General features: G+C 53.3%; 1 protein-coding gene across 1 annotated transcript; it reads right to left on the bottom strand.

The window, feature by feature from the left end:
* Positions 1-24,814: 24,814 nt before the first annotated feature.
* LOC119099687 (AT-rich interactive domain-containing protein 3C) lies at positions 24,815-66,380 on the bottom strand. Its single transcript, XM_037222752.1, has 11 exons — positions 66,375-66,380; positions 66,057-66,167; positions 50,969-51,133; positions 50,282-50,449; positions 42,228-42,300; positions 36,252-36,435; positions 32,337-32,498; positions 31,603-31,733; positions 29,071-29,260; positions 28,130-28,359; positions 24,815-26,335 (listed from the first exon to the last, which is right to left on the bottom strand). Exons 1-11 carry the CDS (start codon positions 66,378-66,380, stop codon positions 26,247-26,249), a joined length of 1,509 nt encoding a protein of 502 aa, XP_037078647.1. The 3' UTR covers positions 24,815-26,246.
* Positions 66,381-72,089: the final 5,709 nt, after the last annotated feature.

The following is a 72,089-nucleotide window of genomic DNA, read 5'->3' as shown; positions in this document are numbered from 1 at the left end:
TCACTGGTCAGACAGCAGACAGGTCAGTGTCGTATAACAAGGTGGAGCTGTCCGCCGGTCAGACAACAGACAGGTCAGTGTCGTATAACAAGGTGGAGCTGTCCACTGACAAAACGTGGTCGAAATATCGACTCACGGAGGCTCAAACAGACGTCATGACTATCTTGAACGGAAGTCAGCAGGTCGCGTATCGTATCAGTGTGCTATTATTTAGACAAAAAGCCAATTTGAAGGACGTTAATGATGTGTGGTGGTCAGATAGACCACGATAATTTTTTAGCTTCTTTGGCGCTTCTCTAGTGTCAAATAATCCATTTTTATTTAAATTTCTTTGCATGAAAAATGATGCCCACAGTCTAGGCAAAGTTCGTTGTAGACATTGGTGCCTGAATTTCTGTTCGACAGATGGCAACAAAATTTAGCTTAATAAAGTCCTCTATACCTGTCGAGATTCACACTTTACCACTCACCCTCGCAAATGATTCGCGGACAATGCGCAGTGACGTCATTTCCCAAACGCTGAGGCGCTGAAATGATGCTCTTAAACAGACGGCTGTGTATTGTTGGGTGCTTTGGGAATTTGAGACTGCACAGAGGAATGATGCAAGTGAGGCTGCTGCGAACTGGGGGCAGACAGTGTAGTGAAACAAAGTTAGAGTGATTATCCGCATCGAATCTCGGCGAACTCCTATGCAAACCATGCGGGGATAACGAGGTAGTTTTCGTTCTCTAATTTGTAAAATCTTGTACGGAGTAATGCATACTTAGCTCACATCTTGAGCACTCCGACGTACGAATTTTGTGTAATACCAGCTTCCGTCTGGGCAACAGAGTAAATCATCGGTTTTGTCCAACGATAAATGACTGTTGTGAACGGGGCAGACGTCTTGCTAAATGGGGCGGAAATAATTGACGTACATTATCTCGGTATGTGCTGCGCGGGGATTAAGGCGCGTCGAGATGGGTTACAAATTGCCTTCTAGGTGTAATAAATATCATGTCAGCCGATTGTTAACAATCCACTCCTCGGCCAGTTGCACAGGAAATATGGGTTTGTGGGTGCACAAGGAGGCTGTGCACGCATTTAAACGCACGCATTTGGCTATTTCTCTTTCTCTCGGCTATGTGTGAAGGGTTTGGTTGCTTTCCGTTCGTATCCTTTTCGTTCATTTTGCGCTTTATGGGCTTTAAGCTCACAGGAACGCTCACAGAGGGAGCAGCATTCTGGTATCCTTTTCACGGAGGTCCCCATTCCACCACTATATCACATTGACTAAAAGAACTGGTTTCGTAAAGAACATCGAAATAATTTCAGGGACAGACAATAACATTTGTATTATTAGCTTTTAGTTATGGACATATGACATGTCCGATGGCATGTTGTATATAAGTAACTTTCTAGCATATTATAGCATGTTTGTTATAATGTTACGACAATTGGACACGCTTCAAGGATTTTACACTGCAACTTACCTGCAAAATTACAACATATTAGCCCCCGATCTGGTATGTGATTTTCTATAACGTGGACTGATAGGGGGTGGGATTTATGCCCCTGCCGTTTCCAAACTTAGAAACGTGGAAAAACTGTCGGACGACTGTCGGAAAAAACACCAGTGGATTGGTTTCAACGAGAACTCGCGATTGGTAACAAATTTGATGTTCCCAGGTCAGCATTCACTTGCAGATCATCTTATCAGATCGTCTTATCAGATCAGACACATCTGCTTAATACTTAAATCATAAAAATGAGCCAAGACGTACCCTTTTTGACCCTTAAAAACCTTTTGCAAGTTGACTTGAAAGCTGCGCCACGAGGTGCACAGAAGGTGCCTGACCTGACAGGAGGTGATGACGTCAGTGGAATAAGAAGCCCTATGACTGTCAAAGGGAATGACAGCGGTCGTGGCCGCTCATTTGACCACGTCCCGCCGCCAGAAGGGGCTTGAAATTCGCCGAGCTGGAAAAGATCGGGATACGGATCCAGCCTAGCTTAGCCGAATATATTCACCAAGAGGCGAACATACTTGATCTGCAGAAGCGGTGCACCGCTCGAAGACCTTCCGCTAGGTTTCCCCACGCGACGCCGGTTTGTGGAAGTGCCGCCAGCCCCTCCCCGTCCTCCACTGGGCCTCGGGGCTATCAGACGCGACGGCGGCGTATCAGCCAACCTGTCGGAAATGCTTCGCCGGCTGATTCATGTCGCCGGCACGTTATAGTCGCCCATTAGCCGGCAATCACCAGTTGCGTGTGTGTTCTACGAAAACTGGCGCCGACTGCACGGGACGACGGAGCAGGAATCTGCTGCAAAGGCAGCAGCGGAACGGGCCAACACTAGCAGCAGCGGAAAGGGCCAACACCAGCAGCAGCAGCGGGGCGGGCCATCACTAGCAGCAGAAGCGGAGCGGGCCAACACCACCAGCAGCAGCGGACCGGGCCAACACCGCCAGCAGCAGTGGAGCAGGCCAACACCAGCAGCAGCAGCGGAGCGGGCCATCACTAGCAGCAGCAGCGGGGCGGGCCAACACTAGCAGCAGCAGCGGAGCGGGCCAACACCAGCAGCAGCAGCGGACCGGGCCAACACCACCAGCAGCAGTGGAGCACGCCAACACCAGCAGCAGCAGCGGAGCGGGCCAACATGAGTTGCAGTAGCGGAGCGGGCCAACATCAACAGCAGCAGCGGAGCGGGCCAACACCAGCAGCAGCAGCGGATTGTATTTGTAGTTCAGCAAGTGTCGCACCATACCAGTCATGCATCCTTTTTGCAAACCCGCTGATGGCGCTCTATGTCATGAGCCATTACGCAACACCAAAACACACTAGTTTTAAGCTTGTCTGCACGCCTATATGTGCCAATAACTAACAGTAATGGCGTCTCAGACCGGTAGCCATCACGCCCTCCAATTAAGATCATTGTTGAGCCATAACACCTGACCACGAAGGCTATCATTTGGAAACAACATTTTAAAATGTCGTAATTGCTACCGTGCTTCCGGAATTTTGCACATGAAGCTCAGGGCTTGCTTTAAGACCAAATCTTTGCGAGGGTCGAGTGCCTTCGTTTTAAGGAGGTGCTAAAATGCTGATGCCCGCAGAAATCATATTTCCGTGTCACGATTGCAAACAAGTGCGTCACTCGATGCCACGGTGTCGATTCGAGGCAAACAAGTATAGAACATGAGGGTCATCAACATCGACGCCAGCGGGGAGCAAAGTTTAAAAATCGACTCGAAAACCCTTGCGTTGTTCATCTTTAGCCGCTTACAGGACACATCAGCTTTTACCTAATCGGGTAACAGGGCAAAGTATACAATCCACGCGTCATAGTTATCTATCAAAGGCATATGAATGAGGAAAGTGCTTAAATGGTATTCCATAACCCAGTCATAAATAAAGGTCAAACTTTATCATTTTTGCTTGCTCGCACGCCAGCAAAAAAAATCTTCTCCAAGCGGATCGCAATAAAAAGCTGGTTAGTCTTCGCAGCTATTCGATTCCACGGAAGCAAATCAGCATGCAATATGTGGGCCATAGGCGTTGTGACACATAGATCCGACAAAATTCCATTTTTTTAATGTTTGACCGCTGACTGCCGAGGACCAGCTTCCTTCCTTGGATCAAAACACAAATTAAATCAAGGGACATGTTGCATTCGATTAATTGGGGACAACTTAGTAAGGAGCACGTGGGTCATGAATGTCGTGGCCTAAGCAGGGTTGCAGTTTCCCCATTCTGTTGGGGCTCAAGCCCCCTGAAATTAAATCCCCCCGTAACTTTAGGTAGGAAGTGGACGAAAGCTGGGGAGAAACCGGATTGCTGGCCTATTTTGGAGGCAGGCTGCGTCATTTTGTACTACTCAGCCTCCCACCCCCACCCCACCCCAAACCTCTACATCAGACTCCTTTTGCGAAATTATGCCTCTGGACGCAAGAGCCAACAAAGTTTGAAGCTATTCAGTGGGTTATTTACACGTTAAAAAACATATTTATTTCCTGGGTAGGAATAAAAAGAACATCAATATGCACACTGTGGTCACTTGACCTACCGGAGGTCAATAAACATGGATGCGAGGGTCATGAACGTCGTGACCTACGGACCAACTAAGCCTGAAGTCATCCACAAAGTGGTAAGGATTTTTGGAAATGTTGCAACCAAAGAAAGCAATTTTGAAATTGTTGATGCGTGGGCAACGACATTCAAGATCAAGATATTCGATGCACGTTTGCCTCCGGTAAGTCGGCTATACCGCGTCGAGTGGCGTACCTAAATATTTGTAAGCTTAGCACGAACCTATGGTTTTTGGGAGTGTCCGCGTATCGTTTTCTTCAGCGTGTCAACGAGTCAATATTGAAGTGCCCCCCATTCAGGGTGCATGCAGGATTCTGCATTGGGGACACATGCGTTTTTACAGGAAAACAATTTTAGCGCGCTTGCGGCATGCAAAGTTCCTTGCAGAGCATATAACGGCATCGCGCGCTTTCAATCTACTTATTTTTGTGTGTCTTCCTCGATTTGTTACATTATCGACACTCATTCATATGCATGTTGATGCAAGTACAAATTTTTAAGGAATCGGGGGGGGGGGGGGGGGCACGCACCTTCGATGCTCCCCCGCCCTCCCGTCTGGAATATGCGCTTTTGCCCCTTATGCCTTAATTATATATAATAATATGCCCGCCTTAATATGCCCTTTTGCGTGGGCCCGCCGGCCGGATTCGCTGTACTTCGCGCAATTTGGTTTGTCGCGCTTACAATCGCAGCTGTTCATGAAATGGAGCCATAGTGAAAGTCAGTAGAATCATCTCAAACATAACAGTTGTTTACTGGTAACAACCTTGCCGTGTTTTTTTTTGACTCATCTAAGCCAGTCCAACGTCAGCTGACCGAACTTCGAACCTTTCTGACAGTATGGTAACAACTGTTCCTCATTTGCCGTTTGCTTCCATTTTAATTCACCATGTCAGAGACGCAACCGGACGGGAGCTGCCGGCGAAGTAATGCTTGGAGGAAAAGGGGATTTCGCTGTCTTCTAGAGGGACTTTAGGGGTTACTGGTGAGTATTTATCCGCAGGTGAACGTGCTGAAATGAGTTCTGTTTTGAGTCCTGAGCCCTGAGTCCTGCACCCTCCACGCGAGTCGAGCCGCTCCGCGGCGGGTCGGGCCCTGACATCGGCAGGCGGGGGGTGAGCTGCGCGGCCAAGGCAGGGCATCGACTAGACGTCACTGTAAGTGGCCTATTGCATCCCTGCTGGAAGATCGCGCTTATAAATGATGAGCCGGGCAAGCAATATGCGAAGGAAATGCAATAATGGCAGCGATATGGCAGAGCCGTCGCTTGCGAACGTGATAAATGCCATTTTCAGTGCGTTAGAATTTAGCCTTCGAAAATAGACCAGTTTTTACAACTAGAAAACGATGTTTTTTCCCAACACAAATTACCAATGCAACCGACGGCTTCTTCTCAAAATTGCGTGCTTCCTTCCAGCCTGGAAACGTAAAGTGTTGCATTAAATCATCTGGCTGTCCATCGTTAAGTACGGTTGAGGCAATTCACGCGGCTGTTCAAAACTGAGCTTCATTGTTCTAATTTCACAAGAAATGTCTGTCCGGTGCCCTCTCAGCGTTAATACACCCGGGTCTACCAGGTTCTGTTCCCAGCTTCGTGATTCCGGGAACGATGCAATCAGTATGATTTCAAAAAGCAACTTTTCACCCTCAACGTAAAACATGGAAATATTCACACGTTTGCATATTTCGTTTTGGCTTAATACGTCTTTTCAAAGAAAACGGGCATAAATGAATGTTGTGATGCTTACACAGCATGAAGCATGAGGGGTTGGCGGTGGCCCCAAACCTTCATGCTAAAGCCAAAAAAAAAAATCAAAAAGAGCGCATCGTGATGGCATCAAAGTGGCAAAGGAAAGGCGATACATGAATGGGGATGTGAGGTGCAGGGAGGCGTACTCCGTCACAGAAAAGTAAGACAGAGACAATTTGACAGCAATGATCGCGCAGTCACCGTGACGTCACTGAGGATTCAGGCGGCCGGTGGATCGCCAAACAGCGCACAATAAAATTGTGCTGAATATCGAAACTATCAGTCCAAGGTGGTCGATTGAGGTCTCAAACTGATACGTGGCCTTTTCTGTACGCACTGATTTCCATAGCAGCATGATAATCGCCTATATCCTCTGGTAGACTGGCAACTTAATAATTTGCCCATGTGGACACATCGCGGACGCATCCATTAAAAGGAATACTCCACCTTCTTACACTCTTCACTCATAGCTAAATCAAACGGATCCTGAATATGCAGATTCGATGTGGTCGATAGTGCTAATCTTCTCTAAATCCCTTTGAAAAGCTCAATATTTTTTTTAGGTAGGCGCTCCGACGGGAGAAAGGCCATCGGAGTCCCTGTACACCAATGTGAAAGCAGTACGCTCCATCTGTTTCGGCTGTTCCGAACAAGACAAACGGCAACATGTGTGCCCTGTGCTGCCTACGAAAGCTCAGAGTCCTCTATTTATGGATATATATATATATATATATATATATATATATATATATATATATATATATATATATATGAGACCTTCATCACGCTAAAGCAAGGAAACGTTGCACTACGGTTTCAGTTTCTCTCTTATCTCCCTCCTATTGAAATCCTACACCCATGTCACAATGTTTCCTGTTCTTCATGATCTCATCTGAACCTGTCCATCTTTCCACTTCCAGTGCTTAACAAAAAGACAGAGCAGAAATTTAGTGTTGAACATTTCTTTTTGTGGCGCCAATGAGACATGAGGTATGCAAAACACAGCAATACGTTCCTTCACCGCTTGAATGCCGTCAATGGCTCGCAGTCGATGTTAATCAAAACTCTTGGTTGTTGTCTTTGGCCAGTTGTTTTAATGCGAGATGCAGATGACACTCGCCGTTAATTATTACACCTCATTTTTGAAAATCCAGTAATCACATGTTCAAGAGAATGGTTTTAGCGACTTGGTAGCTTTTGTTTGCATTTAACATGTTGTGTACAAAATCCAACAAAGACTCAAAACGACCGCGAACTTCATAATAGCAAATGTCGTTTTGTGTGCGCCAGTGTTGCCCATGTACGGGATGACATTTGGGGTACTAAAAGGAAAAGGCCAGCGCTGTTCCGAAACATACACGCATAATATTTGCTCAAAAGGTACCAAATTAATTTGTTTTATATGTTATGGGTGGTGCGGTTGCACTCCTCGGTGCTCTAGTACCAATTACAGGTCCCATGGACTCAATGAAACATGCTTTGGAAACATGCTCCAAAAATGCGAGTAGGGGCCATATATGAGCCCCCCAATACTAGCTTGACCCCCCCCCCCCCGCCCACCCAATGCTCCTCTGAGTCCTCTCAATGCTTGTGGGAAAAGAGGGAAAACTGGGCCGAAGAAACGTAGAACAATTATCTTAGCTATTGGTATGCTAGGGAGCAGATGCCTTAACGCATTACGATAAATATAACGGTAATTTCATACCAAGTAGTATCATGAAGGTACCTGCTGTTCGTGTCCTGCTAACTTTTCCATATAATGAGCCAGCCTGCAAATGTTTTACAAGTATGTTGTCAAATGATGACGCCTGGATTGGGATAAACAAAAACTGACTGCAGCATGCGGTAGCTTTTAATAGTAGAGGAGGCACGGGTTATAGTTGACGCATGTTTTCTCAGAAGTGGCAAATGCATTATTTGTCGCATTATCGTAGCTGTGGTAGTTACAGAACACAATCAGCAATAGTGATAGTCATCAATGGCTCCTTACTAAGATTCATGAAGGTGTTTTTCTGTAAATTACACCCCTTTCTAAGCTTTTCATAACAACAAAAAGACAGCTCTCATTAACTTGAAATCGGAAAGTCATTTTACGCAGGAAAGCAGTCGTGAACATAGGAAATATATATTTTTTAATTCCGATATCGAGGACACAAACTCAAGCAGCCGAAATCTGAGGAGAAATCAGGTTTTGGGGATAGGTTAGATCAGCCTTTCGGGTAGAGCCCCCCCCCCCCCCATCGATTTTAGAAAGTGACACCCCTGGGTGGACGTTTCCTTTAGAATAAGTTGCTTAATTTCTTAAACAGTAGAAACGCCCGCAGAGTGCATATTGTAACCCACCCATCCGATTCAGGATCGGCAAGACAGGGTCCCGTACCCCACCTACACGAGGGCCCAGTTAGCTGATCACGCGTGACCTCATTGAGCCATAAAAAAGAAGAGCCCAGCACGACTCGGACTGATCTTTCAGGGCTTGATCACGTGCACCTGAAAGCCGCATCGTTCGCACGAGCTTATTGAGCCTGAATTTTTCATTGGCGGACCAATTGGTAACCGAGTTACGGACGTCTAATGTATCTGCGCCCCAGGTCGCCATCGGTTTGACTCAATTTGCTGTCAGTAATGGAGGATGGGTTGGACTGATAATGCGATGATGCGGTTGGGACCTGCCAGATGGGTCACAATATTGAATCAATGGAATTCGGCCGTTCGTTTACAAAGCGCATCGGCTGCTCTCTGAGCTTTTCTCTTGCTGGAGTTTCGTATGAAGGCAGGCCATGCAAGACCATCCACCGAGTCCTTGATAACTTCAGCACTCGGCCTCACGTCCCGCAACTATCGAGTGAATTCCGTCGCTCCAAACGACTCTGGCACCAGCCTTCCTCTGGTCAGTATTCTCTCTTCCGTGGATACGCTCACCAAAATGGCGTGCTGAAGCTTTGTTGATGCACTCCCCAAAATCACTAGCTGAGGCTAAGCTTCTAAAAAGGCATGGAGTTACAATGCAGTAGTGCAAGATGAGCCATAGAGGCTCTGGGATGCACTATTTCCGTTTAATTTAACGGATGCTCGCATGGTTCTTGGACATATGATAACAAAGATAAGGTGTAACTGTTCAGTTTACAAATGCACCCTTTGTGAACACTTTTCAATGTTTCGTATTCATTTTGTGTTTTAAGGAAACAACAGATGTATTTTATTTTCTTCGACTTGCTCGTCTTTAGCTTTCTGAAAATCACTGGGTGAGCTGCTCCGAAAATCTTATTATATAGCTTAGTCGTGTTCTTGGAAAAAACTGTCGCATTTGGTCCCGCTATTGTTTAACTTGGCCTGAAGCTGATGACCTCTTACTGTTGTTTCTGTTGAACCTATACCCTGCGGAGTAAAATATTTACATTGTCCTACGGGGTGATGGACAGATCTGCCTACTCGCCCCCCCCCCCCTCCAGAGATATCAAGAACCACTTGTCCAATTTTAATGGGACAAACACCATTCAATCTGCGTCAACAATATGATCATTTCTAATGTCACAAAACAAGAAAAAGTAGATCGGCGAAAACGCCGCAGTTTTGGATTTTCTTTGAAGCTTGTATCACAATGAATAACCAATAAACAACCAAATAACCCTGGCAAACACAGCTTAGCTGGGAAGGTACGGATTTTTCGTATAACCAAACTGAAAGCCGAAATGAGAATTGTAGGTGGTGCAAGGGTGGGCTAAGAAAGGTAAACTTGTTTATGCAAAATTTGTGTGATTATGGCCTAGTTGGAAATAAGCACAAGTGTCAGAAGTTATTTGCGATGTGTAATATATTGTACAGGGGTGGATCCAACTAACCAATATGAAGGGGACACCATCAGCGTCACTCTTATTCGTCAAACCGCCGCTAGTCTCTCCCTTCTTTGAGCACCTGAGTGCGCTCCTACTTGCTATTTATGATGCATGTTCTGCTTGATGTACGTATAAGACTGAGCAACTGGAACTCTCATATTTATCTTACCTCTAAATAGAACGGACGCGTACCGCACAGCTCCGCTCTCCTCTGGCCCCATACATCGCAGACAGCCGCTGAACACCGAGAGCTTGGAGCCGCTTATGATTAGTTTTGCTGTTCCGGAAGCAATGCACGAAGTATGAAATATATATATTTAAACCTACTTTGGTAGCACGCTTGAACAAAAACGTCATAACAAAAAAACAACGCAAGTGAACAAAAATAAAGCATCAAAAACCCTGTCACCATTATCGTCATCGAAGAAGCATCAAGTATGGCACCAGTGTGCTTCCCCATATTTCTGTACTTGAGTCGCCTGCGCCTCAGCATCATGCCTTTGACTGTAAAAGCCATTTTGCGATATTCATTTTACTCCAAAATGGAACGAAAACGTGCTGCGCAATCCTGTGTTTGACATTCTCCTCGCGCAGGAAATTGCTTGCCAAAAGCAAAGGTTTTAATCCGCTTCTGCACGACTGGTTTTTATGAAATTTTTAATCGGTGCATGATTAGAGTCACGGTGCTGCGGCGAAAGGTTAAGGAGCGGTAAATAAACACCATTGAGTGGGTAGGGTGAGACAGAATCTGCCGCTTCCGCAGGGATTACGGTTCAAATGAAAGACAGAATTTGCCGCCACGCAGGGAGTACAGCTCAAATGAAAGTCAGAATCTGCCGCTTCCGCAGGGATTACGGTTCAAATGAAAGACAGAATTTGCCGCCACGCAGGGAGTACAGCTCAAATGAAAGATTCTGTTCTGGCACACCTATCGCCATCCCCGCGATATTTAAGGACTTTGATGAGGTCTTCTCTAAGTCTTCCATATTTCAGAGAATCAACCAACCCCTTAATTTCTATTCATGACAGTTTTCCAATACTATGGATCGTTTTGGTTGCCCCTTTTGCGCGCACTGTCAAAGCCATCAATCTTTTAAGTATGCAAGAGCTCAAACCTAGATACTAGTGGGGGGGGGGGGGGGGGGGGGGGGGGGGGGGGGGAACTGTTCACCCAGTAATCTTGAGATTCAGTGCCACGCTTTCGAAGTTGCATGGAACGAATGACCTCTTTACTACCGTCCGCTCCCCCAATCACCAACGGGCGGCGACGAGCCTGCCTTGCCCGCGTCCGGAGGAAACAGCCTGAGCCCCGTTCTTCATTAGCAAGGGAAAGCCCATTCTAAACCTAAGCTCAGTCGTTGACACGTGATCTACCTGACTGGCCCATCTCCATCCAAGTTTGTGCCTCACTTCGCGGAAGACGGGACAAGCTGTCATTTCATCCGTCAAATTGTCACCAGCCCAGCGCCGTTGCATTTATGGCGCTTCTTCATGTTGCTAAAAATGTGTATTGGCCAGGTCAGTGCGACTGAATGCCCAATAAACAATTGTTACTATGACTGATCGAAGTATTTGAACTTCAAATAGCGTTCGGCATTTGCATGACAGAGGTAAGGTCGGTTACTCCGGGCACTGGCGGACGACTTTTCAACGAAGGGCTGGGGTCTCGCGGGGTCCAGTTCTGTAAGATCAGTAGCCGTGGTACACGGACGGCATGCCATGTTCGGCAGAACGCCTAGCTGTTGTGGCGACTGGGACAGCGCTATCCCGATACAAAACATTTAAAACATAATGCGTTGAATGCGTTGAAGCCGTTCTCGCGTTTTCTCAGTGGGCTCGTGCTCCGGCAATTACATCAAGTGAACAGGCCGTTGCTCCATGCACTAAGCGTGAGACCAACACCCAGACAAAAGGGAAATTCGTTCTAAATGTCACATCAATTGACATTCCATATCCAAAGTAGCGGGCATTGTGAAACATCAAGCCTTGTTATCGGCCCTCCATTTGCAATATGTTCTATTCCAAGCAGCTCGTAGCTTAAACTGGAAGACTGGGAGAGCTGCATTTCAGCTCAGCACTCCTTAGACCAAATCTTGGACCGGACGGACGTTCAGAACGAGCCGTCGCCACTGCGGCCGTCCACGCCGCGCACCCAGCCCCGCGTCAGCCGCCAGGAGCCCGCGGGCGCGAGGGGCGCGGCGCCGCGGCAGCCCGCGCTGGCTGGCACCCTCCAGTGGCGGTCTGCGCCGCCCCGCGCGGGGTACGCCGAGTGTACCGCAGAAGTCGACGGGCCCGTGCTGGCTGGCACCCTCCAGTGGCGGTCCGCGCTGTCCCACGCGGGGTACGCCCGGGTGTACCGCAGACGTCGGCGGGCCCGTGCTGGCTGGCACCCTCCAGTGGCGGTCCGCGCCGCCCCGCGCGGGGCACGCCCGGGTGTACCGCAGACGTCGGCGGGCCCGTGCTGGCTGGCACCCTCCAGTGGCGGTCCGCGCCGCCCCGCGCGGGGCACGCCCGGGTGTACCGCAGACGTCGCGGCCCCGTGTCATAGCCTGGAATGCGAACTGAGCCAGTGGTACGGTCGGTAGCCAGTGGTGCCAATGGTGCGGTCGCCGTAGTGGCGTACGAAGCGTGCGGGTGTGTCGGCGCGGGCGTCGAGTGCTGGCAAGAGATGTATGACGGTGTGTCGACAGCACGAGGCACGTGTACCAGAGGTGTGAGGTTCAGGGCCGGAATATCAAAGGACTAACATGTGTTGCTTCTGTCAGACGCCTGCTGGAATGATCCACATGAGGCTGAAGAAGTCGTCCGCACACAGGTATCAATTTGACGGGCTCGGGAAGGTCGTCTCGCCCACATTTTACCCATTGGCATAAAAAGCACGTTTGATTTTATGGTGACATAAAAAAGCTCCCCGAAGAAGAAAATGAATCTTTCTAGAAACGTTTGCGGATTTGTTTTTATCGCATCTTCGTCAAGTTGATGGTAAGGTTTCCTGAGAAGTGTTGGGCCCTGTTCCCTGAAAGTTCGAGAACGGTCCCTGTACAGCTTGGCCCGTAGGGCCCTCTTCCTATGGAAGAGGATGGCTATGGCTAGAGCTCTTACAATACGCCTTTATCTGCTGCGTTGGCAGGAATGGCAGTTCCAAAATGCTGGGAATGCATGCGGTTCTGTCTAGATGTTGTATCTGACAGCACAAAATGCAACCGAAACGCATGCGTCGCTGAATATTGGCGATCCGCTGCGAAGCGACCGAAATGGCAGCCCTTGAGGCGAAGCTGTCGTCTGCCATTGTGGTACGCTGTCGACCAACAAATGATATCCCTTGTGGCGAAGCTGTCGCCTACCATTGTGGTACGCTGTCGACCAACAAATGGCAGCCCTTGAGGCGAAGCTGTCGCCTACCATTGTGGTACGCCGTCGACCAACAAATGATATCCCTTGAGGCGAAGCTGTCGCCTACCATTGTGGTACGCCGTCGACCAACAAATATATCCCTTGAGGCGAAGCTGTCGCCTACCATTGTGGCACGCTGTCGACCAACAAATGATATCCCTTGAGGCGAAGCTGTCGCCTACCATTGTGGTACGCTGTCGACCAACAAAGGATATCCCTTGAGGCGAAACTGTCGCCTGCCATTGTGGTACGCTGTCGACCAACAATGATATCCCTTGTGGCGAAGCTGTCGCCTACCATTGTGGCACGCTGTCGACCAACAAATGATATCCCTTGTGGCGAAGCTGTCGCCTACCATTGTGGCACGCTGTCGACCAACAAATGATATCCCTGTGGGCGAGGCTGTCGCCTACCATCGTGGGACGCTGTCGACAAACAAACGCGTTACGTCGTCACGCAGCAGATTTCAATGCTGTCATGTTGATCTGGCCGGCAAATTATAGCATTTATCATTGCTTTATTCGCTCAGATTTGGAAAGTCGTTTCCCCCAGGTCAAGGTTGTTCGTGGCTAGCTGGTTTTCAGATAAGCTTGCTAACGACCCGAGACCGCCGGCTAGTCGGCTAGGCGATTTTGTAGCCAGCTGATGCCTAGTAACTGTCGTGGGTGCCACAATTGATTTACTTTCGGGCGTGGAGTAGAAATGTATTCGCTGTCTTTTAAAATAACATCAAATCAATTAAGATATGTCATTAAGTTAAAGCTAAAGTAAAGATCTTGGCAGCTTCCACATGATATACCAAGCTCTTAGAAAATATATTTGGCAGCATTATTTAGAAATTAGTACATCTTGGACAAAATGTTCATCACAACTTGAAGAAATCATTGCTTTGAGATCTGATTGCTGTCCTTCGCTGTTGGTTTTTGAACATTATGAGTTTGCTCTTAACATACCAGGAGATTCCGCTTAAACGACGTTATCAAGTAAACATGGGTTATGTTGTCAAAGCCCGACGTTTAAAGTTGGGCTTATCATCTTGAAGATTGGCGTGGTAACGCCGTGTAATCGGTGACTGCTGGTATATTGACATGCAATGATTACTAGCATGTGAAGTCCAGACTCGTGTTTCCTCTCTGCCCTGTCTTGTTTATTTTCACAGATCTAAGGATTTTCCCTCTCCCTTGCATGTGGCGATGTTGCGACACGACAGAGTTTTATTTACGTACAGGTGCTAAAATAAGCCGTAATATGTTATGTGTGAATATACTATGAAAATAAAAACCAGCCCATCATATTTACCGCCCGTAGAAATCCGCAGCGTTGGCCAAATGATCAACAGAGCAGATTTGTGCGTCCCAAGTCCACTGCGTGCACCGGTGCGCGTTTATTTTTCAGCAGCTTCGCTTCCCCCCCCCCCCCCCACAGCCTCCCACAGCTAAAAAGTTGATCGTCTTAATTCACGAACATTGCTGATGTGTTGAGATTTCGTAACGATTGTTGACGTGTTCGTCGTTTAAGTGAGAAGGTGGTCACGGGCAGGGAATACAATGCAATCCTGATTAACGCAATGATCCTTGCCTACTTGTACATCGCAAACGATTCTGAAATGGCGCTGTCAACTTCTGTCGCCCAACTTCATGTCACAGGGGCACCCATCATGTAGGCTCATCTTCCTTTTGTCACGATTTTTGTTCGGTATCACATGAGGCACTGTGTTTATGGTGAGAGGGTGTTGTGAAACGTTTTAGTAGAAACGTTTTGACAGTAACATTTTGTAGACGGGGCAGGATGAATGTCAGAAGACCACCTTTTTGTGAGGAAGGCGCACATTTTGTGCCGTGACCATGATCATGCTCACCATCAGGTGGGTGTGATTTCTGTGAACATCGAAGAAATTAAACGGATATACGCCCCAAATTTGAAAGCTAACACTAAACTGTGAGGAAATCTTCTAAAAGTCCCTGTTAGATCTGCACACCTACTTCTTTTTTTTAACCACAGGCCTAAACTAACGTGTAATAACCATCTTGTCTTATTCGGGCAGATAATTACCTGATTTGACGCCAAACTTGAAACACTCAAACGATCACTACTCTTGAAATTAGACCTCGCTGTTTGTGCAAAATAACTGTGCACTGATATTTCGACCAAGCCTTTGACCGAAATAGTAAGTCCGTACAAATCCTTCTATCAGTGACGTGAAGGCTGCATATACATTCCAATCAAGCTTTCTCGTTTTCCCAAACCAGCCCCGTGAGACGGGGCATCGCTGTCCGCACAGCCTTAAGCGGGATGGACCGCTGCCTAGTTTGGCGCGGGTTCGAAATGCCTTTAATAATTCAAGAGTCTCTTCTCAGTTCTATACTAGGCATGGGATATTCTTTAGATCATCCAAAATTCGTTTTTCTAGCAGTCAGGTATCATGGTGTTTGCGCCAAATCGAACAAATCTGGGATGCGGCGTCTATTTACACGGTAACCAGAAATCTCGAGGGGCCTAAAATCAGTTTTAAAATCCAGTCAGCAGACATCCTAGGACGGCCAACCGTACAATCTACGCCGACAGATCTTCTGATATACAAGGTCAGCTTGAAACTGCATCGCTAACACTCCTTGGCATCCGGGATTCACCCTTCAAAATTCCGGCGGAAATCTGAAGCTAGCACTGTCATTGTTTGTGCTTTGCTGTGAGCAGCAATGAGTTGTGAGCACTGCCGCCTGGTTTGAAGGGGCGGGGTCATGGCTTTGGACTTCCGTCTCTTGTGTTTCGTCTCGCGACCACCGCATCCACGGTCTGGCACAGGTCGCCGCAGCCCCGACTGAAATTGAAGCGCTCGAAGCGCTTCCGTCTGCCAAGGTGGCGGCACTTGTTTATCTCACAGCGCTTCACACACCGTCGCCAGCGTGTCGTAGCCGGCGATCACAGCTCGCCGATATCTGGAATCAATCGAAAATGGAGAGACTTCGCCCTGCAGACGGAACTCAATGCCTGCTCTTTGCTTGCACGTGCAATGCATCCTTTGCACCCATCGCTGATCGCGATTGTGCTCGGCAGCGGGGACAAAGCAGGGGAATGTGTGGAACGACCGCATCATGGGGCCGAGACGGTATCCAGTGGCGGCTTCGTCGAAGCTCACATCGCGCCGCCTGCGAGCGCAGACATGCAACACGTCCATTAGCTGGCCCGCTGTGGCCACTAACGGCGTAAAAAACAGGTACCACCAGGCGGCCGCCATGTTCTCTTGTCGGATGATATGCCGGAGTCGACACGGCGGTGTGCCTTCAATGGCCGCACCGTGGATTTCCGCCATCTCTGTTAGCCTGGAGCGCTGCGTCGTACGTGCATGGCATCGGTGCTTCCAGCATCTATCCAACAGGCGACATGCGCTTGGAGCAAGGGAGTACATGCGGTGGCGAGCATGTAGTCCTTGAATCGTTGGCGGGAGATATTGATAAACTGGTGTGACAGCTTTGCTAGGTGTCCCACCTTTGATGAAACCTTCGAAAGCGTTTATCACAGATACCGGTTGTCTTCTAAGTTGGGTCCAGTCTGGCCCCGCTTAACAGGAGCATGCTACGGTGGATACATTCCCGTTGAAACTGTATTTAGGTGCGGCAGGTGGGCGATCATTGAGCGCTTCTCGCCGTTGCATCATTAACTCTCTCGCCTCAGATCCCGCCAGTGAACGTGCAGCCTGATGTGGCCTGATCCATCCTGATGTAGCTTGATGTGGCCTGATTCAGCCTGATGTGAGCTGGCCAGTCGATGTAGCCTGCTACGGCCTGATGTAGCCTGATCCAGCCTGGCGTGGCCTGATGTGGCCTGATGCAGCCTGATGTGACCTGACGTAGTCTGTGTGGCCTGATGCAGCCTGGTGTGACATGATGCAGCCTTGTGTGGCCTGATGTAGCATGATGCGGCCTGATGTGGCCTGATATGACCTGACGTGGCTTGGTACACCCTGATGTGGCCTGATATGGCCTGATTTGGCCTGGTGTGGCCTGGTGCGGCCTGGTGTAGCCCGTTGTGGCCCGATTCAGCCTGGTATGGCTCCGTTGGTCGCTCCGAGCCAGCGGTTGACGTTCTTTGCCTTTACGCCACGCCGTGAGCTCATGCGCTCTTAGTGGCTCACACAACGCCCCGCCGGTTGGGTTCCTGCCCCACCCCCGGGGCCGTGCCGCCGCCGCCGCCGCCGATATTTCGGTACCCGAGTACCTCTGCCGCCCGACCGCGCCAGCCTTGTGATTTGCACGCGTCCCTGGGTACAGATAAAACAGGCGTACGTAATAGCGAACAGAACAGCCGCAGCGAGCCGTCGCCGGCCTGAGACGCTGGGCTGGCGCCGCGCAGGTGTGAACACGGTCCGCAGCCAGCCGTCGCCGGCCTGAGACGCTGGGCTAGCGCCGCGCAGGTGTGAACGCGGTCCGCAGCGAGCCGTCGCCGGCCTGAGACGCTGGGCTAGCGCCGCGCAGGTGCGAACGCGGTCCGCAGCCAGCCGTCGCCGGCCTGAGACGCTGGGCTGGCGCCGCGCAGGTGTGAACACGGTCCGCAGCCAGCCGTCGCTGGCCTGAGACGCTGGGCTAGCGCCGCGCAGGTGTGAACACGGTCCGCAGCGAGCCGTCGCCGGCCTGAGACGATGGGCTGGCGCCGCGCAGGTGTGAACACGGTCCGCAGCCAGCCGTCGCCGGCCTGAGACGCTGGGCTAGCGCCGCGCAGGTGTGAACGCGGTCCGCAGCGAGCCGTCGCTGGCCTGGGACGCTGGGCTAGCGCCGCGCAGGTGCGAACACGGTCCGCAGCCAGCCGTCGCCGGCCTGAGACGCTGGGCTGGCGCCGCGCAGGTGTGAACACGGTCCGCAGCCAGCCGTCGCCGGCCCGAGACGCTGGGCTAGCGCCGCGCAGGTGTGAACACGGTCCGCAGCCAGCCGTCGCCGGCCTGAGACGCTGGGCTGGCGCCGCGCAGGTGTGAACGCGGTCCGCAGCGAGCCGTCGCCGGCCTGAGACGCTGGGCTGGCGCCGCGCAGGTGCGAACGCGGTCCGCAGCGCGGCCTGCGCTCGCGCGCTATTTTTGGCGCGTGACGAGACTTTGATGAAAGCCAGATCCCGGTGTCGCTTTTGACAACTGTACTGTAGGACTCGAGCCGCTGCGGCTACGGGAGGGGTATGGCACGCGGATATGAAAACAGCCACCTGGCATATTTTCTCTACCTGTTACGACTAGAGGCGTCCGACACCACAAAAACTGCACTGAAGGCGCGAATCAAACTGGAAGCTGGTATTGGGAATTAAGGGAGGTGTAGAGCATGTGGCACTTGGTACGTCGGACAGTGCCTTACCACTTCCTTCCCTCTAGACGCCATAAACTTTCAGGTCAAACGAACTTCATCTCAAATCCAGGGAGACCTGTATCAGTCAAAGGGCTCAAAACCACCAAGGACTTCTTGAATCGCAAGCTCGGGAGTGTTATACATGTATTTGGGGTTCTGAGCTGAGATAGCCGTATTGAGGAAGTTATGGTGCTGTCCGCAATTCCGTCCTTCTTAAGACCTAAGCCCCTCTAGTTTCTGAGCTACACGCCAACGAAACTGGGAAAAGTATATCGGGGAGAGTATTCAGACATCGCCTTGGCATTCATGACGTCATAATAACGTCATTCCGATCCTGTCATTCCATAAGCTATGCGGCGCTCAAGGCAAAAGCAAAATTAATGGTCGAGGCGCTCATACCTGGCGCTCGTGACCGCCCGATTTCCAGATATCACGGCCGTCAATTGGCTACTAATCAGTGTTGCGGAAGGTACGATGACGCAATCAAACCATGACACATTGAGGAGCATATTTGCTAAACAGATAATTGTGCTGTCTAGAGCAGTTGTGTCCACTGAAAAGTACATTTATAGTTATAAGTGAGCTTGTTTCATTACAACTAATGCTTGCTTGAATATTTCAAAATGTGAATCATTCCTTTAACCAAGGCCGTATAAGAGAGGTAAACTGTCAAGTGACTCTCACTTCATTCTTGTTTAACACCTACGTGACGTCACTGGTACCGAGACTTCAGTGCACGGCTGGTCGCTAGACGACGAATGCAATTCGGAATGCCGGCCTGAACATGGGCATATTCGTATAGGTAATGCAAAACTTGTTTGCAGAAAAGGCACGAAACCATCATGGCTATTACGAAAAATTATACGGCGAAGATGATGATGTCTTTCGTAAGCCTATGAAGCAATCCTCTAAAATTGAACGGAATGAAAAGTGACGACATACTCACCATACTTTTTCGCAATACGGCGGCTGGATATCCGGTCGTCTTCGCACCCAACCAGAAGAAACTGTCATTGGCAGGTGTATGTGACCAGCAGACCGATTGCGTGGACTTTAACGACTAGTATGATGATGCACATGGAAACCTTAAGCGGTAGGCCATTACAGTACACTTCGATCTTATATGGCCTCGTACCCTGTCGTTGTGCCGCCGCCGGTGGTGCTAGTGAGTGGCGAGGGTGGAGAGCCTGTTGCCTGCTGCAATTAAGCAGTGTGGCTGCAGCGTGACGAGTCTGTTGTCTGTTGCAGTATAGACCGCCTTGCTCGGTCTGTAGAAGGGACGCAACTTTGTCCAAAAGATCAGGCAGGTACCCAGCCCGCCCTGCCTAGCTAGTGAGCCAGTCTGCAAAATCCCGCTATGCTACGATGCTGATCCGCCAATAACCCGCGAGTGCTATCTTATTGTAAGATGCATTTTATCATTTCGCTTGAATTTTAGACCGAGACGTTAAAGTGTGCACAAAATGGCATCATAAGGGTTATCTAATAAATGACTTTTTTACACCAACGTTGTTGCTCAATAATCCGAGAGAGCGGCAATCAAAGTACCTGCACAATGTAATTCACAACGCACCAAAAAAGACCTTGAACACTGTGAAAGCAGTTTTCAATAACAAATGAAAAGGTAGAGGGTGGAAATAAAATTTGTCTTTCAACTAAGTGCTCCAAAGGTTTCGCCCTTCTACCTCATCTCAATAGACCACAGGCCATTTCTTGTAAAATCGCACGCATCAAGTGATATCTTTGCAATGAAAGAATACAAATGTTGGATATTGCAAGTGATGGAATTGTCAGTTCATTACAATGTACGTGACCCTAATCAGCATTCGAATGCGTCACAATTGCCAAAATGCAAAATTTATCTTTGAAGGGCCAGAGCCAGCCCCCATTTGGTGTTTACTGCCCTTAAGTATATACATTATGCACCCACACCGCATAACCACCATTCGGTAACTTTGAAATGATCTACATTTCTCTCTGAGCACTGACCACGTTCCAGCCCAAAACCATCGCCGAGCGGTTATATGTAATGATGCGTGAAAGCCACGTGAAAGAAAGGATGACAATACCATTTGACGAATATTTGCCCCTCCTATGACATCATTCAAAAACCTTGAATGATTTTGTATGAGAAAGAAAAACTTACGTGAAAATAAACAAAAATTGCGCAAATAATTTCCAGGAACTCCTTGTGTAGCTTGCAAAGCTTGCAGATCGCAACTTTCGATCCTTATCAAATGCTTCATTGGCGCCATATGATATTTCTATCATTTAGACCTGCACACAGATACAGTATTGGATAAAATTAGCAGGGCAGAATAAAAGTCTCCGTGAAAAACATGTTGGAAATAGCAGCAATCCCAGCAAGGGAAACTTGTTTCGTGTAAGCGCCCTGTAGTCGTGGTCGCAAATTGCATATTCTGCAGATACAGATAAATAAACTCAATGCCGCCACTTTTTTTTAGCTTCGACAACTGTTGCGCAGTTGACGCGTCAGTAACTGCCAGCTGTATTGAAGCTTTGCTTTGGCCCACTATGACAAGTGCATGCATCTTGGGCAATGAAAGGCTCACAGCTTCCTATGCATTTCAAAACTGAGAGATACTGATCGTGATTTGTGAAACATGGTTTTAAAGTAAGCTGTTAAGTGCATTTAAGAGGAACATAATGCGTTTAGATAAGGCAGTACTGATAGCCTCATTCCTTGTAGAATAACCAGTCATCCGGTGGCTTCTATCTGGCATGGGTTTTCCGTCACTGGTGCTCTTGTTTTAAAAATGAGAATATGCTTGTTTCATTTGTTTGCCTTTGTCAGCACGCGCTGGTTTTGGGATGCTTCTAAAGCTTACGGGATAGCAAAACAATACATTATTTTGCCTGCTAAAATTTTTGACCCGCAAAACCCGGCCAAGTCTGGCCCATAACCCGGCCAAAAGCCCACAGGCTCTTGCGTGTCAGAAATTGGCGGGTTGATGAGCTGAAAAGTTGCGTCTCTTGTATGTGACCACCCGCGGGACCGGCCGTGCTTGGTCCGTACCTGCCTACATTCCGCCGTGCCCGGCTTGCACCCGTCTGCAGGACAGGCTGAGATCAGTGTGTGGGCAGACCGTGCTCAGTCTGTGTCTGCGTGGGGACCGACAGTGCTCGATCTCTACCCGTCTCCCTCGTCACCACAAGTGCCGAGTCGAGTATCTTCTCTCTTGAGACGTTAGTGTGCGTTGCTACGTTTAACACCAAAGTGGCATCTGGGTACAATAAATAGATTTCAGACAGTTAAACCGGAGTTCAGAGTACATTATGTATCTGTGATACCGTTGTTTGTAGACGGTACAACACAAGCTGAACAGCTGATGGATTCCTGTGCGTTTCGTAAGTGTGGCAGTGCGCTCCAATAACTACATGTAATCCATCGCGGGCATAGTTTGCTTGGCCACTACCGCTCAAAACCACGATCATGTGGACCCACAGACTGTCATGCGTGCGAAGCCTCATGGCACCACGCGCGATCGTGTGAGCCTGGTTCACGGCTGGCTGCGTTTTGGCGTCGGGCATCACCTGTTCAGTCCTCCGTGGCAGCATTTGAGGCTCGTAACAGAAGATGGCCTTTCTTGTTTAATATAGCTCCCCATAATACTGTGCTACAAACCTCGCAAAAAAAAACATCGGCGCTCAGCGTAGGATGTCAGGCGGCTCCCACATAGGCAAGAGCACCAGCAAGGGGGAGGGGAGCTGTAAATTTTTGGTTGCTTCTTTTCAGTTAACGCGCCTATCGGGCGAATGCAAAGTTGAAAGAAATTTGGGGCGCTCATCCACCCTACCTAATGCCCGCACCCCAGGCGTAAGCGTATCCACTTGCACACGCATCGCATTTTAACGGCTTTGTGGAATATAAACTAACAAAGCACATGGTCATGCTTACTGTATAATTCTACCTGAAAGATTCGTGGATGTATGTACGCGCTGGAAAAAGTCTACTTGTTTCTGGCACGAAGGGAGACGATGTTCACGCTGAAATATCTCCAACAACATTTCAGCTCATCTCCAGCAGCTCACGCGTCTTGCAATCCACACACCATCATGCTTTAAATTAAACTCAGCGCATTCAGCTATCTGATGACAGGTACCTAGGGTCAAAAGTTTGTCAATCATCTGTACGAAGATTTTCGATGTTCCAGCTGCCCCGCAGCGTGACGCCCCACGGCTAGCGGTCGTACTGCGCTAAAGTTTCGGCACCAGTAACGTCATCACCCTTTTAAATGCGGGCGAAACCCCGTCTTATGGCAAAGCCCATGTACGGCAGCCCCAACGGTAGCTTTCTCCTAGCTATTGAAATGAAACCCGCTTGATAAGGATTTGATTTTGTTTCCCAAAACTGGCATGCGTTTGCTTTTCTATGCGCGTTTTTAGTACCAAAATATTACGCAGCCAAATTTATTGTAACTTTTTACTTTGTTTTTGGCCGCAGCGCAACGGATTTAGGCACTCCCATGATCAAAACACCACTGCTTCATAATGCCTCCCTGTGGGACTTTTGCTAAGTACTTCAAAATTATGCAGGCATTACATCATAGATAAAACAGTGCCAGTAAAATAACACTAGAAGAGTTACGGCATATTCTCCGATCCGTGTGGGACCTTTTTTCAACCAGTTTTCTTTTTTGACGGCATTCATGTGACGTCCCTTTCCAGGAGCTTTCGCTTTGCGCTGATAGGCAGAAAGGGAAAGCATCATTCAGTTGTTTCCCATTCAAATCACTCATCAATGTTTTCATGGCCTCAATAACGTGCTGTGATTTAGAGTTAAGCAAGACAGCAGGGGTATTGGCAGTGGAGTAATGGTGAAATATTTATTACACTATTGTATCATGCTCACTGCAGAGATTTTCCACCATTTTTCCACCTAGATTTTGCCAGTCATCCCCTGAGCTGCACGTTCAGAGGCCATTGGCCGGGTCGTCTAAGCTCTTGGCTATTTCTGAAACCCATGAGGAAATTTTAAGTTAAGTTACACTGACACTGCACGATTCGGGTTTCTGTGAAAATTGATATAGTCATCAAGGGCAGCCCAGCCTGCTGATCCCACAATCACGCCCGCGAAATTCCTGTGTTTTCTGTGGGTGGTCTGTGTTTGCCCAGGTGTCCGGAGGAGCCGGTGTATGTGTTCAACTGTGTTCCGGCTTCGACGTCGATTGTGTTCCCCTGTCGATCAATCGGCTTCAATGTCGTCGGGCGTCGATCACTGACAAAAGAACTGTCCATGGCACGTCATTAGGATTCCATCGGGCTGGTATCGGACGATCCATCGTGACTATTTCTGGGGCCTGTCTCGACTTGGCTCTCTGCTCTCCTCCCCTCTCATTATGTTTTCTTAAGCTCTGCCTTTGGCTGGGTGCTGCTTTCCACCTACTTTTTGTTACGAGTGCGACAAAATTGAGTGCCGTTCTTCTGCTGCTCCGCTAGTCAAGTTGGTGATGCTTGGAACGGGCACTGTAAATAATCATGTTAGCCAGACAATATATTAACTAATAATATATTACCCAAGCTGCATTTTGTCACTATTTCTATATGTTCAAGATAAAGGGATACACAACAACGGTTCCTGCTCCCGATTTTGCAAATCAGCAAGGCTCTGGCTTTGGAATCATAATTGTTTCCTGTTTATTTTTCCCAGACCGTCCGAAATACTAGCTGTCTCGGAAACCGCGCTTACCGACCACATATCACACTTACCGCACATATTTTTGTAGTAACTTTGTACGAATCTTGCATTGTCCAGCCAGCAATGCGAGGGATTTTTTTGTAATCGTAAGTAATGAGTCTGTACGTGCACAAAAGACTACCGATGATATTTGACACAATGGGCAAAGAGGTCACCAGACTTTTACCAATTAGTACACCGATTTCACTGTAATCACCTCTTTTTTCTCACACGATCTGAGTAGCGCGTCCGAATGGCAAGCCAACCCCACGTGAGCTCCTTACCAAGATTTTGGGCGCCTCTGGAAGGGCTAAACGACACGCAGAGTCTCCAAAGCTCAATGACTGGTGGACCGCCCCGTCCCACACGCTATTGGACTATCCGGCTAGCCATCCTGGCTGGCGGACTGCACGCTGGTACTGGGTATCAATGGGCTAAGTAGGTTTTCTTCTTGAAACGTATGTGTGTCCCATCAAGACAACCACACAACCTGGGGCAAAATAATCCACGAAGAAAGGACACAGTCCGTGAAATGCGAAGGACATAATGTCTGCGCCAATTGACGCACTGGATCGCCCATATCAGATATTTTTGGTCGACAGAATCGCCACTCCCCCTCCACCCTCCCGTTGGATCGTTGGAAAAAAGCCGGTCATGGCGTCAGTGTATAGACGACGTGAATGCTCATAATGATGTGTCACACATGCGTCTGTTGTGTGTCTTTCTCTAAATTTTGACGACAGACTCCGTTTGAGACACGTTTATTATGACTTTGGCATGCAACATATCCTGGTGAGGCGGCAGCGACAACAGGGCTGCCTTCGCCAGCCACCACCGAACGTCGACCGAACGTACAGTCGCATCTCGTGCTAGGTGGGATTAACGTGGCGCAGGGGTACAGACGGCCTCCAAGCCCGGACGCCAAATGTTAACATTTGGCAACACAGTCACACACCGATAATAACGTACTACCAGCATAAAGCACACTTCTAAATAGTTTAAATACACTTCAGTTGATAACTGCTCCAGCAAGGTTACCCCTAAGTGGTGGTTCGTTAGAGTTGAAGGGTTTTGGAAAATATGACCGTTATGAGATCGTCAAAGAGGGATCACTTATTGCCCACGTCATCAATTATCTGTACAACACCGGCAACTACGGGGGAGGGGAAAGCAACGCACACGCATGTGTCAAGTGCGCAATGGACACATGACACATGATAACAGCGATTTTTGAAACTTGGATGCAAATGAGCATAATGACTGCATACCTGCAAATGACTCCGAGTACGGCTGTGGCAATAAAATCTCTGAATTTCGAGCGTACGCCATGCGTAGCCCGAATGCGCAAGACAACGCCACGAAGGTTCCAAGTCATACAGCTAGGACATAGACGGGCAGGGCATGCTAAAACGCACACGACCGGGACATTCCATTTCCCGCTGGCCGCCGTCCCGAGCGACGCCAGCGTCTCAGTAGGAACGATCCGACCATCATCTGAGGTACAACTTTGTACACAAACACGCGTAAACAGTATCCAGCGTACTGTGAGTACGAGACCCCAGGAACGTTGACAAAATGCGTCACAGAAGCCCTGCACGACCTTGCTCTGACACTGCAACGATTCTACCTATTCTCCCCTCACATGCATGCACGTTGGGTCTCCGCAAAAAGCAACGGCTGGGCCCGGAAAGTGCATGACGTTTGTCGGGAACAGGCCATTTCTATTCTTGGAAATATTGTCTCCCTGAGTTATGCAAGTGAAGACCAGGGGACGACAGGAGCGACATGACATTGGCCAGTACATCATAGGTTCAGCCGGTAAGTTCATCTTCAGACACAGGCCAGCTTTTGTTCTCGCACGAACATTGCACTAGTCATCCACTCCAAGCGGCCAGTAAGAATACAGCAGCAGCCGCCTTCCTGTCAACAAGTTAACCAGCCAGCAGGCTCAAATCGAGGAACGCCGCGTACGGGAGCAACAGGACATCGGAGCACGGCGTCAGCAGTCGCCGCGCGTGCTCGACGAGCACACCCCTTCCCCTGCCCCGACCGGCCCTCATGAGATCGGACTGCTGTGTGTCGCGACGGTCGCCGACGATCTCCGGCACGACCTCGTCCTAGCGGCGACACAGCCAAGTAATACTTGTTTGAAAAGCTCGAGGTGGCAGCAGCGTCGCCTATAGCCGGGCGGCGCTGGGCTGAGCGAAGAGTACTCCCTGGTAAACCACGCCGTTCAGCTCCATGCTCAGCACCAAACTTCCGTCGCCTGTGGCAAATGGAAGACAAAGGGGTAAGCGATGGTGTGTGTGCGCATTTCAAATCATGGAATCGTGGGATGGCTGAGATACACATGGCTTCCTGCACCTGACGAATATCCCCATCGTGTGATATGCATATTGCGATGTAAATTAAGCTACGAATGCGTGATATGCCCTGGACGCTGCCCCAGTGCCGGGTTGGACCCTTCTCCAGTACCGGGCTGGGTGCTGCTCCAGTACCGGAATGGACACAGCTCCAGTACCGGCCTACCGCATACGTGAGCACATTCTTCCAACGCCTGTCAACATCTAGAGTCGGGAGACGAACCCAGTGAGCCTAGCATACCAACCGGAAGGAAAATGGCGGATGGCATAATATAGCACGCGCTCGGGCGGGAGTGAAATTGACCCCCCAAAGGTTTTTCCAGACTGGTTTCCGAACGGCGCGGCGTAGCCACGCCAAATTTTGCATAGCTGTGGACAATTGAATAGCGGATCGCTTGGCATCATCAATTTAGATGTACCTTGTGAGGTCGCTGACCTATAGCAGGTCAAAATCAGGCCATGGTTTCAGCGAAGGCAATTTCTGAGGAATCCTTCAATCTGATACAACAACGGAGTGTTAGACGAAACCATGCATCTCTGAGATGCTTTCTTAAGCAACACAACAGTTGAATGATAAAAATACATTGACCTAAGGTCAGGTATGAAGGTCACACCAGAGTCAAAACCAACCTATTTTGTTGCTCTAGGGCTTGCTGTATGGGATAGTCTCTGGTGCTCACTTCGAATTTAGTGATAGCAGGAACCGCATTATGCATCGTCCATGGACTTCTTAGATGTCAGAATAGGTCATTAACCTAAAACGACCCAGGTCAACATTTTGTTTTCGGAACATACTGCCTAGCGTAATCTCTGTCGCTTAGGCAGATGCAAAACTCGAGCAATCTTGCATGCTTTTGGTCACCTTGACCTTCGGAGGGTCAAACAAGGTCACTGACCTTAAATGAGCATGTTATATTTTTCTTAGAAACGGTTATCTAGGTTCTGAGGGTATTTTGGAGACCAAGTTGGAACTTGACCTTGTTTGACCTTTTTTGACCACAGGGTCATGACATAGGAACCTGAAGCTTTGACCTGAGTGAGTTTACAAACAGTAAATTTACAGTAAAAAAACAGTAAATTTGGCGTCTCTAGCTCTCTTAGTTCCCAAGATCTTAGGGGGGTCAAATTGACCCCCTACCAGAGCGAAGGGTATCTAGCCGGCCACCCGGGCGCGTGATAACCATGAAACCGAGCACAAATTAGGAGGAGACCGAGAAAACTTTTTGAGATTTACATGAGCTATCCGGCGCTTAAGTTCTTAACTTTACTATTCTGTCCTGAGAAAATAGAATATCTAAAAAAGGTAAAGCGAAGAAATATCTGCCCGTGACTTGTGAGCTGGCGGAGCCTCGCCACAGGTGGGGATAAATATCCGAACAGGTACTTTACAAGTAACGACACTATCCAATTGGGTGCACTGAACATCCCAATACAGTGCAGTATAATTCAGGGTGGATTAACGCCCCAATTCATCTTCTAACAGCTCTAGGATTTTCGTGGTCAAGGTTAAGATGCGTGGAAAACAGCGGCTAGTTCTGGCGCTCATCATCACGCGGCACACATATCTGAGCGGTGGGTGTACAAGGTCTGCTTTAAAGCTGCGACACATGCATTATGGCCCGAGTGACTGCCGGCAGGTGGTGAAGTGTATTCGCTGATCATTGCAATGATCGAACTCCTGCTGCTTTGGGACTCACCCTTGGACGATATGCTCATTTTTGTGTGAGGCAGCGCGTTCATCTTGTGCTCTTCGTCATCCGACCGAGCCCTTTTGTTGGGTGGCGGCGACAGGTCGTCAGGCACCTCTCGCGTCATCTCCTGCTCCCTCTCGCGCTCGCGTTCTCTCTCGATCTCCCTTTCGCGCTCGCGGTGCAGCTCCAGCTCGCGGTCTCTCTCTCGCTCCTGTTGCTCGCGCTCCCTTTCCTGCCTGAAAGCCGAACGGATTGGTGACAGCTGTTCTGCACAATTCGACTGCATGCATATTGAGCGGGTTGTCTAACCCACCTTTGATTACCCGTTCGCGTGTTAAACGGCTACGAACACAGTGTCGTAGCCAAGGGGGGCTTTTGCGGTAATGCCCCCGCCCCCTCGCCTTCTGGCAGGTGCCCCCTCACCCTTCAGGTCGAAAACCCCAGTACTTTTTGGCGGTTTAGGACTCCCGTAAGGCAACTAAAACATAATAAACGGGTTCTCATAGCATCAAAATGGAATTCTGAACCTAAAACTTGCTCCGGATAGAAGCAAACAGTTGCTTTAACGACAAAGTGAGGCCCCAGGGGGGAAATGCCCTTATACTGTTTTGGCTCCTCCTGGCGTAAATCACCAATGTACATGGCGTTGCAGCAGTTCAGCAATTCATTACGGTCATTGGCCCTGTGTTGCTATGAGTTGCATACGTGTGTTAAGTAAGCAATTGTGCGCACGCGATGCCAGAACACACCGGCAACTAACAAAAGATGTTTATCTGGACACCGGCACCTGACAAAAGACGCTCAGCTGAACTTCGGCAAGCCCTGAGCGCCCGCTGCTCGCAAAGTTGCAACATATGCCCCGCAGACCGCGCGGTCTCACAAGCAGAACACTGTTTCTCAGGCAAAGACGATGACAGGTCGAGGTGGTTTTTCTGAGCGCTGCTCACCTCGCCATGATTTCGCGTCGGACGCCGAGGTTGAGGGCCTCGCTCTGCGGAGCCAGGCCCATGCACTCGGGCTTGCGGTGTGGCGGCGAGGGGATCGGCTGTCTGTTGCTGTACAGGTTCCACAGCGTCATCAGCGTGTCGTTGGCGGACGGCAGCACGGGGCCGCCCATGCCCGGCAGAAACGGAGAGCCTGTGGACGACACGTGTGGCTCACCCTCAGAGCAAGCTGGAAACGGCGTGATCAACCAGAGCGATGGGAGGGCCCCCGAAACGCAGGAGAGGAGCGAAACCCCGATAACTCAATTTTTCCCGCGCATCGCCAAAGCTCTCGGCAAGCTTGTACGAAAATTGAGAACGGCCACTGTCCACCCGATGCTGCAACACCCACGCAACCAAGAACCAACCACTGCCGTCCTGCGACAGTTCTGCGACGAGTGATGTTTTCGGTGAGGTGAGCCCGCTGTCCGAGTTGCGACTCGATGTGGCCGCGTGCAGCGCCGGCGCCGGCGGCCTTGATCGGGCGCCGGCGGGCGGTGTAGCGGCGCCGGCGCCGCTCGACCGATTGATCATCACTCTCCCCCCTCTCCACGTCCACGCCCGAACGGCGTCATCAATCGTATGCAAATACAAATTTCATTACTTTATCATCGTTAACCGGCGGTGCGGGCAGTCGGTCATTACTGCTGCCGGCCGGCGCGTCCCGGCCGGGCGGCGGAGGCGGCGGAGGCGGGGGCGGGCGGCGAGAGGCGGGCGGACGGGCGGGCAGCGGGGCCGGGCGGGGCCGGGCGCGTCCTGGCCCGGCTGGGCGGCAGGGCCAGGGCGAGGGAGGGCGGCGGCGGCGGCTCGCTGCCGTCGGCCGCAGTGACCTGCACCAAGCCGTGGAGTGGTGCCCGCCACCTCTGACGTCGCCACGGTCGGCCGTGGCGGCCGGGCGGCCCACATGGTGCACAGGCCGAGCTCGGGCGCCGAACGCCCGTCCCTGGACTGTCGAGTCTGGCTGAGGCACTGTTCAGTCATGCGAGGAGTTGGCTGTAGCTGCCGCTTGATGTAAGCGAAAAAACCGCGTGCAGTATACCCTTCTGAGATGGAAGTGACGTGCAAGTGCAGAACTCAAACCATGACCTGAGGACTTCCCTAAGTATCTCTTCCATCGATCCCTCACCCCCCCCCCCCCCCCGCCCCCCGTAATCAACGAATAGTCTCCCTGTCATGCCATCAAGTGGCCAGCACCTTCTCACAGGGCACCGGCCGTGAGGCCGCCACAACGCCCGCGCGCAGCGCCGATGTCTTTAAAATAGTCGTTTAATTATTCTGTTTGTGCCCGAGGTTGTGGCCAGATGTCGGATCGGCCGATTGATTCGATAATGGCCGATTACCGCGCCGCGGGCCCGACATAATGCCGCTCATTTACCAGGCTCCGCCGAGACCGCGCCGCCGGCACCAATAATGAATACTCGATGATGATGTTGACATGATAGCGCTACGGACGGCCCCCGGGATGGAGGCGATAGGCGAAATGCGAAAGTGCTTCGGAAGATTGGAGCGAGATTGAGGCATTAAGAGGATTAAAACAGAAACGTCACGCGAAAAACAGCTTGATGACGAACCATCTCGCTCTGCTGCCTAGATTCACCGGTCAATTTACTGGAGCTACAGTGAGTGGTAACATGTAAACCTTTTCAGTGACCGCTCCGTGTCAACTCTCCGTGTGCGCGCAGCGCAGGGAAGTTCACTAACCCTCCAGAGACTTGCGCCTCGCAGGACCCGTGACTCACATGCCCCGTGACATGTCGACGGACGGAGCCAGCCTCGGGTGGAAGGTCACGTGACCTCGCCCGGACAGCGCCAAATGTGCCGGATCCGCGCAATTATGCAGATCAGCTCAGGGTATTATGCCCAACGGACCGGCGTCTGGTATAGGAGCCGATCGGCGGCCGGGCCGGCAAAATAAACGAGATCCCTCTGTTTTGTCCTCGGCCTCTTTACGTGCTTCGCCCGGGGCTCGGAGTAATTCAACCTCATCTTGGCACCCACAACGGCCGCCGCCGGTGATTACCATTCGCCTGCGCGGCGCTGAATATTCAAGGCCGACCAGCGATTGACAAACAGCGAACATGTGGCGTACGCGAGTATCCGCCAATTTGGGCGGGTGGCCGCCGCCGACCGATCGCTGATTGAGCGAGGGATGTGTGCAGACCCGGAGCGGCGGCGCCCGCGGCACCGCTCCGACAGCACGGGCCCGGGGCGGTGCCCACTCCCAGTCCCTTCCAGACTCTTGGAAATAAAGGCCGGCTGACCTTCGCAATCATCACCCGCCAGCTGTCTAAAGTTCAGGTGATAGGGTGGCGTTTATGACCGACTTCCCCGACGCCGGGACGCACAGCGGCTCCCCCACGCGATAGCGTGACGTCACTGCCCGGGCCATCCCACAGGCCGGGTGAGGTCTTTCTGTGCGGAGCAGTGCTGTGCTCTCCTCGCTGGGCAGCCGCGGAGGAGCCAGCGGCCTGGCTGATGCAGTGGTGCTGTACTCACTAGGCGGCAGCGGGTGGCCTCCGGCGCCGTTGGTGCCGGGCCGACTGGTGACCAGCGACAGAGGAGACAGGCCCTGCTGATGCAGCGTGGTCGGCATGCCGTTGGACAAGCCGAACGACTGCGCCATCGAGCTGGAAGAGCGGAGCAGCTTGTAACACATCCGTATGATTCAACAGTAAGGTAAAGAAGAGCTGGGGAACGCTGCAGACCTGCCGTCAGAGCAACAGGCAAATGTCATCGATCTTTCTCAGGAATGAAAGAATGTTTGATAAGCACAACAACGTCAGAGCCCGCACACAGCAACTGTGGACTGCGGAGCAATGCCAAGCTGAACTCTACTCCACCGCTGTCACTTCTGCGAACGTCAAGTGTGCAATGGACAATTATCTTCATGACTAATTAGCTCACTCAAAACAAACCACATGTCAGTAATTAGTCGGCAACGGCCTCTTCGCACGCTCATGGAAATCGTAGGTGCGTGCAGTACCAGAGCGGTTTGCCCGGGGGCCCGCTACACGCCCACTAGCTTACAGCGCGCCCACTCGTCTGACAGGGGCGGCTCCAGGAATCATTTATGGAGGCACGCAATCAAAATAAACGTGCCATGCCCCTTGCATCAACGCACCATGCCCTGATCATCACAATGCCCGTTGCACAAAAGCCGTTTCACAGCCCCCGTCTCCGACACTGCCTGGAGACGGGCCTGCGCCACCGGCCGTCAACGCACTACTGACCCCGATAGCAGTGGCGACCTCTGCACGAAGTCGGCGTACGAGTTGCTGTTGTAGGTGCTGCGGCGGCCCTCGCGCCGGTTCCCGTCCACGGCTGCCTGCAGCTCAGACGGACTGCTGAGACCTTCCTTCTGACACTCCTGCGGGTACAGGTACTTCATGTACCTGTGGAACAGGCGCCGGCGGTCAGAGGTCGGCGGAGACGCCAGCGGGTTGTCGCTTTTCTGCTTTCAGGGAGTGAGAGCCGTCTGAAAGTGTGGTAAGGAAGCCCTAGTTTAAGATGTATGTAGGTTCGCAGACAGAAAGGTCAAGTACAGCCGCCAAAGTGTCATCTGTTGAAAAATTACCAACAAATGCAAAAATGGCCGGAGGTGTTCATAAAAGATGACACATTTTTGCTCATTCCATCTTGCACAAAGTTTGAGTGTCTTTCATGACGCGCGCGGAATCCATTTACACGTCATCGCGTCTTGACACTTCAGTATTGTGCTGTTTGATGCGGCACACGTTCATGGCGGTCGCGGCGAGTCATCATTACGCCTGAGGCGTCGCCGCGGGCGATCCCCGCCCGTGACGCGATCGCTGACTAACACGCGATTGGTTCACGCCTCCCGCCCCGGGCACGGGTGCGAGCGTCCACCACGCGCGGTATGGAGAGGTCTCCTCACGGGACCGGGAATCGCGAGCCAGGGGGGCGCTCTGGGTTCTTCTCTCGCGGGCGGCGAGCTCGCAAGAAGCCGACATCACGTCCCTCTGGGGCGGGGCTCCTTGCAAAACGCCTGCAACGATGCATGACCTACAGATGGGACTGGTGAGCAAACCATGAGCAAGCTCGCAAATCAGACCAGGCGCACTTGCAGCCAAATGATCGGGCTGGCTGACCCACGCCTTCGGAAACCAGCTGATCCCGGCGTAACCGACAAAACCTCAGGCCAACAGAACAGCTTAGTCCCTAGCGATGCCGGTCAGGTCACCAGTGCGCTCAGAAAGCAGCTCCATTCGAAAACGCCCGACGTTCCAGCGCCGTGACGGCCGCCACCGCCGCGAGCCAGCTGCCGCCAGCTCCGGGCGCGAAACCCAGTATTGCACGCGCCTGCACGTGATGCAGAACAAAGGCCCGCATTGCGGCATCAGCGGTGGCCGTAAATCGCGGGCTGAGTGCCGGGGACGCGGCGTGCAGCGGCGCGGCGCGTGCGCGCGCGGCGAACGTGGCGCGGCGGCCGATATCAGAGCGCGATCTGCCGCGCGGCCGGCGGCGGGGTCACACCGTCCTCGATCGGGCCGCGCTCGGCGAACGGCCGCCTCATGTGGCCGTCGGGCGGCCGCGGGCGCGCCCCGGGGCGTCGGGCGATCACGTGTGGCCGGGGCACGGCGTCGGCCGCCGCCCGCCGGCGCGTATCACCGGTTACTACCACTTGCCGTGACTGGGCCGCGTTAGCCGGCCCGTTTTATTGATATGAATCCGGGAATTGGGCGCCGCGGCCGCGTCGGGCCGGCACAGCGGCGCCATTGCGGCCCGGGAAATCGCACCGACCGCCGAGAGACTGCCGCCGCGACGACTGAACGTCCGGCGACCGCCATAATTGGCCGCGATTGCGTACGACGCGATTTTACGATGCGCGATTAGACGGCCGCTGAGAACAAGCCGCTACTACCGCCGCCGCACAGGTTTCTTCCCTCTTGCGGCGGAGTCGCAGAGGGACTGGCTGCGCGTATGTGTGGGTGGGTCATACAAAGCCTCAGCTCCTGGAAATGGGTGGGGCAGGCCTCGGTAGAATAATGACCCGTCTTAACAGAGAAAATTGCACCTCTTGCACTGGCGAAGAAGCGGGTTCCGTGATGTTTATATATATATATATATATATATATATATATATATATATATATATATCTGTATGTATGTATGTATGTATGTATGTATGTATGTTTGTATGCATGTATGTATGTATGTATGTATGTATGTATGTATGTATGTATGTATGTATGTATGTATGTATGTATGTATGTATGTATGTATGTATGTATGTATATCGCTGGGGCAAAACACATCTTGTGGTACAGATTTGCGTACTGTCGTTACGGCGTACCTTACCGCCAAATATTAGCATGCTTTGGAAAGCGACTTTTGTTCTCCCTTTATATAAACGCGCATGGTGAGTCTGACTTAAAATATTTCACACTTAGCATCTGAAGCACACCGGCACAACAGAACAAGGTTTTAAACCAGACATATGAGGTGATTGAAGACTGGTTTTGCAATGTTACGTACCGTCATCTCGCCCACATTTATGGTTACGTAAACGTTCGAAAGGGTTGCCCGAGTGGAAGGTTATGTTCTGTCTAAACAGAAAGCTTTTGAAATCACCGCAATCGCAATGTTGCCCGTGCCGATAGCATGGATCACGGTTAGAAACTGCCTCAGCTCTGAGCCCCAAGGACGATTATATTGGCCCTAACCAACCACGCCAGGCTCGGTTCTGTTCGAGATTGTGTTAATGGTGTACGGCTCTTTCCCCGGCCGAGGCCATTTCGACCAAGACATTTCTCAGTCTGGCATTACCTGATATTAAGATGCTAATGCCGCTGTAATTACCGACTTCAGTGATATTCCCCGGGGGATCGCGGTGCCTTTATGGCCATCCCGCCTCCCGGAAGGCGGCCCCTCACGAACAAAGCGTGGGCGTGACCGTAGCTGGACGCCACGCCGGGCAGGCCGGCGGGCCCGCAGCGCGCGCCAGCCCCGCCCGGAGGAGCAGGTCCTGCCGGAGCGCGACGGCGGCGGCGGCGGCGGCGGCGGCGGCGGTCCGGCGCCGGTGTCCGGGCGACAGGCGATACACGGCCGGGGGTCAGCATCGCGCCTCACCCGTAACCGGGGCCGACCATGGTAACCCGCCGCGGCCGCCGCCGCCGCCGCCGCCGCCGTCGTCGTACGGACACCCGCGCCGGTGTCTGGGCAGCACACGGCCGTTACCAGGGCCGACCACGGCAACCGGCCGCTGCCGCCAGCCTCATGTCGATCTGCTCTCCATTGAGAGCGAAGCGTGTGGGGCCAATTAACCTTTCAACTTGACCAGGGCGGCATAACGCCGCTAAATCATCCCCTCTCGTTACCTGCAATCGATAGTTCAATTCAATTACGGCCCGGCGTAATAAGCGCCGAGATGGCGGCCCATACATCGCGATGCATTAGCCAGCGGCGCGGGGACGGGATCGGGATTGGCCGATCACTGATGAGCTGATCGCACACCGTCGGCGGCGTGGCGTGACGAACGTGCCATTGGGAATGTGAGAGAGTGCCAATTGAGTCCATTTCGGACGGTACGTAACGAGCCGTGAGGCGGGATTGCGGGTCGCTTTCTTTCCGAGTACTCCTCGCTGTGGTCAGGTCACGGCCGCGGCTGTTTAATATTGTTCTTGGAAAATCTGTTTTCACCATCATGGCAAGTCTTTCGTTTGCAGCCATGGCAAAACGCCGACGTCTTCCCACAAATATCGTCACATCCGCTTTAATTGGGATCGTAGAGTTTGCTGAAATCCGTCATTTTCACATTTGCTTGCTGCTGCCAGGTAATTCATCGACGCATGGGGTCATTAGCGAGGCCCCCAGGCAAAAGCCAGGGGACAAAGACAGTTTCCTATCCAATGGGACCTGGAAGTTTTGTCTACAAGGAGCCTTATCTAATCTAATCGGATCCATATCTGATCTAATCGGAGCCCTCTCTTAAAGGGAGCTATGTGGCCCTTTTGCGCTTGCTAGCTTTGTTTTGCACATTAACATGAAATGCCTCCCAAATAAATATATTCACGAGCTCTAAGTTTGTAATTACCTTTCAGAAACGCCACTTGCTATGTAAAAAAGATGAATATTGCCGCCCACCAATAAGATTTCGGTGATTTAATGCTTCTACCGATACTCACTGTGTACGCAGGGTGAAGGCTGCAGACGTGATGGAGGAGGGCAGCTTCAAGCCCTTAATAATCTCCTGCCACAGCTTCTTGTTGATGACCTCCACCAGCCCACCACGGGCTACCACCAGGTTGTACAGCTCGTAGAGGTCCAGCACCTGCTTCGCCATTATCGGTAGACGGTTTATCGGAGTTCCTGAAATCAGAATGTGCCTGAATCCCAGACGAATGCCTTCAGCGATCATGCTTCCATTTTGCCCCAAATACGTGGCGCCTGTTCGACACAGCACGAGCGGCAATAAAACAACAAAACTTTAGCTTTCTATTACCAGAGCTGTCACCCCTTGACCCCACAAACCATCTCCCTGAATGTCCGATTCACCCAGACGAATGAGCCACCAAACGCTACGCGTGTTTTGGTGACGCTCAATGCCCGCCCGGCCGCGGAGAACAAGATGCCGCGGCGATACGGCGCGCCGCGCGACCGGGCCCTTTGTGTCGCGCGCCGCCGCGCCGCGCCGGCGCCTGAAAAACGGCCGCTGAAAGGGCGTGGGCGGTCGGGCCCGCGCCCGGCCGCCGGTCAGCCCGGTCGATCGCTTTTTGTTGACATTGTTGGCATGGCGCGCTCGATTCGGCCGCGATACCGGCGCCGCGGCGGATTCCGCGCAAGGCTGACTGACCGAGTCTCGGCGGCGGCGAACCCCCGCCTGCAGCGGACGGCAACGCGGCGCGCCCTGTCCAGCTGCTGTTGACATAACTCAGGCGGCGCCCGCGTGAGACCGCCGCAAAAACGGCGCCGTCTAATCCCCGGCGATCGGCGCTGCGCGGCCGCCATGTGAAATATTGTCCCATCGGCGGGCCAGATTACGGCCAAGTACACGGGCCCGGTTTGATATTCAAAGAAGGGGCCGGCGGCACACTGGGGTCGCCATTGTCTTCTGACACAAAAATATCTGCCTCGTTTGTCATTTGAAATAAAGGAGCCAGCTGTTGGCGCCGGGACGACGGCGCGCCGACCGGGGCGGAGGGGCGTCAAGTGCTAGGTGGCGAGGGCCAGACACTGCCTAACCGGCCGCTGTTTTATAGCAGATAAAAACAGAGGTGGTGCTACCGGCGCAAACAACCCAGCGGCGATCTGGAGCTTAATGTCCGGCTTTGAAGTGGACGGACCGACAGAAATAACAACCTCCGTGGACAGCCAGGCAGTGAAGCTTCTGCTGTGAACTCAAATGTGTAGCTGTTTAAACAGCAGAGCTTCAGTTCGAATCCTTCATACTCAAGAAGTGAATAGGAACCAGAAAAGACATTTTACTCGTCATAATACTAGAAAAATAGCCTGAAAAGTTGTACAGAATTTCTGACATGGCGCCTAACTTGCATCGGTGCCGATGAAGGACTGCTACGGAAGAGTAGCTGTGCACAAAACAGGATTGACATCTTTGGGATGCTTTGATTGCATCCCAAATCAAATAATCAGGAAGATGCAATTCTTCATACCTTTTGCAATCATTTAATTGAAACTATGCACTTGTTTTCCACAACGTCACTGTCGTCAGCACAGCAATACTCGCCGCGGTAAAAGGGCGCATTGCTCCGTGGATCCTCGTTCGAGCTCATTTCCAGAGGCTCGGACTCAGCAAAGTGAGCTGGGGCGCTGCGAGCTGGGGCGCTGCGAGCTGGGGCGATGCGAGCTGGGGCGCTGCGAGCTGAGGCTCTGCGAGCTGGGGTGCTGCGAGCTGGGGCGATACGAGCTGGGGCACTGCGAGCTGGGGTGCTGCGAGCCCCAGCGCTGCGAGCTGGGGCGCTGCGAGCTGCGATGCAGCCCGACTCAGAGGTAACGCCACCGGCAGCTCGGATCTGTAGGCCGGAAGCTGGGACTGGAGCTGGGCTGGGAGCTAGGGCTGGAGCTGGAGCTGGTAGCTGCAGATCGAAGTCGGCTCTGGAGCTGGAGCTGGCAGCTGCAGATCGGAACCGACTCTAGAGCTGGAGCTCGGAGCTGTAGACCAGGAGCTGGGACTGGAGTTGGGGCTGGAGCTGGGGCTGCGAGCTGCCGGACGAGAGCCGGCCCCAGCCAGCCGACGTGCGGCTAAAAGCCCGTCTAACCGCGCCGACAATGACCGGAAGAAGGCGGTCCAGCGGGGGCGGGGGCGGGGGCGGGGCCGGAACAGCGCCGGCACATGCCAACCATACCCCAGCCGCGTCCGGCCGGCCAAAAAACGTCCGCTGCTGCGCCGGAGGTGGCGCCGCCGCGGCGTACCGCTGCGCGACGCTGGGTGGCCCGGCCGGGCGCCTCCGAACGCCGATTTATGATAATGTTTTTATCCGGTGTTGGCCGTCCGTTCAGGCTTTTCCGCTCTTTAATTGCCGTTTTATTCTGGACGCCGGACCGGTATGGAGTCCCGCTGCTGTCGGACATTCCTGTCGGCCGTTCAGCGTCGCCCTGGTCACAAGGTTACGCTGAATGTGACCCTCCCTGTGAGCACAGATGCTTTAAATAACCTCGCACCATGCTGGGCGACAGTCTCTTGGCGTGGAGCAGACTGGTACGCGCCGTTCACAGTCATGCTGTGCAGATGACCACGACCGCATGCGCCCCTCCCGCTGACAGCGCCGGCCGCAGCTGCCATGGGCACAGACACAGAGCACCCGCACTTCGTAGCCTCGTGCATTCCCCTTGTAAAACAACCTCTGGCCGGCACGTAGGTCACGCGCGCCGTGCGGGCCGGGAGTGTCGCGCGCCCCAGCAGGCCTCTGCAGGAGCTGCCGGGCCTCGGCCGGCGGCGACGCGGCCGCGGCGCAGTGCCAATAAGCATAAACTTGCCAATCGCTGGCGTGATCTGCGAGCTACACCGCCTCGGCGGGGAGTGCCACTGCAGCGGGCGTCTCCCGAGACCGGCATCGCACCGGGCCCGACAGCACGACGGAGGGATGGAGGTCTGGCAGCTGACACCAAGTGACACAAGGTCAAGGTCTGCCGGCTGACATCAGGACGTCCGTGGGCGGCGACGTCGACTGAGCGCCTGACGCTGCGGTCGCCCGCGGGGCCGCGTCCGCAATCCATTCAGTAAAGCCCTGTTCAATTGGGAGCGATAGCACGGCTCATTTTCCGCGCTAACCGCCATGATCGCCTGGCCCACGGCTCGATCACGCCTGACGAATTTGTCCGTCGGGCGTGTTTGTTTGCCGTGCGGCGTCCCCCACGGCGCCGTGTGCGTCAAATGAATAGCCGTTTTTCCCAACCGGTAGGTGGTTATTATTGCTGGAGGCAGACGCCGAGCAAAAAGCGGCGACTAGCGGAAATAATTGATATAAAATATTGCGACGCGCTCGCCCAGGGGCGTAAACCTTCGCCTCCGGCTAATTACGAGGGTACATAAACATCCCGCCAGCTCATTATTGACACCTTTCTCCCGCCGCGGCGCGGCCGGCAACGCCTGTCGACGGAAACGAAAGATGGCGGCGCCCGTTAGCAGCCCGCTGGCGGGTCGCGCCCCGACCTAGCCAAGCACGATCTTGTTAGCGGCGGCAGCGGCCGCCGGTCACTGCCAACGATGAACACAGGAACGGCTTCCTGGCGACGGCTGACGGCACAGGCGAGCGGCGCGGGTAACGACGTGGGTTCCGCCCAGCTGGCCTCGCACCTTTCCAATCGGCAATGAGCGCAGGCTCAGATTTTATCGCCGATATTCTCACGGAACTCCGGCTGGTTACGGTGGAGTCAAACCACCGCCACGCAACCAGATCCGGGTTATGCTTTCCGGGATCGTAGCAACCTATTTTCAGTTGTTTTTAACAGGCACACGCAGAAGGGATGACGGGGCGAAAAGAGCAACAAGAGACGCGAAAGAAAGAGTGTGCAAAATATGGTGTGTTCAGACTCACAAAAGACTGAAAACATCTCTAAAAATCCAACTTACAGACAAAAACACACAAGTCGGCTATCACAATCAGCAGGCCATGCGCCGCCGGTGAGCTGAGCTCGGCTGCGACGGCCGGGGCAGTGCAGGCCGGAGCAGAGCGGGGGCAGTGGGAAGGGGTCGGCAGCGCGGTCGAGGCAGGTCCGGAATGCCGGCCGCCGATCAGATGGACCGACTGGAGCCGGCCGGCCGCGGCCGCCGATGCGCCTGACGCGACGGCCCTGTATCGGCCGCGTCTGTTGTGAACGCTCCCGGTGACGGCCGGCCGATGAACTGAACAGGCTGCCGCTGCTGAAGTGGGTCGATCGCCAGCTGATACCCGGCGGCGGCCGCTAGCTGGACCAGGGGCCGCTCCTGCGGCGTGGCTCGCTGAGAGGGCGAACTGACAGCCGGCGGCGGCCGCTCGCTGGACCAGCGGCCGCTCCTGCAGCGCGGCTCGCTGAGAGGGCGAACTGGCAGCCGGCGGCGGCCGCTCGCTGGACCAGGGGTCGCTCCTGCCACGTGGCTTGCTGAGAGGGCGAACTGAACGCCGGCGGCGGCCGCTCGCTGGACTAGGGGCCGCTCCTTCGGCGCGGTTCACCGAGAGTGCGAACTGACCTCCGGCTGGGCTGCTCGGCGGGAATGCCCTACAGCTTCAGTACTGGACCGCGTCCACGGAGCGCACCAAAGCCACTGCAGAGCCACCGCATAACCACTGCAGTTGACGCGTCTCCTCCCAGCAGCCTGGATCGGCCAACCACACATTAAGTCCGAAGACGGACCTGTACCCTCCCGTAGCAAATGAGTTCAGCGTCCGAGGCCGGCCAAACATGTCCACCCGACGGCCGTGTTGTCGCGGCGCGCGGCTGGCTCGCGCGCGCGCGCGCCGCGCCCGAGATACGGTCCGGTGCTGACAGGTCGACTCATCTGCCGGCCGGCATCGCCGCCGATCTGCGATACGCCACCGCCGGCGGCTGACCTCAGGTCCACAACAGGGCCCGATAGCCATCGATATGCCGAGTATTGGAGGCATCCGGGCCATGATATCACCTCCAGCGCGCTTCCAAACAGCCGCTGACGGCGCGGGAGCCGGGCGGCGCTGGAATGTCTCTCCGAGCGGGCTGGTGACGCGGGCCCGGCGGCGCCCAGCAGCTGGGCGCGCGCGCGCGAGCGCCGCGTTGGCGCGGCCGGGGCACGCCGCGGAGGAGACGAACAATGTCACGCACGTGACGCCACACGCCATTGTGTGAGTAGGAGAGGAGCAGACTGGACACATGAGATGACCAGCAGCGGGACCTTTTGGGGGTCATCAGCAAGATAATATTGGCGTGATGCAGTTCACGTAAAGACATCAGAAACTGATTATTGCAACGTTGCTGCTCATTTGTACCCATGTCCATGCTCACCACGATATAAGGCACTACAAAGACTTCCAGGTGCCCTTGGGCGACGAAGGGGACTCTGAACGACATCACGAACCGCTGGTCATGTCGCTTTTTGGCAGATGGAGCGCCGGGCTTACCGGACACAGGACAGGTGGCAGAACTTGACCCCCCAGCTAAGATTAAGGGGGTCAGCGCGCCACAGCGCCTTCCCCCAAATCGGTCTAAGTTAGCCGATCCTATGACGTCGCATGGAAAAAATGGCTCGGAAATCACGGGATGCCATGCGCTTTGCCTGTGCGTGTTCCACCCTGTTCCGTACCGGGGATCTCTGTTTAGTACCAACAGTGGGTCCTCCGACAAATGTGACTTTCCTCATCGTCGAGGTAGTCAGCTGACTGGTACCTGCACGGGCGCCAGCTGACTGATACCTGTGTTTAGCGCCAGTGGTCGCTGACCGACAGAGTGGCTCTCATTGTATCAGGGTGTGTGACGCAAGTGACGCAAGAGAAGTCCCTGAAAATTCGAGCTCCCCCGCCGGTTCGAAGGGCCGGCGGAGCAGCTCCGCGACCTCAAAGAGGAGGGGGCTACATCCCATATACTCCTTCTCCTCATCTACCCCTCCGGATAGTTACTCATGCGGCGGAATGCATATTCTGTATAACGCATGTCGGGAGTTGCACCCCCAGCATTCCAAATCTACGACTTACCTCTGTTTTGCATGAACCGAAACAGGTCGTCTAGGAACTCCTTCCGGCTGGGGTTGTCGTCGATTTCATACAGCTGGAAGAGGGGATGTCATCAATTAGCTGTCAGAACATACAGGCATTAAAACAATAACAAGCATGGGAGGATGCCATTACCTCCGTGGTTCAAAGGTCATGGACGTCAATACATATCGCGATATCAGTCCACCTAGCAGCCAACAGCATACTGGCATGCAGCGTCCATTCATGGAAACCAATCGGATCACTGGTCTGTTTCAGCCGGGATGCAGTGCAGTCACCAGCGGCTCAGCCCGCTCTAGACATCCGAACACCGTATACCGCGCCACATCACGCGACTTCTCTTCCGCGGAACACCATGAGTCGGCGGGCAGAGCCTGAAGACGGCCGCGTTATTGCCAGGAGACATTCCACGCGTTTATATTGTCTGTCACTGCAACGGAGAGCGCACGGCACACGTTGACGCGTGGAAAAATAAACGTATTGGAGTTCAGAATGGTGCTTTTTCTGCAGCGGGACCACTGCAGCAGGGCCATATTGGGAGTGGCGACCGGCACCGTGAAATTAATCACGTGACAGTGCAATTGGCCTATTGGCGGAGGCCAAGAATCGGCTTATAAATGATCCCGGGTGAGACCAATATGCCGCGGTAAAACTGCAATAAAACCCACCCGACCATCGGTCTTCGTGACATTTAACATCACTGGGGAGATGTTCATTATGCCATACCGCTTACCGTCTGGACGGCAAACGCAAGTGTTCCCATAAATTGGTCTACGTGGAATAATCAAGATTCGCCTCTACAGAACTCAGCTGATGGAGCGGCTTCCTGCGAATACTGAACAAACTGATGGTGCAGTGCCAATGGAGTAGCTCCATCCAACTCGCTGGCGGGGGGGGGGGGGGGGGCACAGTGGTTTCTGGTTGTTTCTTCCTATCCAACGCTCATACGCCAAGGCTAAATTTCAGCAAATGTTAGATATGAAGTCATGGCATAAGCCGTGATGGTACGCACTAAACTTTCATGAGCTTCACCTTCAGCACGTCTATTTGCTTCGTCTGGTCGGTCTAAAATTTATTGCGTGCGAAAGTCCATTTTTCGTTTTCCAAGCAGACCCTACGTAGGTTCAGTCCTGCAATACTTGGTTCGACAATCTTCTTTAGCCTGCTCTGTTCATTCACTTAGTTTGAACCGCACAGGGAAAGCGATGTATTTAATAAGCATACGATAGCAGCAATGTACGCTGTAGCCTTCGGAAACAGAGCGCAGTCATGAAGCGTTCTCGGAGATCTGCGTACCGTAACCAGGCGCACGGCGTGTCCTGGCGCCGAAGCACCCCTATCGCAATTAACGTCTGGTAGCATAGTTATTAAACTTGCGATACGGACAATTTATTCAAGGTAATTTCAATCAGGTTATGATAATTTGATATGGCTGGGCCCGCGCTCGCAGACAACAAACAAAAACTGGAGTGGAGGGTGACAAATAGGTATCCGATTTGCATGGCTTCATTCATCCCATGAACTGCCTTTCTCTTCTGCTCGTCTCATAAGACGAGGAGATCATTATTCAGGTGATCGTGTAGTAATCCGAAGCGTTTGCTTGCCACTAAACGGAACGGTAACATGGAGCCGGGGATAATTTTAATACGCTACCGATCCATAACTCGGACCGAACTATTAGTCATGGGCGGGTAATGAACAGGCGCCCGACCGGCTTCTAACCAGTCCATATTTGAATTACAAATCGGCCAGATTAAAGAGATAGGGGTCTCTGCCCGCGGACAAAAGCAGCCATGAGTCCGAGTCATCGAGAGATCGGGTTCATTTATTATCGAAGCCGCAAGGGTCGTGTGCAAATACTGGCCCAGGAGGCCATCAAAGAGTCCATCTGGTAAACAATTGCCTGGTCTGAGCTCGACTACCAGCCTCACAGTCGTGGTGCCCACACAGAGTCTGGGAGTCCGCCGACAGTCCGGGAGTCCGTGAACCAGTCTGCAGCAGTGGCAAGCCAGAGTCCGGGAGTCAGCCTGCAGCAGTGGCCAGGGCATCTCATGACAGCTTGATAAGGTCCGCACGATAGCCGGTGCCTCGACATACCGCTGTCATGCAACACACGGTGCCTGCTTTTCCCAACTGTTTGGAGGGAGTATTTTCAATTCAAAGCGCCGACAGAAAGTGTACGAAATCGAACAGCGTAAGAACTATCAGAAAAAATTCTGGCATCCAAACAGTGTTCGCTAGAGGTGGTCGTGCCGCTGGTTTTTTTGTAAAAGGAAACATAGAAGCATCTTTTCCATGCGGGATAAATATCCGATCCCATTGCGCCATTTCGTGCGTGGCGTCCCATCCAAGCAATTGCAAACCGTCCCATCACAGACAGGCTGCAGCGGTTGGCGGCCGGGTAATCATGATCACGGTCAGAACCACACGTCGAAATGACGCGTGGTTCCGATCGTGATACGTGATACGGATAAGCGAAACAACTCAAAGGAGTCCCTATATCCAATAACAGAAGGATGAAATGAGAAATACCAGCGTGCACAGCCAGGGCTGGGCAAAAGAAAATCGCCCGCTTTAGTGAAACGCCACGACATTCTTCTCACATGTGCTTTTTACATGTATCGGAAACACGCACAAAGCCATAAACTGTGAAGCTGCTACGTCATACCTTTGCTGAATGCATCTACACTTTTGATAGCCAACGCCGCTTTACATGGCAAGTGCTTTGTGCTTCCATCACCTGCTCGGTCATGCTGAACATCCTTTTGGATACAAGGAACCCAAGAAAATTTGAAAGCCTTAAACGTAACTTATTCTGTGATTTTTGCACACGGTTGGCGGATGTTTAACAATAGCATATTTTCTTACGCCCAACCATCTCAGATAATTTTAGCAGACATTTGTACCTTGTGGTGTGAATTATATTGGGACGACCAGGCCATCTAGGACCCCAAGTTAAGCACCCTGGGGTATGCATAACACGTCATACCTTTTCTCATGACGTCACCCCTTTTTGCTCCGCGTCCGACCCGCGCTAAAAAATGTGAATGGAGGAATTATGCATTATATGTAGGCACAGTAAACAAGTCCAGAGGACGAGCCAGACGCTTTCAGACAAAGTCAACGCAAAGTTAAGTGAGGCGAAACAAGTTCGCCCGGCCCCAACCCCCGGTTGTACACAAGCATGTCTACCGGCATTAGACACGAAAAACTGCAGCAAACCCCACGAGGGCACCGCGTCGTGCACAACTGGCTAACTTCCGCCTTAAACAAACGTCTCGCCCACAATGAAATACCGCCTCAGCTGTTTGCTCTGAATGTTTAATTCCTGCGGCCAGTCACAATCGAATTGCTGGTCCGCTAATGTATGGGCTCCCAGAGCCACCATCGGTTTGACTCAATTTCCCGAGCGGTAATGGGCGCCGGACCGCTCTAATAATCAGATAACGTGCCCGAGAGCCCGAGCAGAGCTAGCCATACCAAGCGGGTGATTTAATCAGGTTCTTGCCCGCCTCAGGACAGACGCTTGCTGCATCCAGCTGGTTCGAATTTGCTGTTCGAGACGTTCGACTGGGACAAAGCGGACGCAAATGTGATTTAGCCGTTCCATGTCGAAACAATACAAATTCCCATTTAGTCGGAGAAGTAATACACTTTTACTGCAAGTGAAATGTAGAAGTTAGCACACGCATTCCTTTTTTAGTAAGCGGTGTTTGGTGCGAAGTTCAGCACCGACGAAGCACGGAGCACCACAGAAGCATACCATGCTAAATCCCAAAATACTCGTACTCCAGCGAATATGTGATCTCCCACTTGGGTGTGGATGCCCTGTTCTGCTACAGACGGCGACGAAACGCACACCGATCGTAACACAACTGGCAACTTACACGAGTGGTTAGACGAAGAAGCACGAAACGCTGTAAGCTAATCCTAGGTGAGGGTATACCTCACCCTTAAATCACCTGGACGAGCGCATGCCCCGGCGGCAGATCCGTCACGGGCCACAAGCTGGGAGCCATCACATTTTCGAAGATATTTTTAACCTGCGGCGTCACCGGCGCAATGTTAACTTCCGCAAAAGTTGCGGAACCAGCTTCCGTTCTCGCAACTGCCGCGCAGCCCCAGTGCCTGAGTTGGTAAAGGGATCTCCGCCGAACACCGTGGCGAACAGCTGAGCGCCCGCCATCGCAGCCCGCCGGGCTTGCCTTCTGTTGAAAGGTGAGCCAGACTGCCTGAATCGAGCTAGACTGACTGGCACTACTGAATGACTGACTGGACTGCAGAGTTTACATGCGTACGTTGCCCAATATCGCTGTAATAAGATGGTCGTGCGAGATGATGCAGCGTTGCAGCCCTTGTTAGAGCCACTAGTCCGGCCCAGTGTACATACGGCCTTGGCATAGCTGATCTGAGTTAAGGATGTCGTTGAGCGATTTTTGTGATAAAGCGTGCGTTAGGCTTCAGGCAACTATTCGCCGACCACGTGCAGCAAAAAGCGAATAGCTGGCGGTTTGCTGGAAAATTAGCGAGATCGTAAAATGCCTTGAAGCCCATTATTAAGCCGTTATAAAGTCGGCAATCCAAGCTTGGCTTCCTCAACGAGAGGTGAAGTTGATAGGAATCGGAACTATGCCGACAGCATTCTGCAGCATCGCCAGTGGGCACATTGCTGCGGCGCAAATGTCTGGAGTCTGGCATGCTGCTGGTGAAATAAGACGCTCGCAGGGTTAGGCACAAAGCGACTAGTACAGATAAACATCCGCGCTGGCGCTGGCGCACATAACATATGCTGGCGCCCATAGCAATGGCTCAACACATCTGAACACCTCGTGTAAGTTAAATGCCTTGTTTGGGTCTTTGTCTGCATGGAGCTAAGTTTTGCTCGAGATATCAGTTCTGGTCGCTCATGCATCTGTGATCACATTCAGTTTCACTCAAACGGCCCATCCGAATCACACCGGTCTATGGTCAACGAGAGACAGGTAAAACGCAGCATAATAGCAGACAGGTGAAACGCAGTATGATAATATGATTTGGTGTATGCCAATATGAACTTAAACTCCATCCAAAAATTGGTATTAACTCTTCAGATAGCACCTTGCACACCGCACGCCGACTGCACAGTCTGCAAAAGATGGTCGACCTCGCGCACGGGCTTCCGACGGCCGTGGTCAACGCCGCCTCGCAGAGCAGCTGGGCCACAAAGCAGCGTTATTCATCAGCTTACGTCCCAGAACCAAAACGCGGATAATTAGCCACGTTGGTTGCCTGACGGCCGGCCACCTTGCGGTCGATTGTCGTCTCGCCACCAACGCAGACGTCAGTTCGATGTACGTTCATTTATCCTGCCCCCACCCCAGGCCGAACCCGACCGGCCTACCACCGCTGACCCCATGCGTTTCCGGCATTTCAATCTGGAGGGGCGCATACATCACGCGGGGGGGGGGGGCACTCCGGCCACATGGCCAAAGGTCGTGGTCTGGATTTGCCGCGCCCAGCGCCCCCCTTCCGTTCAGCCGCCGCCCCCTCCGCGGGGGCGGGGGCTTTGAAGACTTTGGGCGCATTCCGCGGGAAGTGACCACAGCTGCTGCTGCCGATCTCTTTGTCCGAGCCGAGGGATAATGTCGGCAGGGCGGCGTGGCCTGGGCGGTGCGCCCCCACCCGCTCCGGCCCACCAGACTCCCACCGCCGCCGGTCCCACCGTGGACTCCCACCGCCGCGTGCCGCCCCTCATGGAGGCGCCGCCGCCGCCGCCTTCGCTGACGAGTTGGACGGCGCTGTCGGTGACGAGGCCGGACACATGCAATCCGAGGCTGAGGCCGCCAGCGGCCGAGGCCAGGCCGGGTGTCGCCGCGAGAGGGTGTCGCAGCTGGTGGCCGATCAATCAGCGCCGACTTTGACGGCATTGACGGCCGAGGGCTAGGTTAAAACTGAGCCCGGGTAGGTTTCGCGTCGGAAACCAGTCTCGAACGTTTTCTTGCCACCGACAAATTCAAATCGGGACCAAGTATTGATCGGCAACATGCTTACCAGAGGTTATTGCTTATGACGTCACAACTGGCTGCGTCATACAGAGCCGCTGCAACCCAAATGTATGGCTACTGAGACTCACCTGTGACGTCACACGTTATAACTTGTTGACGGCCTTCAGCATTGGGGAAGAGGGCCCAGGAGGCAAAATGTGTGATTTCGTAAAGGCTGCCCTTCCCAAAACGTCTAAGATGTGATTACACACTACGCGTCTTGAAATGCTGTTTGCCTGCCATTGTTGCGATGCATGCCACGCACGCCGCGTTGGCTTCAGCTGCCATGTTTTCCAAAAACCGCCTCTTGTGCAGTCACGTGTTTTCGTGAGTTAGTCCCCTCGGTAGCACCCTCCCCCGCGATAACTCGCACCACGTGGCGGCCAAGGCGTCCCCGAGCGATCGGCGTGATGCTCAGCTGGTGCAAAAATGCCCGCCACGCGCCGGCGCTTCGCGTTTTTACACGGGCGCGGGAGGGGCGGCACGGGAGAACAAATGAAACAAAAAGCCCTATCAGAGGGGGAGGATCTGGCACTCTACATCACGTCTACAGGGCTACCGAAGGCACCGAGAGGGGCTCGGTTACCAGGCACGAGCCCGATCGGAACGCCCGCCTTAAGAGAAGAGGGCTCAGAGTGGGCGGAGCCACGACACTTCGCAGGAGATGATGGCACGGCGGCATTGCGAGCGGCGCCAGGGCGTGCTGAGGCCGGACAGAGGCGTCGAAGCCGTCCTGGAGCATCGGACAGCGCCAGAGGCTCGCGCCGGCGCGATCAAATGGGCGCCGACGCCCCGCATGCAAATATAAACATGGCTGGCATCATTAATCTCAAGGAATAAAGCAGCTGACGACAGGAAAACAAAAAGAAAAAGCTAATGGGGCAGAGATAATAGAGCATGATAGGAGGAGGGGTAGTAATGAAGTTTACGGCACATGCCTGGCAGCATCGAAGGGAAAATTTTAGCCTAAAACATCCCATGCATATCAAGTGAGCGTTAAACCGCGGACTAATTCGAATTGCATACGTCGTCTGTGGACGTTGCCTTTATCCTCCGCCGCTCCCGAGCCCGGGGTTTGAGTTCCCATGCCGGTGAGGGCGAGCACATTGTTGCATTTGTTCGAGCATCATGCCATCCCCAGACCAGCAATAATCCGCTGATGGGACAATCAGTCATCGTCGGGTTTCTCATGATCTGCCATTTCAGCAACGGCCAAGAAATCACCGCCCTGCGATCAGCGGCACTTTGTCGGCTCCGACAAACAATGGGGCCTCTTTGATCTTGCCATTTACCACGGCCCTAGCGCGGGGACTGTGACCACGAAATTGCGAATCTAATGCGCTGTAGCCGGCATGTCGCTATCCCAGAGCACTGCACGTGTGCATCGGCATGTACCGTCGACTGCCAGTGACTGGCGTAGCGGGAAGTCGCTGGCCAGGTGAGTCAGGACGTGCCACCTGGCTCCAACTCGACAGGGTTGTCAGGTCGCCGCGAAAGAGGTCAGACCTTGCTGTCATCACCATCATCAATCGGCAGGCCCTTGGCTGAGCGTTGCGCCTACCGTCGCCAACACCGGGTTTACCGGGGAGATGTCATCACCGACCGACCGGCCTCCATGCGGCTGGCGGGGTCCGATACGGACTGCCAGTGGCGATACTGACCCTCGTCAACGGGACGAGTTGGGGGAGTAACTTCATATACGACATCGGGCTGTGTAGGTGGCGGCTTCTTTGATCCACGGGGCAGCAAATGTCCGGAAAACGGACAGGCGACGATGAGCCAGGCTAGAGTGCTTAAGAGCAGCCGGTTCAAAAACCACTCTTGAGCATCGCCTGAGGCGAGACTGTCCGGGTCACGTTATGGGCAGCCGACCACATGGCGCCAGATAGCCAAGCTATATTGAGTGGCGCGCCAGTTATAAGACCAATACCCAATCAATATAGAACATGTTTCAGTCGCCTGCTATGGGCATTGGGTGCTTCAAAACACGACTGCTGTTTTCCAGCCACTGACCTGTTTGAACTGCTCCTCGTAGTTCCAGGGGGCGTTGCCGGCACTGCCCTGGCGGGGCGACTGTGCCGCCGAGCTGACCGGCGGGCTGACCGTGTCACGGGCCGGCGGCGAGCTGCTGGCCCGGCCGCCAGACCCGCCGTACCCGGCCAGACCCAGGCCGGGCAGCGGCACCAGCGACGGCGGGTTGTGCGCCATGGAGGCGGCCAGCAGCGACTGCGGCGACAGCGGGTGCCGCTGGAACGCCTCGGCCGCCGCCCGGGCCTGCGCCGACTCCCCGAGGCCCGCTTCGGGAGCCTCGATGTCCTTTGTGTCCTGTCGGTGAGTTCAAAGACTATGAGGTAGATTCCTGGCTCAAATTATCGGACTTAAGAGGAAACAAGAATTACAAATTCGCCAGATTTTTGTCGTTGCACATATATTTCGCAAGAGTTAAGCCTAGCGTGACCAAAACTCTGCTTAAAATGTCCATCGAACAACTCAGGATGAGAGCATTGTTCTAAAGAAATCAGCAATAGACGCTGGGCCTGCAGTTAATTCACCTGTCAACGCAGCACTCACTTCGATGGAAATGTAAAGATATCAGCGAACCCCGGTGGCGCTATGTCAGGTAAATTCAACTTGGCATCAGCACCCCCACTGGTATTTACCCCAACACCAACACTCGCCATGCGACGGGTCCCCACTGACCTTCCGGCTTCTGCCGTGCGTCACGTTGGCCACCTGCTGCTTCAGCTTCTCCAGGACATCCTGGCTGGACGAGTCCTCATTGCCCTCGTCCTCTGGCTCCGGGTCGGAGCGGGTGCGAGGTGAGTGACCTCTCGACAGCCCCGAGCCCGGGTCAGACGAGGTGCCCTGCCGAACGGGAGGACAGGTCACGGACAGCACACTTATCCGCTCCGACATTAGTCCTGCGGTTCGGTCGGTTCCTTGTCGGCTCGCACACAGAACGGGAGACGAGCACAACGACGTGCAATAGATTCGCATGGCTCAGAAGCTTGAAGGGTGAGTGGTGAGCGGCATCTCAGTCAGAAATACGACACCATGAACAATTTAAAGGTATATCAAGCTTCATTGTGTGCACTGTCAGCAGGGAACGCTGTAGTGACTGCCCATCCCAAGTAGCGGTGACGATCACATCCTATACAGAAGTGAACACACGGCCTGAGCAGTAGTGACCACAAGGCCTGAGCAGTAGTGGCCGCACGGCCTGAGCAGCAGTGACCACACGGCCTGAGCAGCAGTGACCACACGGCCTGAGCAGTAGTGACCACACGGCCTTGAACAGTAGTGACCCACACAGCCTGAGCAGCAGTGACCACACACGGCCTGAGCATCAGCGACTGCACGCGTGTTCGTGATCGTGTTCGCCTGGCAGCACGGCGGCGGTAGAGTCGGCCGAGGTGCCCGACCTGAACTCAGGTGCCGGACGTGTCGGCTTCTCCGGGCGGCGTCGCGCGGCGCCCTGTTCCCGCCAGGGGGGCCGACACACGACGGCGATAAACAACTGCCGCCGAGGCCGGTAATGGCTGTCAAGATGGCCAACTGGCTCCATCAGATGATAATTCGGGGCGGGACCTACAGAGGTGCATGCTGAGTAATGCTCATCTGAATTAATCTGGCCGTCCTGTGTTTGTTTCTGATGTCGGGGTCATTAATCACGCCGGTGTAATGGCGTGGGCGGCATCGGACGCGCGTTTCAAGCTCAGGCTTCTGACGCCCAGCCACGTGACCGTAACAGACAAGGGGCGAACAGCTCGGCTGTGACGACACCGAAGTGCTCTGAGGCATTCGACGTCGCTTGGCTTTGTCAAAGCCGTCGCTAGCAACCGTTTACCCGAGCGGAACAGGAACAGTCTAGTTGTTAGTATATATGTTTTTAACCCCCTCTGGTGAGAATGCAGGCGGCAAGGTCACTGATAGAATCGTCAAAACATTTAAAATTGTCCAATTATGTCTTGGAGTCCCCCTTACCGCTTCAAAATGAGTAACAAAACACTGACAAGGCCAAGACAAGCCACCATCACCATGACAACAGCCGTGTTCGTTGCCGAATCATAAACAAGACAGAACAATACCCACCATTGATATGCCCCTGTGTATTCAATTATATTCAACAATCCATCTTACGAACCGTTAAGTTAATTCCAAGCCCGGCCGAGTTAGCGCACGCCCCCAAACCATGAGGGCCGTCCAAGAATGTCGACTTCACAGGAGGTCCTGGCAGGCGTGCTTCATTCAATCAAATGCCTGCTCCATGTATATAAATTTCAGAGGCTAATCGGTGTCGTTCTTCTTGTCAGCTGTCAGCGTGGACGACCATAAGAAATAAAGTGACCCCAGGTATCGGAAGGTAGGTCCGCTGCCCCGACGTGCCACCATGGGAAAATCTGCGGGGAGAGAATGTGAAATGACCCCGATCTCGTTGACATTCCACGTGTGTTTGGACCGTGCTAAATCGATTTTATTTGTCGTTATTTAGTGGAGCTGATCTGCTGTGAGATCCGCGGTCCGTCGTCTTCCCCTTCAATCCTTGGGCGGGCAGCCCATTAGCATGCCACTCGGCGATGCCAGATCGTCTCTCGGCGATGCCAGATCGTCGCACGGTGGCGGAGTTCGATTCCCGGAATTCGTCACACCTCGTACATTACAGAAGTTGCGCTTCTCCGTGTATTCGGGCGGTATTCTCACGAGCCGCGGAGCCGCAATCTGCATTCAGATATGCAGGAATGTGTGAAATACGGGCAGGGGCCGCCGCAGGCCGGCAGGTGGGCGCCGTCTGTCACCGAGTGAGGGTCAGGACCCCGCCAAGGGGGGGGGGGGGGAGGGGGAGGGAGGGACGGGAGAGGCGCGCAGGCGTGATTCAAGCCCACCATGCATCCCCACCGGCAGCTGCACTCAAAGCCCAATTACTTATCGGTAAGGAACGTGGGAAAAAGGAGCAGGGGAAAACGGGAGAGAGTAGCGTGATGAGGAACTGACAACCACTCGCTTCCGGGAGAAGCAGGAAGCGGGGACCCACAGGATGTCGGCGCCGGTTTTGGCTTCCGGTTTCTAACAGAAGGCGATGACTGGGTCCAGTGCAAGACATAGTGATAAGATGACCTGCTAGTGCGCAGCGGCGAGCAGATGCAATTTGTATAGTGCTCACTTGGGTGGCTGGCTCAAATCTTCCTGACGATTAACGACCGGGTAAAAAACTTCGACGAGTAAGGAGACAGGAATGGGCAGCAGGGTGCTGTGCGCAGGAGACGTCCCTGTCATCACGCAAAACAGACTCGTCAAAACCCACAAAGGGTGTGGCTGAGGGCCCGGTTGCCTGCACAGACCGGTCAACTGGCGGCAGTCCTTTGGCAAACATGTTCATCGACGTTAGGCCTTCATTACCCCACGCATCTCATAATGATGATGATGATTGATGATTTGGGGCATCTCATAATCATATAGTCATGTCATACTAAGCCACATAAAATTTTCTATCATCAACCTTTCGGTCCTTGGAAGGGCCTTTCGGTTTTTCATGCCCGTTGGCTACGCGACCGGGTGGTAACCTTTTTTTCGAACGGAGTGGAATGGTTTCACTGACTGAGCGCCTGCGAAACGAGAGGTACGAGGTTCGATTCCCGGCGGTTGCCCGTCCTTCTCAGCAGGATGAGACGTGGGCGGCAGCATGGGGATTCAGCTTTTGACAGCGTCCTAAAGCCCGATGACACCAGCGAATAGCTGGCGTCATTTCTGAAAGTCCCTGGCTCATTACACTAGCATGAGGCAGGTGCGGGGGGGGGGGGGGTCGGGGCGGGGGCGAGAGCCAAGGTGGGGTAGGGGAGCTGGTATGGAACCTATGACCCCCGTGAGCCAAGATATTTACGTTAAATTCAGTGGTTTCGCAGGAATGTGGTCCGAATTCGCGAGAGCCTGGGCAAAAATATCACATTTCTCCTCAGAAATTCTGGCTACGTGCCTCGCTTCAGGGGAAATCATTTGTTGCACCACCTCACCGGGCGTACGTTCCTCACGATGACGTCAGCCAAAAAAAAACATATTCGAGCGCCCAAGTCGTTTTTTCGCAGGCGCGAGACCAGAAGCCTGCTGAGATCTCCCGACGCCAGCTGCGAGGAGCGCTGATAAATGATTACGTCTGGGGCCGGTGTATTTTCGGCGGCCGGCGCGCCGCCCCGCCGGTCGGTTCCAGCCCCACCCCCGGGGCCGCGCCGACGCCACCGCCGCTATTCCGTCCGCGAGTATTTATATCGCCGATCGGCGGCTTGCCGTGTGATTTGCACGCCATCAAAGCCGTACACGGGCGGCCGGGCCGTGGCGTGTCGCGGGGTGGTCCGCCCTCCCCCTCTCCGTCCCTCCCCCTCCCGCCGGGTAGCGGCGCCCGTGCGGCGAGCTGGGACGCCGCCCCAAGCTATTCTCGGCCGTCGAGGGGAGTTTGATGGAAACCCAGATTGGCAGAGGCGATTTTGACAAACTGGCGCTGGCCGACGATTGCCGGATGGCCGGACTCGGCGCCGGACTAGACGTGGTATTCGCGCCGGATTAGACATCGGACTCGCGCCGACTAGACGCGGGATTCACGCCGGATTAGACATCGGACTCGCGCCAGACTAGACGTGGGACTCGCAGGGGACTAGACATCGGGCTCGCGCCAGATTAGACATCGGGACTCGCGCCAGACTAGACGTGGGACCCGCGCGGTACTAGACCATCGGACTCGCGTCGGATAAGACATCGGACTCGTGCCAGACTAGACGTGGGACTCGCACGGGACTAGACATCGGACTCGTGCCAGACTGGACGTGGGACTTCGCACGGGACTAGACCTGGGAGGAGCACCTCCGCGCGCGAGCGCGGAGCGGAACTGTTTACCAGGCCACGGTATAAGCATTGACCGTACCGGTTGACAGCATGTTGTCATCACGAGCAGTCATTGGCCCTTTGGTGACACTACAACAAGTGAAGGACGACAGGCCGGTGACACTACAAGAAGTGAGGGACGACAGGCCGGTGACACGAAACGAAGCGATGGTAGGGCGTGAAGGGGTCAATCAGAAAACAGCGAGGAATAAGGAAAAAGTAGTCTTGCATGAAATATCATGTAAAAAGAAGTGACTGACGAGAGCCTTGCTAAAGCTGACCTCAGGCTGAAGGGTGGGCAGAGGGCTTGATAATGGTCAAGCCGCAGAAAAAGCACGTTTGAAACTGGACGACGCTCAAATGTGCACTGAACACGGAACTACGCCTTCACTTGGCTCGGCCCCCGCTCGGCCCCCGTCACTGGAGGGCGCGGCTCTCCTCAGCCTGGACGCGACAGCCGCTGCCGCTTGAGCGTCACGCCCTGCAGCCAGGAGCCCCGAGACCCCGATCCTTCGGAGACCAGCGGCGTCCGCAATATCGGCGCCTTTGTACTTCTCGACCGCCGCAAAACCCCAATCCCGCTGGTGTGGCATTCTTGACGAGATGGAGAATTTATCGCGGGGTTGATTATAAATGTTTGAAAATCGATCAAAAAGGCCCGTCGACGGCTTGCTTTGTGGGCTCAGGGGCTAGGAGGGTGTCACTTGTATTCAGACCGATGCCGCGATCTGAAAGAAATCTGATATGCTAATGCGGGCCAGGTGCTTTTGAAACGTGTTGCGGTGTTCCCCGTGACAAATTTATTAAATGGGTGAGCGTTGGAAGGTTTTAATTCGTACATTTCTGCCCGAAAAGTCAGTAACCGTTGGATCGCTGGCATGGCAAGACAAGGAATTTGTTTTCAGCAAGAGCATAAACCATTTTTTTCGACATGTGTGGGCAGCGAAGGAATGTTTCACCGGTCTGTGCGTGTAAAATTCACAACCCAAGAGGAGCCGCGCGATTTCCGAGGCTGAGCCATGTCCCGGCGTCATCGCCCACCTCATCGTCAGGATGGCGCTGGCGCTGCTGGTGCTGGTGCTGCTGGTGCTGGTGCTGCTGGTGCATCAGCTGGCGGTAGTGAGCTGCAGCGCCCCAAACGGAGCCGTTCATGCCCCCGCTCTGGAAAGACACAGGTGACGTCATTGGCGTCATCGCGGCACACCGCCCTTCACCTTGGGTCGAGGACCCTGGTTCGAATCTCGTCCGCTGTTCAGTATTTCGCTGACCTGACACCCCGATCGGCGAACGGCGTCCCTGATGACATTAGCACGCGATCATTGCCTCACGCGATCGCGTAAGGCAATCCAAAGTCTAAGATCAGTGCGCTCATAGTCGTCTGGAATCAGTGGCTCGGGGTGGTTCCTGGTCCGTGGTCCCTGAATTTGGTCGTCCCTGGCCCTTGCACCCTCGCCCGGGCTCGCTGCGTCTGCGCCGCCCGCCCGTCCCGACCCTGGGAGCTCTGCGCCGCGTCTCTTGCCAAGCCACGACAGGCAGGGCGGCCGTTTATGAAGAAAAACAATCCCATTAATTTAAAATGATCCAATTAATTTGCATACTGCGGTGAGTGTGACAGAGCTGGCCTGCCGTCGGGGGGCACCGCCGTCAGTGGGGGGGGGGGGGCGCGGGGGAGGGGAGACGAGGACAGAGGTCACGCAGCGAGCCGACCCCGCTCGGCTGCGTGAGGCGGTCGCCGCAGGCCCGGCCTGCAGGAACGGTGGGATGCACTCTGTACCCAAGAAATCGCGGGCCTAGCCTGAACGGCACCCCGCACCTGTACTCCGCCACTCACAGAGTCGGGGCCCACCTGCACAGTACCCCGCACCTGTACTCCGGACCCACAGAGCCGTGGGTCCACGGGCGGCGGGATGTACTCTGCACCCACAGAGCCGTGGGTCCACGGGCGGCGGGATGCACTTTGCACCCACAGAGCCGTGGGCCCACAGGCGGCGGGATGTACTCCGCACCCACAGAGCCGTGGGCCCACGGGCGGCGGGATGTACTGCACCCACAGAGCCGTGGGCCCACAGGCGGCGGAATGTACTCCGCACCCACAGATCCGTGGGCCCACGGGCGGCAGGATGTACTCCGCACCCACAGAGCCGTGGGCCCGCGGGCGGCGGGATGTACTCCGCACCCACAGAGTCGTGGACCCGCAGGCGGCGAGATGTACTCCGCACCCACAGAGCCGTGGGCCCACGGGCGGCGGGATGTACTCTGCACCCACAGAGCCGTGGGCCCACAGGCACCGGCACCGGCAGCGATTCGCAGCAGAGCCGGCGCAACGCCCGTGACGGGGTTGCGACGCGGTTTGTCAAGTGCTGCCGTTCTACCATAATGTTCCGGTTTATAACGTCGTGAAATAGGAGCCCGAATTAGGGCCGGATATGCACACCGTGCAATCTGACAGCCTTGTTCGGCGAGCGCTGAACGCCGTAAATCAGGTCCTGAAGCCGGCCAACGCACAGTTAACGGCGACGAAAATCATAACGTTCGCATCAGCCTTGCGAGCGGCGGTGAATGGCCACAGAGCGCTGCCAGACGCCTCGCAGCTTACCGTTTGTGCTTGGGCACGCCGGCTGAAGCAGCGCCTCATTCTGTGTTGGGGCAGGGAATAATTACTGGACTTCGTGCGGCGCGGTTCGGGGCTCCGTTGACAATCGAAAAGGAAAGGTCCAGATTTATGTTCTACAGGCCGTATCACTCGCTATCAATCGAAGGACGCGACTTCCACGGCTCCAATAATGGTCCTGGTCCGTTGTTACCGTAAGGAAAACGAAAATGGATACGAGACGAATGGCCAAGCCTGGCATAGAGATGTGGAGATACGAGCCAGAGGTCGGCGGCTCCGTATGGCTCACGGCGGAAGCAATCGCATTTTCACCGTCCCGGGTCCAGGCCGACACACACGATAAAGAATACGTTAGTTCCTCTTAAGACGCAGGTGCGATCGATGCGGTCGTGGAAGGGCGGCGCAGCAGCAGAGACCAAGGTCCAGAAGTGAGCTCCAGACCTGGGTAGCCCAAAGAGAATGCATGACGGAAAGCTTTGCGCGATGTTCAACGCTCGCCCAATTCTGATCCACCTTCACCAGTGCCAGCCTGATTGTGACAAAGACGTTTCACTCCCGCTGGGCTAACGAGCTGTCCGGGTAACTGGTGAAAGCTATTGTTTACAGCGGGTAATAATAATACACACTTCCGCTCTCTGGTGGACCACCGAGGCATCGCCAGTCAAACGGGGCGTTGCATCGCTGAGGATAACACGGAAATGACCCAAAATATCATTACACAGAGGACGCTTGCAATGGCCCTGTTATCTCCGTTCGTCAAAGTGCAGGGATGGATGAAGCTCCGCATGCACAAAAGATATACTTACTGTTGTCAAGCAGAAAGACGAACGGTTCTGGGCGCATTGTTTGGGGCTGTTTGGGCGTCTTTTCCATGTCAGGAGGAGCATTCACGCATGTTCAGCGCTCGTCACTCAAAGAGAGTGAACATAAACAATTGGTGGGTGCTTAACTTGGCGGGAATTCGTGGGGCGATCGAGCACGCGCAGGTTCAAAGGGCACGGAACACGGACCCTAACGGAACGGCAGAGGGGAAAAAGTCTGATTTCTCTTCACGAGCCACCTTGCACTTTGAACCGGCATGCGGAACATCAAGTCCAGGCAGGAAGGGGCGAGGGCATCCCGGCGTAAGATAGGCCTGTCCAAGTTCAGGCCGACGTACCGCGGCGCCAACGAAGGAATTCAGGCGTCGCCCAAACCATCTCCGAATCGGTCTAGTTCATGAACTGCTGCAGGTTAGTGGCTCACTTAAGGAGGAGAATGTCTGGAAAGGTGTGGATAATGTGGAAAGAGTGTCTTCTGCCCGTGCATTTCTTTCACCCAGTCTTACTCCGAACAAATCTGAAAGGCGCCATGCACCTGCTTCCACGAAAGAGAACGCTCACCCGCGGCCTGGCCTTCCACGTCCGTCCGTGGGTTTCGCGCCCACGTCCCCCTCCCCTCTGAGTAAGGGGCGCCTGGCGACGAGGGCGAGCCTGCGAGTGGTCGACCCGGCCCGAGAGCGGCCCGATAATCCACCGTACCAGGTCAGGGAGAGGATATTGCGTCTGACCACCGCAAACACACCCGACGTTCAGAGGCCGGAGGGCGAGCGGGGCGAAAGACGTGCGGCAATCAAATAGTCCCAGCTGGCGGATATAATGCATCAGTGGCCACTGACCCAGCACGGCGGGTGGTGTGACGTGCTGGCCTGGCCGCCTTCTCCTTCTGACGTATCATTCGGCCGTGCTCACCTGTATCTTTCACTGCATGCGCAGGGCGAAATATAGACATAACTAGAGTTATGCAGAAAACTAACATATAAATGTGGATAAACAGCGGGGGATACGCAAAACTAGCACGAAAAAGCGGCCTTCGGCTCGTTTGATTCTGCTAGGTCCTCTGCTGCGCGTTCGAGCTGTGACCCATTCCCCGGATCACACACTACCTCGCTTCGTTCCGCGTCTGCTGCCGGCCGAGCAGTAACGGCTCACTCTACCCAGCACTGCTGTATGACTGGCACCGCGGCCGACGGCGAATGCGCATCACAGCTTCGGATGCCACACTGCCAGCGGCTGATGCGGGAGCAGTCTCTGTTGTGCTGTAGTCGTACCGGGATCACAGTTGTCCAAACGTGCCGAGCACTCTGCCACACCGAATGCGTTGAAAGCTTGCACCAGCGCCAGACAGGCGGTGGTAAAGCTGACCGGTTCTGCTCTTTGCTGACTTTGGACCATCCGGCGTGGAGCGTTTACCCGGTGCTGACAATGTCGGCTGATTCTTTGTTTGATATCTTGTCTGCTTAACGTTGCATCAATCCTTTTCAAACTGGCAAGGCATTTAGCACGGAGAATGGTCCGTAAAGTGCACGCGGTACACTGTCGCCGAGTCGCTCTGTTGCCGAGTGGGACCACTCCCTGTTACACCCCTTTACGAAAGGGTCTAAAGGCTCGTTTGGTTGCCGCACTAAATATAGATGCACGATGTGTTCAATGCATATTTTGTCTCGCCAGTTGGTACACAACACCATGAATATTTACATACATCGATATCACTGGAAGAGGCTTACTTCACTGACAAGCAGACTAAGCGTTGCTATAATGAGCCCGCGCATGTGGTGGTTTTAATACGCTTCATTCAGAGCATGCTCGCGGGCCCGCCGATTGATTTTCCCAAAGCCGAGAAGGGCAGTCATGGCCGCCTCTGACATCGCGTCCCTCGACCGTGAAAATATATAATGACGAACCCCAGGTAAGCAATACACCCGAAATATTTATTATTAACACTCGGCGCCGTCACTTAACAGGAACAAACACTTAATTATTAACACATCATATATATATATATATATATATATATACATAACAATATATATATATATATATATATATATATACAAAACAATATATATACATAACAATATATATATATATATATATATATATATATATATACATATATATAACACATTAACACTTTATATATATTATTTACACACACTCGGCGCCGAGCTGCAAATGCAGGCCCACGGTTGGCCAGCCGGGCACGGCAACAACACTTGCGTGAAATGCCTGTCGCTCCCAAGTGTTAACGGTGCGAGCAGGCTGCGCTTTCCCATCGGCGTCCCCGAAGTTGTTGGTCGCTTCTCAGGGAACCGAGACACCCCCGACCTTTGACTGTCACACTGCTGTGACCGCAGCCTGTTCGTCTACCCAGGCACACGTTTGCACGTGCCTGTCAACCCGAGCCAACACGTGATTTAAGCCTTTCCACCCTGTAATTTGTCCAGGTCTCCCTCGAGAGTGGAGCGTAAGCCATGTTTACCTTGTAGCTGGGCGTTGCGAGACGCTGTAGCTCGTAGCCTAGCGCCGAAATTGACAAGGGTCTGACGAAACTGATGTTGCAAGGTAAGCTGTTCATAGTGTTGAGCGAGTCGCAAGGGTTGTTCCAGCCCCTACTTAACCGCACAAAACAGTTCAGAGCGCGAAGTCTGGATAAAATTAGCACAAAACTTAGCACGTCTCGTGCTTTGGACTTGATCCCCGTGAATACTGGGCAAGGCTGCTCATTGCTGTCCGACGTGACCTGCCCGGCCCCAGCGCGGCGTTCTGCGCACCGTTACCACTGGACGCAAAGGCGAACCCCGAGAAAGACGGCACAGGGATGCAGCCAGCTTAGGATCTGCAGAACGGACAACCTGCTCGCAAAATCCTGTGGTAAATACTGCGTTGGTGCGTATTGGCAACTGGTAAGGCCCTACTGCTCACGGTGCGCGTACGGCTTGTGCGTGTGCACAAGCCAAGCAGAGCCGCGAGGCTAAAGGGAGCTTGCCGGGATAGAAGTCAGACGCCTTAAGTTGTTTCTTGACTCGAGGTCCGTTTTCGAGGCCCGTTTTCAGCTAAACACGGGTATTAACTGGTCTTAGTTCGTGGGGATATTTTACTTTGGGAGTAGATTGGATGACCCATCACTGGCGTCGGTCATTTGGTTACGACCATGTAAAGGATAACGGATGCAGCAAACGTATACGAGCATACAATTAACGTAATTTCGCCGTCTTGCTTCCCCATCCCCACCGCCCCACCAAGCCCTCCTCCCAGCTTATACCTGTTACCGCCTCTACGCTGACAGTCCGAAGTCGTGGACGAGCTGTTAAACGGAGTGTGACAAATAAACTGACCTTTGCAGCATATTTGAAACACGCGCTGGTGATATCTCAGGACCAATTGCTGTCTAATAGCGCTGGGAATGCCTCTGCAGCAACAACAGCTTATAAAAGCAAATTAGTCTCAGTAATTATGTAACCTAAACTACGCAAACATTCCAGCCTAGCACTGCATTTCTTTTTTCTTCGTAGCCCCAGATTTAATTTCGGGAATGGGCGATCTGCCACATGCAAGACACTAAGGCGAGATATTCGTCGTAGCCTCCGTGACCGCGCGCAGGGTTTCGTCACGCCGAGCTCGTTCAGAAGTGGCATGCAAATTAGCACGATTAAGACTAAAACTTCCTGCAAACACCAGCCGCTATGCGCACGGTACACCTGAAGTGTGCAAGTGTACAAGCACAAGTGTGGAGCCATCTATATTACAGTGGACGGCATGTTTATAAGAATGGCGAATGGTTCGCGATTCACTGGAAGGTCATTCAAACCGGCTACCTCAGTCCAAACCCCACACAGCTAAGGCCGAGTCCCTTGGGGCGGCGTCTTGCGGGCCAGCTGCGTCTCGGTCGCGGCACAGCTGCTGTGCACAGGCCTGCCGGACTAATGGAGGGCCGTTCCCGCAGCGCGGATTTCCGCGGAGCCAATCAGCGGCGCGGTGAGTGGCGATGGCCGGACTGCCGGCCGCGTGCACTCCGGCCATAAACCGCCGCTGCCGGCCGGCCGCCACAATGACACATGCCTCTTTTCCCAATTTTATATCTCTAATTGCATATTATGATGGCCGCGAAATTGGCTAATGGTCGTCTCAAGGGCGTGCGGTGGGCCGCGGGACGGCGCTGATCAGGGGGTCTTCGGCCGGGCGGCGCAGCCACCGCCGCCGCGTGGGCGGAGGGGCGGTGGCGGCGGTGGTGGCGGGCGCGGCGCCGGACACGGCCGGTCGGAGGACAGCGAGTGGGACACGGATGGGGTGGCGCTGGTTCGCGCCCTCCCCCCCCCCCCCCCCCCATCGCCCCAACGCCGCCGGGAGAGGCGAGCCAGCATCAGAACGTACGACGGCCCTGTGGAGGAACACTCGAGACGGCGCATGCTGCCAGTGCATGTTTGCAGTGCAGGGATTGTTTAGCGCACCTGTAAACCCAGGTAGCGGCAGGGGTCACTGTGTGCCGTACACAGGCGCGCCGACTGTCATGATGAAGCCAATGTCATGTCCAGCTCGTGCCACTTTGGCCGTGATGACAGCCAGCGGCCGGGTGTGATGCCGGCCACAGCCCATGCATCAACCGTCTTTCCAATGCAGACAATGCCCTCTTCTGAGAGCGTCTGGACGTTTCAATTCACTCTATCGCTAGCTGTCTGTATAAAACACCAAGTGTAAAGAGCTCGGTCCTTCCCAAAAAATCGCATAATAAACGTAGGCAGTTGGAGAGGTTCTTCTGGTAACTTCGATTTTTCCCCAGGAGTTCGCTCATTGGCCGATAATTATTGTGAAACGCTTTGTCAGCGGCATTACCCACAGGGGAAAAAAGTACCTCCAAGGGAGCAGAATTTATCGTGGTAATCTGAGCTATGGTAGCATCTGGACCAAGCCGCTATGGTAAGTCAGCCCATCGCAGAACTGTAAAACGAGCTAATATATGTTTTGATTTTCCAGGTTCTGTGCCTAGAAAATGCGTCTTGAATCAAAATCAAATTGGGCATCACTTCAGAAGAAAACACAATTCGAAGGGTCGGGTAAGCCAAGCCCATGAAATGTCAATAGGAACGCATCTGCTGGACACGTTTTGAATTGTCCTACACTAAGCGGAAATCATGGAGCACGCTCCGTGCTGAGATCACCAAGAAACAAACACGAGTTATAGAACAGGTGGATATTTTCTGGACGCCATCATGAATGGACATTCGGCCGACACATAATACTGCTTGAAGATGACCGCGACTGGTCTGAGTGCTTCGGAGAGGGCAATTTGCTGCTCACGAACACGATCCCGGCAGTGTGATTGGCTGTGCCGCGCCACAGATTACCATTAGCAGCGTATGCACCCGATCCTGCCAGCAGTATCGACTAGCCACACTCAACACGCGATTAGCCTCACGAGCAATCTTGGCGGCATAACCCGATGCCAAGCGCGACCAGTGCCCTGCCACCCAAGCCGAGCCAATTGGCGCCGGTCTGATGACCGGCCGCCTGCCCGCCGCGTGTCAGGTGGTGACGGACGGTTGGCGGCCGACGCCCTGCGTACCTGGGCACGTGCCGCCCGCCGCAGAACACAGGGTCAACAATGCGGAAGGCCAAGCCCTGAGCAGTCTCAGCGCGGGTGGACGACGCCGAGTCCTGAGGTCTCCGCGCGGGAGATCCTGACAAATATGGATGTGACACAACTGCTAGAATGGGCCTCTTTCGATGGTGAAATGCTACAATGAGACAGGGAAGCAGACGTGACAGCGTGAGTGAGGCCCGGAGTGGTGGGGACCGGGGGGGGGGAGGGGGGCGTGACGTCACGAGGCTTCGGAAGGGACCGGCACTGTTGGCCCCTCACACCCGAACCGTTGTGTCAGGGGGTCCGGACACCGCGGGAGTGGAGACCGCTTCGGCAGGGTGGGGTCAGTCCCAATGCTCTATAGGGTCTCTGAGGGTCTGAGGGTGCTCTCTGCAAGATGCTGGCTACATGGCACTTTAATCAAGAGCGCATGCGGTTCATTAATAGACGTTCCATTTAGATTAACATTCATTTCCATAATCAATCAATTTAATTAAGTCAATCACTTCATAATAATCGAAATAAAGGTACAATTTTAGTAAGGTTTCTGCACCGATTATTCAATTTTTACAATTCGTATGCAGAAGTTTCAAACCTGACATCAAAAGCATTTAATACTATCATGTTGAGGGCTGAGCTTTGCCTCGATACCAGTATGTTGTGAAATCGGACTTCGGAAACATTTGACTTCAAGAAAGGACAGCATTTTATCTTACTTTTAAAGTTTATGTCGAATTTAGAAGCAACCTTATCAGTAAGATAGTGCCGTTCAACATTTAATAGTAATAATGGTAGCCCTTTATGAATTGCTAAGTTTATGAAATAATCTGTTAAATGTATGTATTGAATTGTTTTGCGTCTTAATGCTTTTGAGCTCGTGTGGACATTGTTTTGGTGGATTGAAACATGTGTTAAACAATGGATGAACGGATGGTGTTCAGAATTATGTAATTAAGGCCTATTTCAGTTTCTTGGTGGCTTGCATTTTAAGTTTAATGATTGTCATTGACGGAATGGCGTGTGATCAAACGTTGAGCCGTCTTAATGCAACAAAAGATACCGCTACAAGACCATCAGTGGATTTAATGCGGCAAATTCCACATTTAATTGTGGTTTAGAACTGACACTAGTCACACTTAAGCTCAACATTTGTGGGCTTACTTGTATCTTAAATTGTGTCTAAAAACTTATCACGGCACTCTGTGTGCAGCTGTCCAACAGCACACCGATTCCTCACCGAGTTTAACACACCATACGGTAGCAGTGATATCAGGGCGCATATGGGCGCGGCTCAAGACGCCGTGGAGGCAAATGTCAGTAAATCTTGGTAAAACAAAACAATTTCCGTGGCGCTTGATGGCGCCACCGGCTGAGCGCCCACCTAACACCAGGAAATGAGGCGTGACGCTTGCAGGGACCAAATGACCGCTGCATGGCATTCATCAAAATGGAATGACACTAGACGCCTTCCTTCAAACTTTGATAATGAGTCTCGCTCGGTGACAAAGACGTATACACCGAAACGAAATGATAATTGCAAGAATATGTTATGCCATTAATTAAATACGTAGAAAGACATTTCTTTCTAGAGCGGTAAAGTCCGCTATATTCCGTAGCTTACGTGTGGTATGTGTGCGTTGTGGAAGGGAAGCCCAGGGGCCTGAGCGTCTGGATGATTTCCAATAAAGCCTATAACAGCGCATGAAAAGAGGCGAATCAAAACACCCCCTCCACGGACGCTGGACGGGGTCCCTTAGGCACGCCGCATGCTGTGTGCAAAAAACTCGCGTACCAGATAACCCACAGCCACGAATGAAGCGGGCCATGTCCACCCTGCCCTGCACCTTGCGCGGTGAGCAGGGTCGCGCCGGCGGCACGGGCCGCATCTCCGGTCGCCGCTGCACTCACCGCGGCCGCGTCCAGGCCCGCCTCCTTGCTCTCCATGTGCACAGCGTGGCTGACGAGCGACGAGCCGTGCATCACATGCGCCGGGTCACCCTTGACGCGAATCTTGACGACCTGTCGCGGCCAGTCCCGCGCGCCAGTTCCGAGCGGTCTCTGCTTCCGCGCGCGCCCGCAGCCCTCTCACAGCGGCGGCCAGCCTGGCACTGGCCGCCGGCTGGCACGCCGCCACGGCGCCGCGGATTATCAGCCAATCAAATCCGCTCTGGGAGGGATCTGGCGGCCGGCGGCCAATGGGCGGCCTGCGTCGCTGCCAGCGCGCACGATCATTCTTATATCAGGCTAATATCGGGCGCGATCAGCTGGCGCCGCGCCGGCGCCGGCGTATCAAGACCCTCACAATGGAGGATTGTTGATACTGGGCCGGCGCCGGCGCGCCATTGGCCGCCGCGAGCGATGGCAACGAGCACGAGTCAATACCGAGGCCGGGGGCGGCGACGTCGCCTCACTGCGCTGACCTGAGCCGCGACCGACACCCACAGCCGGAGCACGGGGGGCGCTGGGGGTCCGGGGGGCGCAAACGGCGAGGCGACCAGCCGGCCCTACACAGGCGCCCGACACGGCCTGCCGCCGGCCGACTAGCCTTGACTTTGTTCGCCCGTGTCCCAAGCGTGTTTGTTTACCAGCGGGCTTCGGCGCCAGGCCGTTTTAAACCGCTTTTTCTGCTGTGGGGTCGGTAATTCAGAGGCGGCGTGCGGAAGTAAATTTAATAGACGGAAGCTCGGATATCTCCTCGGAACACTTGGTGCGCAGTTAGGCGCATCAGGAGCTTAATGTGCTTACTGCAAAACAGCAAGATTAGACATTGCAATACGGTCTTCCGCCAAATGCCAAACACCGCACATTTTCCAAATCCTCCGTAGTAATTGAATCACCGCAGTGACTATGTTTTTACAATAGCAAAATACGCTAATTATCTACCCGAACTATCACTACATTCCTTTCCAGAGAAGCACGTTTATTGCAAAAAGTGCGAGTGAAGTCTCCTTTCAAGTTGGCCTTTTCATGCACTACCATAAGATGAATACGACTTTTACCGGAAAGAAGGAGCGTTGACCTTTTATCCGGTTTATTCGCCTAAGGCTATTTCGCTATGCACGCTTCTGGAATTATTATTCATCAGCGAGAACTACTGCAGTTAGACGAGCATAACTGATTCTTCGGAAGTCCTCGAACATGTCGGAAATGGTTAATGAGTCACACTGTGTTCGGGCAGCCAATCTAGGATCCCTTTCAAAGGAAGGCAGCAGGATTGCGCAGTATGCGGTGGTCTGTAGAATTTGTCGGCGTGATTTAGCAGCATAAAATTATCACGGCGAAGGGTTACGTGGGCGCGAACGTGGAGCGCGGTTCAGAGAGTATAAAGACACGGCTTGCAGCAGTTTCTTCTCTGAAACTAATTATTTTCAAGCATTCCGGAGCAAATATCTTCAGCCTTTTTTGGCTCGTGACACCATCTTCATGAAGATCCTTCCATGGCTTGGTCACGATGAATATCCAGACCTGGTTGACGATTGCATGACAAATGTGCGAGAGGGCAAAAAATTAATATTGTCACTTTTGCAACCACTAATGTTGATAGCTCAAATGATTGCAAAGGTTCATAAATGCATGTCATATTGCATGCATTGCATCTTCAAATGATTGCACATGTCAAAATGCAATGCACAAATGTTCGCCTCACAGATGCTCGTAGCCGCAGATGTTCACAAACATGTATCTGCAAGCGTTATGGCAAAATTTTGTAACCTATGCGTTCGTAGCACGAATGTTTTGTAACTATTGATGCGCATACGCGCAAATGTTTGCAGTGCAGATGGTCGTATTTGCATACTGACCCCTAATCACAAATGTTTGTAAATGTAAATTTCGTATCGCAATTGTCCGTACACACAATGTGTTTTGCCTCGCAGAAGTTCGTAGAGCGTGCGTGTTGCACATGTCGGCATCACAAATGTTTCGCTCGTCAACACATTCGCGCGGTGTATGCTTTAACTTCAAGGCGAAGCACATAAGTACATATCATTGAAAGTAATACAAAAAATCAGGTGAGAGTTAGGACGTATGGTTATTTGGTTACCTCAGATGCCACATGCGTGCTTGGTTATGCAGGAAGTTACGCGACGCCATTTGGCTGTAATCTACACAAGCTGACCCGGCAAAAGGGTTTGGCAACGGCCAAAAATAACTTCTCAAAGTGCAAGGAGTTACGGATTGTAGCGCGAAGTCTATCTAGAAAAATCACCGTCGAAAATGGTCGCAGCCCGAATAAACGTCTCCGGACTATTGCGCTATCGATTTGCAGTCGAACTGTTTCGAATTAAGCGATTGAGAATTGATCACCACATGAGAAAACCAGGAAGTCCCTCCGGAGGCCACTGCTACATACTACACAACATCTGCATTAGCATCGACGAAAAATAGCGATACGAATATTTGTGCATCCGAACATTGACATTGACCTCCCTTGTCATGTTGCGCCTTCCGGTACACGTAGATTTGTGATACGAATAGTTGCATCCGAGAACATAAACTTCGCGGTCGTTCCCCGCTTGCACCACTGTGACATGTACAGTGCAGCGATTAACAAAAGCGGTACAAATATCTGCGTTAAGAACATCTGCTATACGAACAATGGCGTTACGTACGCTAGCGTTTACACACAATGGCGTTATGCACATTAGCGTTCACGAACATTTGCACTTGCAAGCATCGGGGACCTGAATGTGTACGGTACGCACATCCCCCCTTGCGAACATTTGCGGTTGGGAGCATCTACGTAAGTGCAGTTGCCTAAGAACATACGTCTTTAGTGCATGTGGTTTAGGTACAGTTGTTCGTTGTTCACACTGCCACTTGGAAAAGTCCTTGCTGACAAGCCAATAAATAAGGATACATGTAAACATACTGGCGGTTAAAACACGCCGACGATTTGCCCGCATGCATAATGTAAATATGCCATTCAAAATCAAATGCTATCAGCTTTACACACAAAGTCGATACAACCCACATGTACGCTTCAGTCTCGTATTTTGACGGGCAATTTTACACCTTAAGTTAAAACGCTAAAAATGGGCCACTTGATTGGTGGTTTGCAGAACATTTTCATTGTGATGCTTTTCTTCTGTTTTCCACTTTATTTTTCCACTTAATTTTCCACTTATCTTCTGGAACTGCAGCAATTTTGCGTGTGAAAGGATTGTCTGAACTGCAGCCAGTGTCTGAGCCCCAACTACTAGTGTACATTCGGATGTACTTACTTCGGTAACGTGCTGTTTTCTACTGTTTGCTTACAGCCAATTTGGAAGGCTGTGTTTCAGTCATGTCGTGCCATTTGCTTCGCTGATACCAGTATCACGTGACAAAGACTTAAGTAGAAGTATCGGTTGAAAAAATCATGCTACTTGAGTCAGCCACACTGTTTTATGTTTGAGGCGTCAAATGTCGACAAATCCGGTGCGCAGATGAGTCAATGCTTTTGAATCCGCAGTAACAACACCGTGCACATTCCCACGACCACCATTGTGGTAAAGATGGCGGCCAGAGTGCAGAGGCCCAACTCATCTCCTCGCTCCCTTGCTGTCTGGGCCAGGAGGAAAACAGAATCATCGCTTCTTCGCTAATCTCTTTCCAGCATCTGTGTTTGTCTTCTCGGGCTATCGATGCGATGGGGCAACCGGTCGGCGCGCCGCTAACGCTCACACTGCCATGGTTTCCGGGCGGCGGATGGCCCGTACCGGCCGGCTGAAGATCGATGGAGGGGCACCGATGGTATTTCCAGAGATGCTCCGAGAGCAATGAAGACGGATATAAACGAATCATGGCGTGCGGCGAGGGGAGACGGCGCGCAGATGTTGTGTGTGGCACGGGGCCATGGGCGGCGCCAGCTGGCCGCCGTCAGCCAGCCCGTCTGACCGCGACTGCCAGGAGACGCTGGCGTGACGCTGACGACAGGCCCAAGCCAATGCTGGATGTATCTTGGAGCAATGCGGAGTACCCTTATTAGGGGTGGAGTGGGATAGGGGAGTTGGTTTAGAATTGATCACTTGTTGTAGTGTAAGTGTAGTTAGTGTTGTAGTGTTAGAGTAATCCATGTGGTATCGTGTGGTTATTGTCAAACTTGTCCGATGTTGACAGAAAAGCCGCCAGAGGAAGAACCAGCCCGTCGCCCGCCTTCGCGTATCGAATGAGGCATGCATGCGTTCATGTGCGTCCTAGGCTGTGCGCGATTGATTGCATGAGCTTGGCTTGCAAGCTGGCGACGGTGCGAAATCTATCACCATTTTGTCTCACTTCTAACGAACACCAACATTGGGAGCGTGGCAAATGAAATTCGCTGTGTCATTCCAGGGATTTTTCTTACAGCGGTACACAGCGGTAGACTAGGGCGTAGGACCGGTACACACTCACTACCCGAAGAAGGAACTCTGCTGGCTAGTACGTGTTTAGGGCAGCCCTGCCAGACCAGCACGTGTCCAGGGCAGCCATATTATGCCAGCACGTGTCCAGGTCATATTATGCCTGCACGTGTCCAGGCCAGTACGTGCTCGATGCAGCGGTGCTTAATCCGCACATGCGTAGACAAACCATGTTGCGTCAACACGTGCCCAGAGCTGCCTTGCTAGGCCAGCACGTGCCGACGCCGCCCCGCTGGGCCAGCACAGCCCAGGGCAGCCCTGCTGGGCCAGCTTGTGCCGGGGCAGTCCTGCTGGGTAGCCCGTTCCCACCCGGGCGCCGCGCCGGAGCGGGCCGGCGCCGGCGGCGGTCCTCCGCTGCAGTCAACATGGCCGCAGCGCGCAGTAATCGCGCCACTGCCGGCTCCTCCAATCGGCGCCGCTCCCAGCTCGTCCAGGGCTCCCAGTCGCCCAGCGTCACGCGAAGCTGCCGTCGCTATAACGCGGTGTAGACTCCCGCCTTGCGGAGCTGTCGAAGAGCTGCCTGCACGGCCGAGTATTGTGCCCGCACGCGCAGGGCCAGCCATGAACGGTCCCACCGGCGGCAGCCAACAGGGCGTAGACACATTTTCAAAAACAATGCTAGACCCGAGATACCCTCGTAAGTAATTCTTTGCATGGATCACCAAAGCTTCATGGGCTTCTAAACAGCGAAAAAATCGCAGGAGAATGGATGGTATTTTTAAACATCTCTTTCTACGCAACGCCTCAGCGGAATACTTGGTGTGTGTCTCTCCTCCCCCCCCCCCCAGCATCCCCGCTCTGGCAAATCCCATACAGGTAATGTTATTCTTTCATGGAAAACGAGCGGACCATGATCTGGGAGGCACTGGGGAATATGGATCACGCTCTTCCAGACGCTCGTGCACGAACTCCGTGAACTCTGCCCTATGTGCGGCGCCTCATCCGACTGCGGCGACGGCTGGTGAGGCCGGCGCGGCATAGCGCGGCATACGGCGCGAGATTCCGGACAGCTTGCCGTCGGTCTGTACCTGGAGATCCCGTAGCTGGAGCCGTCGGCCTGTACCAGATCCAGCAGCTGGGCCGTCGGCCTATACACAGATCGCGCTGCAGACCGTCGGCCTGTACCAGAGATTCCCCTGTACCGCGGGCCGACGGCCTGTACCCAGAGACATCGCGCACGCTGTCGGCCTGTACCCACAGATCCCGCAGCCGGGCCGTCGGCCTGTACCGGAGACTCGCGGCCCCAGACCGTCGGCCTGTACCAGAGATTTGCGGCCGCGGCCGACGACGGCCTGTACCCAGAGATCATCGCGCACGGCTGTCGGCCTGTACCCACAGATCCCGCAGCCAGGGCCGTCGGCCTTACCCACAGATCCCGCAGCCGCGGGCCGTCGGCCTGTACCCACAGATCCCGTAGCCGCGGCGTCGGCCTGTACCCAGAGATCGCAGCCGCGGGCCGTCGGCCTCTACCTAGATCCCGCAGCGCGAGCCGTCGGCCTGTACCTGGACATCCCGCAGGCGAGCCGTCGGCCTGTACCCAGATCCCGAGCCGCGGGCCATC

Source organism: Pollicipes pollicipes, unplaced genomic scaffold (genome assembly GCF_011947565.3).
Source record: "Pollicipes pollicipes isolate AB1234 unplaced genomic scaffold, Ppol_2.1 Scaffold_4881;HRSCAF=5763_pilon_pilon_pilon, whole genome shotgun sequence".
In the NCBI taxonomy this organism is placed as follows: Eukaryota; Metazoa; Arthropoda; class Thecostraca; order Pollicipedomorpha; family Pollicipedidae; genus Pollicipes; species Pollicipes pollicipes.
Note: the sequence above shows the minus strand (reverse complement) of the source record. Positions and strands in the feature narration are given on the sequence as shown.

What these genes read in the sequence shown, in the direction of transcription:
- LOC119099687 (XM_037222752.1), bottom strand. An exon ending in CGGGCCTGGACGCGGCCGCG is followed by an intron (nt 51,134 to 66,056) that starts GTGAGTGCAGCG and finishes CCCGTTCGGCAG; the next exon opens with GGCACCTCGTCTGACCCGGG. An exon ending in AGGCCACCCGCTGCCGCCTA is followed by an intron (nt 29,261 to 31,602) that starts GTGAGTACAGCA and finishes TGTCGTCCACAG; the next exon opens with GCTCTCCGTTTCTGCCGGGC.